Genomic DNA, 59,141 nt, shown 5'->3' on the forward strand with positions numbered 1-59,141 from the left:
TGTTTCAAGTTCTGTTTCCAAAAATAAAATTCCTTTTATAATCAGAAGCAGAGATTATAATTGAGTATCCAACATTCTGGATTTTCACTGCTGATCCATCACATTGCCATGTTTGAGGATAGTGGTCTAAAGGATGTTGTACTACATTGGGTCATGGAGAAGATGGTTCTGCACTTTCCATGAGAGGTAAGGATCGTAAGTCATCGCTCTCAGGAATGTATTCCCACTTTTGGATGTTGTCTTGTAAAAGTATTGCTATTTCCCATATCTAGTTATGGCAGCTCTCCATTCATTTGTTGGTAAATTGCTATCACTTTGCAAAGCTGTAAACTTTTGTTGGTGCAATAATTGGTTTTACCCTTGCAGTGGTCTTGCTGCAATAAGTATATGGAATACCATAGTAAGACATCATTCCAAGGCAGTAAATTTATGTTCTTTTGGGGTGATATTATATGTGGCAAAGTGTATTGGGGGGAGGGACTGTGTTTCTTCTCCAGCGGATTTTGGAGAACAAGCAATTTTGTTAGGTCTCTTGTCCAAAGGTCTATTGCTTACTGAACTGCATTCATCAATTTCTGTAGAGTCTTTTAATCTTCTGAGATAAAAACAAAAGGCATTCAATTTTTCAGTGTACATCTGTCATATAATGGTTTTGATAATTGAATATGGGCAAGTATGAAAGCTTTAGCATAATTCAATAAGCCTAGGGTTAATTGTAGGGCTTTTAGGGTCTTTGGATAACCTACTCAAGCAACTTCTATGAGATGGAGTATGCCACCTTTTCTAGCATGGGAAAGGATTGCATCCTAATTTAGTTGGTTCAATATCAACCATACCAAAGTGCATAGGATATTGATATATATGTCCAAAATATTTGTACAAAATATGTCAATGTTACTCTGATCATTTTATCCTGATGATCGTGTAGGGTTTCTGAATGTATATGTCTCATTCATCTGGTGCATTTGCATGAGTTGGTGGTTTGATCATAATATGACACCAACAGGAAGCATTCAGTAGTTCTATTAGAAGCTCTAGTTTATTACAATCTGAGGTAAGCTAGTGTAAAAACTTTACGGCCAATCTTTCTGTTAGTTAAATCCCATATCTGTACAGGAACTTGCTAAGTTGGGCAATCTTCTTTGTTTCCATGTATGCCTACAGTTTTAATTTTCCTGTTGACTCCCCTAGTTTATTGCCTTGAATAGTTTTGGAATTTAGCATTGAAATGTCTGCAGCTGTATCAAAATGGAGGATTGTCCAGCAGGGTTTGGTCTGTCTAATCTGCATCCTCCTCAATGTTCCATCCCTTCATCATTCCAGTCTCTAACTTGCAGAATAATATATTCATCTTGTTCACATTGAGGAGCAGATGGGGTATCATCCCATATTTCTGCTCTACTGTTAGCATATTTATAACATGGACAAGCATCAGCGTGCACAACTAGTGGAACTAACATGTTGATTATTTTTATAGTACTAGGTGTAGTGCCGTAGCACTTGTTGAGTGCGCTCAAAGTTGGACTACTGCTAAATAATAATTCTTTCTAAAATAATATTTTGGTATACTTTTGGATGTATCTATTCTGCGCCTTCCTAATTTCTCCCAGAATCTCCAGCCGTTGCTACTCTGCCATCATCCATGCCAGTGTCCCCTTTCAATCAACATTTATACCCTTGCAATTCCCTTTTCTCCACTGTAATACTGATCCATCTGATTTTAGATATATACAAATGCTACATTTTGTATGAAAATGATATTTAGGTAGTAAGGATAAATGTACAACAGACCTCCAGCTATTGCTGCTTTGCCATCATCCCTGTTAGTATCCCCTTCCAATCAACTTTAGCCAGGTTCTTTCTCATGCCTCTGTAATTCCCTTTACACCACTGCAATACCAATACATTTGACTGCAGCTTCTCCCTAATAAATTGCAGGGTGACTTCTATCATATTATATCCATTGGACCCTAAGCATTCCTTTACCATGAATTCCCTAATCAAATCCAGTTCATTACACTACACTCAATCCAGAATAGTTGATCCCCTAGTGGGCTCAAACCACAAGCTGCTCTAAATAGCCATCTCATGTGCATTCTACAAACTCTCCCTCTCTTGGAATCCTGCATCAACCTAATTTTCTTAATCAACCTGCATATTGAAATCCCCATGACTATTGTAACATTATCCTTTTAAGACATCTTTTCTATCTCCCATTGCAATTTGTAGCCCACATCCTGGCTACCGTTCAGATGCCTGTATGTAATTCCCATTAAGGTTTGTTTACCCATAAGGACTCTTAAATTTACCCTTAACTCTACCCATCTTCCAATCCTTTGTCACCTCTTTCTAAAGACTTGATTTCATTTTTTACCAACAGAGCCACATCACCACTTTGCCTACTGACCAGTCCTTTTGATATGATATGTATCTTTGGATGTCAACTATAATCTTCTTTCTTGCAATGCCACAATGTCATAACTACCAACCTCTAACTGCACTACAAGATCATTTACCTTATTCCATATTCTACGTGCATTCAAATCTAACACTTTCAGTCCTGTATCCATCACCTTTTGTGATTTTGTCCCCTGTTACACAGCAGCTCATCCCATCGACCACAATTTTGCCCTATCTTTTGCCTGACTTCCCGACAATCTCACTGCACACTGCAAGTCAAGTCACTTTTATTGTCATTTCAACCATAACTGCTGGTACAGTACACAGTAAAAATGAAACGTTTCAGCTTTCCACTTCGCTCCCTAAACTCTTTCTTCAGGACCTTTTCCTACCTATATCATTTGTGCCAGTATGAGTCAAGACTTCTCTCACTTTAAATATGGTGGACTTGATCCAAGACGTCCCTGACCCTGGCACTCGTTAGGCAACATACCATCCAGTATCTCTAGCGTGTCCACAGAATCTCATGTCTATTCCTCTGACTACGGAGTTCCCTATTACTACAGCACTCCTCTTCTCGCCCCTCCCTTCTGAGTAACAGGTTAGACTCACTATCGGAGACTCAGTCACTGTAGTTCCCTTCTGGTAGATCATCCCCACTGAAAGAATCCAAAGCAGTATACTTGTTATTGAGGGCACTCTGTACTGACTGCTTATTTTCTTTCCCTCTCCTGACAGTTACCCAGTTACCTGTCTCCTGCAACTTAGCGGTGACTACCTCCCTTTAGACTCTTTCTATCACCTCTCAGTTTCCTGAATGAGCCGAAAGTTTTCAGTCTGCAGCTCCAGTTCCTTCACATGTTCTCTGAGGAGCTGCAGCTCGAGTAGCCTGGTTATCCAGCTTATAAAAGACTTCCAAAAGACAAACTACAAAGGATTTCCAAAACACAGGTACTATGAGTTTAAAAGACATACCATTGATGCAGATGAACCAGTCATCAAAGGCAGGGGAATGGACTTTAGTTTTCCCCATGTTTCTTTCATGCTTCTTGATGTTCCTTAACCCATTCCTAATAAGCCTGAACTGCTCTTTTCATTTATACAGTTTCTTTGTCACTGATCTCTCTTTTTTGGTGCCAGAATGTGTAGCAAAACATGCCATCCCACCCCCCCACCCCAGCACATCCTTGAGTGATTTGCTTGTTAATGCGAAGGACACATTTAACCGTACACTCAGTGGCCCTGTATTAGGTAAACCTGTATGCCTGCTTGTTAATGCAAATATCTAAACACCCAATCATATGGCAGCAACTCAATGCGTAAAAGCATGCAGGCGCAGTTGAGAAGTTCAATTGTTCATACCGAACTTCAGACGATAAAAAAATCAGACCTAAGTGACTTCACTGTGCAATGACTATTGGTGCCAAATGAGGTGGTTTCAATGTCACAGAAACCGCAGATCTCCTCGGATTTTCTTGCACAACAGTCTCTAGATTTTACAGAAAAAGGTACAAAAAAAAAAGGAGCATCCAATGAGTGGGAGTTCAGTGGGTGAAAATGCCTCGTTAATGGGAGAGGTCAGAGAAGAACTTCTAGACTGGTTTTAGCAGACAGGAAGGTGACAGTAATTCAAATAACTATGTGTTACAATCACGGTGTGCGGAAGAGCATCTCTGAATGTACAACATGTTAAACCTTGAAGTCGATGGGCTATGGTAGCAGAAGACCACACCGGGTTTCTCTCTTGTATTTTTACTTATATTCTTATTTTATTTAGAGACACAGCATGGAACAGGCCCCTCTGGGCCTCCAAGCCACAGCACCCACCAACCCCCCCCCCCCCCCCCCGATTTGACAGCCTAATCACAGGACAGTTTACAATGACCAACTAATCTGCTAACTGGAAAGTCTTTGGACTTTGGGGAGGAAACCAGAGCACCTGGAGGAAACCCATGCGCACTCAGGAAAGAACATTAAAATTTGCTTACACAGGAAGCTGGAATTGAACTCGACACTCCAATGTGCTGAGCTGCCACCAGGGCATCCCAAACCTGATAATGTGGCCGAGAGAATGCATGCTTCTTCTAATCCTCCGGCATTTTGTGTGTGCTGCCCTGGATTTCCAGCTTCTGCAGGCTGTTTTGTATTTATAACAAGGCTTAATTCAGTTTCATTACTTTCTGTACCTAATAAAGTGACCAGTGAGCATGTGTTTGTGGTTTTCTGCTGCTTTAGTCCATCCACTTTGACATGTTATCCATTTAGAGAGGTTCTTCTGTGCACCACGGTTGTAATGCAAGTTTATTTGAGTTACTGTCTTCTTCCTGTCAGCTTGAACCAGTCTGGCCATTCTCCTCTGACCTCTCTCATTAAGAATGCATTTTAGCTCACTGAACTGCCATTCACTGAATGTTTTTCATTTTTCATGCCATTCACTGTAAAATCTAGAGATCGTTGTGTGTAAAAAAAAAGCTGAGAGGATCTGAAGTTTCTGAGATACTCAAACCACCCCATCTGGCACCAGCAATCATTCTCTGGTCCATGTCGCTTAGATCACATTTCTTCCCCGTTCTGATGTTTGGTCTGGACAGCTGAACTTCTCACCCATGTCTGCATGATTTTTGTATTGAGTTGCTGCCACATGATAGGCCAATTAGATACTTGCATTAACAAGCAGGTGTACCTAATAAAGTGGCCACTGTGTATACTTTTTATTTAGCACAATGAAATATTCTCATCAACATAATGAAATCAAACTTAAGGCTTCGTTTTAAACTCAAGAGATTCTGCAGATGCCAGAAATCCAGAGTAACACACGTAATATGCTGGAGGGAATTAGCATGTCAGGCAGCATCTATGGAGAAGATTAGATTCAACCTTTCAGACCAGTCTCAAAGCCTCATTATTTCCTCTGTGCACTACCAAGATACCTCATGAGAAGCAAGTACTGTACATACAGAAATGTTTCAGAGAATGAAAAACTGAAACAATATGATTATTTAAAGATTGAATATTAGCAATTCAGTTTGATTTGTGAAATTTTGCTTCGTACCTGCAGCTTCTGATGGCGACATGTAACCAAACTGTAGTTGTTGTCTGTTATTTATTCACTTGTATAAATACTGTGCGAAAGTCTTAGGCACGTGCGTATATGTAGCCAGGATGCATTCAACAAACCAGTTGTTTGGAATCAAACAGCCTTGCCTGGTGTCTCAGAGATGGCTGTGTTTGTACGCCTTTCCTGCCGCCTGTCCCGCAACCCTTCCACCTTCGCCATTCCCGACATCGTTTGCTCCCGCCAGACTTACAGATCTCTGCTCCACGTTGGCAAATACAGTACTATATTATAGTTTTGTAAACACTGTAGCTATATGTGAATAGTGTTCTGTAAATATTCTTTTCTCTATATTCTTTCTTGTCAAGAATATTTCCTCGCCCCATCCGAGGGTCTTGGACCTGTTTCTCTTCCCATTTCCATTTCCTATGCGGTATTTACTGTTTTTGTTTGAGATTTTGAGATTTATGGTTTTCTTTTTTTATTTTCAGAAGGCCAGCATAGATATATTTAAAAAGAAAGCCGCGTAATTACACATTGGAGAAAGGAAGAAGAGAATTATTTATGAGGAGGTGCGTGTGAAACAGACGCACTGGCAATATTCAATTGAGCAGAATAACCTGGTTTCCGGATGCAAATGTGCGGGCAAGTACAGTAACATTAGCACAAAACTTTCCGAATGGTCCCATACACTACATATTTGCAGCTGGCGAGCATCAGCCCAATATTATGAGCTGGCAGTGGATGCTAGCGGGTTGCCAAGACACGGCTTGGCGCAGAGCGTTCTGGGACTCGTAGTCCTTTTCCAGTTGTTGATGCAGGCGTCTGCCTAATGGGAACTACAAGACCCGGCGTGTTTCACGACCCACGTCGATGTTCTGGTGTGCCGACTTGGTCGAACCGTGGGCGGAGAGGGTCGCAGTCAGCCAGGTGCAGCGAAAGAAACCGGGGGGCGCTTTGCACGCTGCAAGGTCGTAATCGGCTGTAGAATTACATGCCCTTACTTTGAAACACAGAAGAAGAAGAATTGCAAAAATGGATAATTCTGGCAAAGAGAAAGAAGCCATGCAGCTGATGGCCGATGCTGAGAAGAAGGTGAAATCGTCGCATTCGTTCTTAGGAGGCTTGTTTGGGTAAGAGAGGTGGCAGCAGCATCGCTGGGCAGTAAACGGGGTAATTATACTGCTGTCTCAGCAAGCATTGCCTTGGGCATTTGCATGCTGACTCTTTGCATTCTTCAAGTAAAAGATGTGTTTTAATAAATAAATGGCAGCACGTTTTTCATATTGCACAGAAGTGCAATGCATACTTATGTTCCGTGGCGGGGGAAGATCCGAAAGCCTATTATACGGAATAATTCCGCAGATGGAATCCTCTTTGAAAACACTGCAGTGTTTTGCCTGCCATCTTTTTATCTTGAATACTAGTGCTTGTGGAATAATTAAGATAAACGAATATACCATCCAAGATAGGAAATAGAGAGACTGGGAGGAGACAATATTTCCCCTTATGCATAATCCAATTATTGAGGCTGGTGTGGAGAATTGCATGGCAACTGAATGGAAAATAATCTGTTCGCACTGGGTTTTGCCCTTTAAATTGCTGAACAAGTAAAGGCCATTTTTTTTTGCCGAGAGCAGAAGGAAATGTGTATTGGACGTCACCCTCGGGTGAGATTGCAGCTGCTCTCCAGACGCTGGTCCTGGTCCTGGTCTTGTCATGTTTCCTGCCCAAGAAATTGCCCTCGCCGCTCTGCACAGCATGTATCTGCGATTATAATGACCAGCAGTAGCACAAACAGCTGATTCTAGAAATCGCACCGGAATAAATCGTTTCCTAAGTATTCCCTGGAGTCCTGAATTTAAGAAACAAGTTCGGTGTTCAAGAAATTAGTACCGATCTTCACTGGGAATAATTAGTTGTATTGATTTTAATGTTATTCAAAACCACTTTGATTCCTCACCAAATAAATGTTTTGCTGAAATTTAATGATATTAATTCACGTGGATCCAGTTGTGGAAAAATAGAAGTGCGCTCCTCAATGGTAAATAGTATATTTGATTGAGCTAAAAAGCGGATCTCTCTTCCGCCTCCGTCTTTGCAGCATTCCAGTGGCATTACTGCAAAGCATACCCGACCCTTCAGCTAAGTGGTTATCGCTTATCTGTGAGCCTTATGGATGAACAACAATTAGAATGGCTGCAGGGGCTGTCACAATCCATTCCAAACCTTTACTCTCCTGATAACTACATAAAAACCCACCTTCCGATAGGGGAAGGGTCTGACTGTATCACAGGCAGAAACAGGGGCTCTGATAAATAACCCCCTGGTCGGTTAATCCCCATTCTAGTGACTCCATCTCTATATCAGTAGGAATAGTATTTTCAACAAAGGCATGACATTATAATTTGGACCTTCCTGCTTGCTTGCTTTGCATACTTATTGGATAAATTTTGTTATACCATTGGGGAATTAACAGAGGCAGTTAAAATACTTCAGAAATAAACCATCTTACTTGGCTTTTAGCTTTCATTTTCTGACTTACTGTTTCATAAATGCTTTTTAACATTCAAAGTAAATGACTTGCTTCCTGTTATGCTGCTGGTGTTTCAGGTAGCAATGAAGGGTCAATATCTCCGGCAGTGTTCAGGGCTTCTTTCATTGTGCCAGGAGCTTCCCCTTGGTTTTCACTACTGTCAGCGATGCACGTCCTGGGTGAAGAGTCAGGAATGCCACCACACTCTGATGTAGAGGGATTCCTCATTGCTGTCTCCATAACAGTTGTGTTTTACCGGTCAGCATTGTTAGCTCTGTGCTGAACCCCTGAACATGGAGGACTGATGGACCACTCTTACCCTCTGACTTGTTTGGCATGGGTGACCCTACCAAGAGCCAAAGCATAGAGCCCCGACTCCTGCCAACATGGCTCTCTGGGTCATTGAGGCATGCAAGCCTTCAAACCCTGTGACAGTCTCGGTCCTCTTGGAGGAAAGTAACCAGGCATGAGAAATTATAAATCGAGGAACTATTATATGTGATATTAGATCTAATGCACATCGATTACAAGACAAATTCCCTTCATGATTTATTCTTTTAAAGGCTTGTTTGAATTTAAACTGCCCTTCCACTGGTTGCTTTAATTGTGATCTACAGCAGTCATTTTCCCCCTAATAAACTTGGATCCATCAGCAGACAATTTTGTTCACAGCAGTTTATTTCTTTTTTAAAAAAAAATCATTCACGGAATGTGGGCGTCACCAGCTAAGCCAGCATTTATTGCCCATCCCTAGTTGCCCTTGAGAAGGTGGTGATGAGCTGCCCTCTTGAACCCTGAGGTGTAGGTACACCCACAGTGCTGTTAAGGAGGGAATTTCATGATTCTGACCCAACGACATTGAAGGAACGGTGATATGTTTCCAACTCAGGATGGTGAGCGACTTGGAGGAGTTTATAAAATGAGGAGAACTATACATTTTTAGTAGCATCCTGTCATTTTGTTGGATGCCTTATGTTTTTCAGCCTTACGATTGTTTATTACATTAGAATGAATGTTTCTGCAAATGCTTAACCTAACAAATTTTAATATTGTAATTAGGAATATTTGTCACAATACTCTAATGTTCTTTTGGGAATTCTTAATGCTCGCAGAGTTCAAATAGGAACAAAAAATAATAAATAGAACAGAGTTGTGTAAGCTTCATTAGGCGTAACATGAACAGCCCTGCCATATTGTGCACTGAGCTTTGAGGCACTAGAAACACAGATGGTGTAAATCCAGGCAACCGATGCCTTCTCCTAGAATTAATTTGAAATTCATTTAAGTAATTTATAAAATTGTATCATTGATTCGTGGATCTTTGATTTTTATTTGTACGTTAGAAACAGAAATGTCAGCTTTTGACCCTAATGTAAAAATGGTCAAACAAAATGGAGTAAATGAACACCTTTATTGAATAACACATTGATATTCAGTGTTGCACATTTAAGGATGCCTGGCAGGTAGCTTGACCAGAGGACTGTAACTGAGATTGTGTCAGATGAACATCTGTTTTCATTAAGTGCCATGTGGGACAGAGAAGTATATGCTAAAGGATAAAATCATTGGACTGCACTCCCAGACCAGTCTTTGTGTCTGTTTAATCGTGTCCAATGTTTGTAGGATTATATAGGAGAAGTCTTGGGTGAAAATCTAATATTAGGAGAGAGAGGTGGGTTTAGGAAATAAATGATGATGGACTGCTGATTATATTTTCAATATTATATTTCATGACAGAGGGAACTCAAGAATAGAAGAAGCATGTGAAATGTTTGCAAGAGCTGCAAACATGTTCAAGATGGCTAAAAACTGGAGTGGTGAGTTACATTTAAACTGGATTATGGCCCACGGGGTGAAATGCAAACATGATGTTGCTAGTCAAATCTTCAAAATACAGGTGACAGTTGGACATCAACAGCATTTATTATGCTAAAGGGATCGAATTTATGTTAATTTAGTAGAATTATATTGCCTGTTCTTCAGAGCAATGTATTAACATAAAATGACAATGTATATGTTTATGCATGGTTTTATTTATATTCTGTTAAGCAATCCACATTTCTTGGAATGATATAAACCCCAGACTATTTGGAGACATCCACCCCGAGTGAGCTCAAGGCAATTCACCTTTTAAAGAATGTGTTGGCATAAGTGATTTCATTTATGCCACAGCGTCAAGTACAGTACAACAGACAGCCTGTTGCTGCATCAATGGTTGCAAGTCATGCTGCAGAAAGGCAAGTGCCATTGCTGCCTACTTGGTTAGTGCAATTTAAAATATTCGTCATGGTTCTTGCCGACACGACAATTAAAGTACACTCCACTTATGAGCCTTTTCAACCTTTTATTCATCTCTCCAGCAATTCTCCCCATTTTCAAGGTGCTCCTTTCAGTGAATTCTGATTTTTTAGTATTGTCCAGTATTTTCAACAAATCATTCCCTACTTTCACATATTTTGATGCTTAATTTATTATGAAGTAATCATGTATAGCATTTTGATGTCTGTAGATGGATAATAGAGCAGATTAAAGAAAGATAAGATAGATTTAATTTTGAGATGGACAGAAGTAAATCTTCAATTGAAAGATTGTTTAATATCCCAGCAAATGGATGAAAAGGATTAGGGGATTAAATGTGACGTTTGAGGTAGTCACATACCAGTGGACAGATGAAGCTTTTGGAGAGTTCAGAAGGCCATAATTTTTGGTTACAACCACATTATGTATTCAAACCTCATCATTTAAAAAATTGAGCTAATTGTAGTTGAAGTTGTGGTTCAAAGTAGTGCAATAGCAATTAAACCTTCTCTGTCCTGTTTCAAAACCAAGCAAATTGCATTTAGCTAGAAAGATGAAATGTTTTCATTTTGTAAAACAGTATGTTTAATTGGGTAATAAAATATTTTTGGGAATTTCAATTAAAAAAACTATAATGATACTGTCCATAATGTCAGCGGATATGATGTGAAACTTGCCAAGGGGCAAATGTCACTAACTAACTTTCAAAGTTAGTACCCAAAATCCAAAGTTAAACATGTTCAGACTGCAGTCAATATTTTGAATTGAGTATTAGTAATAAGTATAAACACAAGAGACACTGTAGATGGTAGAAATGCAGAGTAACACACACACAAAATGCTGGAAGAACTCAGCAGGTCAGGCAGCATCTATGAAAGTGAATGAACAGTTGACATTTCAGGCTGAGTCTCTTCATCAGGACTCTATAATTACAATTATAGTTATAGAAAAATAATTTATTTATCAATCTCTGACAGCAGCTATGATCACATAGGCTGATAATTGAACTGTTATTTGAAGCAAATTTTTTAATCCACATAGTCGTGGATTCTTGCGTTAACATTGTCACAGTCTTCTAAAACAGCCTTGAAATATTCAGTTTGATTGTGAGATCAATGAATATCCTGCCACCACCAGGGTCTTTTCAATTGGACAGCAAGCTGTTACTGTACTGTTTACCTATGCTGTGCACTTCACATGCATTTTAAATTATACCTTATTGACTTATTTTGTTTTATGTGTTGTGTGTGATATATGTACTGTGGTGCACCATGACCCCGAGGAACGTTGTTTCATTTGATTGTATATACGTACAGTCAGATGACAATAAACTTGAAATAGGATGTTGTTCTAAAATTTTACCTCCATCCCACTCAACCATCCAGAAATGCTGTTTTTTTCTCACATTTGGAATGATTAGCTTCTGCTGGAGATTAGCTTCTGACCCTGACATCTGCTGCTAGCTTTACCTAGATCAGGCTGTTGACCTGGATTTGGAATGAGAGGGTCATAGGGACCTGGCACAGAAGAGGAACTGAGATCAGCGCAGAGCAGCCAGGTGAAGCAGGCTTGAGGGGCCTGGTCCTGCGCTTAAAATGTTCCTGTGAGAGCTGCCAAATTGAAGTATGCTATCAGTCTTAGTGCGAAGCAAAAGAACAGACAGGGCTTTTCTTCCTGATGATAAGTACTTAAGAAGGAATCCTTCTAATGGTGCACCAGATTTTTAGTAGTGTTGATGGTCCCCTCATAGATATACAAATGTTAAGGTGAGATGCTTTCTACAATGAATGTGACTGAGACCATTTTAACTTGTTTCTCTCCAGTATCACAAGAGAAAAGCAAGTAAAGGGTAGATTGCATTGAGACATAATATAACATGTTTTAAATGCTATGCAAATGTGCAATTTGTAAAAATGCCACATCTCCTGCTTTTTGGAAGCACATTTGAAAGAAGTTAGGAGGAATATGGCCCATCTCTATTGACCTAGTACATCTGTAAAATCAAATACTCCTTTTGAATGTGCTATTTTCCTTGAAAAAAACAACAGATTATTATTTCAAAACTTCCTCTTTCTTCGTAGCCCATGCCTTTTGCATTTCAGATCAGTTTTGATGCTCTTGTATGTTTCCCAGTTGAGTCGGTCCTTCGGTTACACAAGGGCTCTGTTCTTGAGAGCTGTCTGTAAACTGTTTATTCATTGCATTCTTTGAGTCATAAACAATTTCACTGAGCATGAACATTTATTTATTTATTTTCTTCCCCTATACAGTTACAATGGCATAGAATCAAAATACCCCACATCTAATGACTGGTTTCAATTGTCTTGAAAGTATCAATGGATGTTTACAAGTGTTAATAGAAGAGATTTACCAAGTCTTTAGAGACTTTAGAGACCTCAGTTTCCAAAGCATGAGTGGCAGCCTGCCTCCTAACAGGTCATAGTACCTGTTTGATTACTGTGGAAGTTTACATGTAAACAGTTTTAAAGACTGATTTTCGAATTAACTGGCTGTTACCCGTATTCCATAAGTCCTGAAAATTCTGTATATAACTTTCTTTATATAGCCTACCTAACTTGAAAAATTACTTTAAAAGAATTATGGGAAAGTTAGCATAAAGTCAGCTTTCCCAAAGTCAAGTCTTTAGTAACCCAGGGAGCCCCTGTGATTGTATTTTTGTTTCCTCAGTTCCAGCACGTGAAAATTGTATTTGTAATTATCATTGTTGAACACAGTATCTATAATTATCTTGTTGCTAGCACAATATCCATAGGTCAGATTCCAATTTTCCATCCTTTTACAGACTATTGTCTGTACATTGAAAGTGACATGTTTGCTTTGTTAGCCCTTTTAAATCTTCCTCGGCAGACTCTGTTTTCTCAAACTATTCACATTTTTGATCCATGTGCATTGTTTAAAAACTTTACAACAATAAAACATACATTTCTAACCTATTTGCATACCAGACAGATTTCTTACGCTCAGTCCCTGCTGCTCTTCCATTCCATTGTACCTTCTGTGCGTAGCTGATTTCACAACTCAAACCTAAATCATCAGTGTTGGAAAATAACCAAAAGGATTACATCAGAACAATTTCCCACATTGCACGATGTTGCTGCAATTGAAATTTCTGCATTCATTGCAAAATTGGATGGGATCACAAAGTGTGTGTGAATGATGATTGAAGTTGCATGCATGCATATTTGACCACTTGGTCCCTCTCGAGTTTGATTACTTGTTTTTTATTTGAGCTGGAATTAAACTTTTGAAATACAGAATCTTTCAGTAATGCCATATGTCAGCTCTAAGGAGCTGCCCAGTTTATAGTCATGTTCCAGTTTCTACCTTAATCCTGCTTATCCATTTGCCCTTTGGAGAAAATTCTAATGGACAAGGATTCCATTTCCCTTTCAGATAGTTCATGGCCCTTGCAGAAAACCATTATTTTCCTTTTCTAATGAACGATTTTAATCCAGAAATGTTTGCTCTGTTTTTCTTCCAACAGATGCAAGCTGACCTGCTGTGTGTTGTCTGTTCTTATTCTCTTCTCCTTCCTGGTACTCCCTTCTCAGAATCGGAATCAGGTTTATTCTATCATCCCTTCCATTGATTTTAAATCTGAACCCTAAACGTGCCAAGCCAGTTACAGATATTTACAAAACCCACAACTCTCTCCGGGATTGCAACTGATTTCTCAGTTAACATTGAAAGACGATATCTGTAACTGATGCAATCCATAAAAATCTGTAACATCAGTTTAACTGCAAAAAAAAGGGACTGCATGGTCCCTTCCTGTGGAGCTCTGTTATTACCACAATCGTCAGAACTTTGCAAATTGAATAGGAACAGTACCTACAGTTTCATCCATGATTGCATCTTAAATTTGTGACGTGTGGATTTGACCAAATCATTCAAACTGCATAGGATAATTGAGCCATGATATACTTAAGCAATGAGCTTGTTGGCCTTTACTTTTTTTTGTTTTAGAACATTGAAGTAGCTTGAGTTGCAAAAGAAGTAAGGTTTGATTCTTGATGTTAATGTAAACCTCAGAATTCCCAGGATTACAATGCACTGCAGAATATCTGTGTTCTTTTTATTCCAAGCATTAAGTCAAACTATAAACCAGAACTGTTCACTGGTGGTTTATCATGAAACTAATAATCTACAGTCTACCAGTTACGTTGGTTGTGCTGAGCAAGGGGAATGGTCTTGCTGGGTTCCTGGGGAGTTGTCACTGTTCTGCCACGTGTTGAAGTACAGCAGATCTCATTGTTTCCTTTGCATTGAATAGCTGCAGGGAATGCATTTTGCCAGTCAGCCAAGCTCCACCTGCAGCTGCAGAGCAAACACGATGCTGCCACCAGTTTTGTGGATGCAGGGAATGCGTACAAGAAAGCAGATCCACAAGGTAAGGGATGTAAAATAAACTGGCTGCAAATCCCCATCTTAATTTAATGGGAGTAAATCAGGCTTGCTAACAATTTGGTAGTACAGATGAGGGTATGCTGTGGGGAGTGGGGAAACTACTCATATTGTCTTTTTCCTCAGATGTCAGTAGCTTCTAAAACGGTTCATTCAGTCCCGTCCCACAGCAACACAACCCGTGATGTAGTCCGCCTTACACCCTTTGGAGAGGTACTCTACATTGTAGAAGGTGGAGAATGGGAACCAAAGGCTATATATGACTACAACTTTGGGATTCAGTGACGCCATCACTTTCCGTTCTTGCCAGGTTAACGGTTTCACTTGAATATCACTGACTCAAGTGGGGCTGAACGCAGCTCACGAGAATGGTTAGCTCTGAGTAGAAACTCCAGGCTCGCCCTGAGCTGCTGCAATAGCAGCTGCTCTGGTTAATTTGAATCTGAGGAATGAAAAGCTTTTGACTTGAGACCTTGCCTGTTGTCAGTGGAGTGTTCAATTCACTGAGGCAAGAAAGGAAGTTGTTGCAACAGTCACAGTGGAGGTGCTAGGCAGCACTGTCTCCTTCCACACAGTCAAGCGGCCGATTCATCTGGACGTAATATGAAGTTATGAACCTGAGATGTTTTCAGTGTTTGGCCCCTCTCACCACCACACGTTCATTCAGTTCCTGGCGCAGCTCTATGAGGTCAGCGCAGGTTTACTGTACTCATTAAGAGAGAAATGATGACAAGAGGGACAAGTAACAAGTGCAATAGCATTTATTTTTCCCAGGCTCATTTAGCAGGACATTTTGGAAACCATTAGTACCATCTGAAAAATTCTTTTGCTACCACAGAAAAAATGCATGGTGTTTTAGTCTGCAAATGGCACAGAACTGGGAAGGGTTTTGATTGTGAAGGTTAGTATTGATTACAGGGTGATCCTGATCAGTTGGGGAAGGGGACTGAGGAATGGCAAATGGATTTCAAAACAGATAAGTGTGAGGTGATGCATTGTTAAACCAGCGTAGTACTTGGTAGGGCACCGGGGAGTATAATAGAACTTGGGGACCTAGTAAGGGTAGAGCATTGCTTGCTGAAGGTGGCATCACAGGTAGGCAGGTTGGTGAAAGAGGCATTTAGCATCAGTTAAAGTACTGTACTGAGTTGGAGAAGCTGCAACTGGAGTGCTGTGTATAGTTTAAGCTGCCCAGTATGGATAAAAAATTGGAACGTGTGCTGAGAAGACAAGCCTGAGTAATAAGGAGAGGTTGGCCAGGCTGGATCTTTATTTCTGTAGAAGAATGAAGTGGAACTTTATAGAAGTTTTAAAAATTATGAGGAGGCATAGGCAAGGTAATGGTGTTTTCCCCAGGGTAGGGAGTCCGAAAGTAGGGAGCGTAGATTTAGGGTGAGAGGAGAAAAGATTTAAAACAGACTGGGGGGCAATTTCTTCACACAGGGGGGTGAAGATTATGTGGGATACGTTGGCTGAAGCAGGAACAATTGGATCATTAAAGGAACACTTGGATAGGTATGTGGAAGGGTGAAGCAGAGGGATATGTACCAGACACTGGAAGTTGGGACAAGCTGGGTAGGCACTGTGGTTGGCAGGTATGTATTGGGCCAAAGGACCTGTCTCCTTTCTGTGCTTTATGATTCTATGCACGCAGTTTGTACTCGAGATTCAGGCATTGGGGGTTCTCTGTGCATTAGAACATCAGAAGAGGGACCTAGAATGAGAATTACTGATTTTGTGGACTTTGCAATAAATTTCTGACTTTTATCTACAGTTGATTTCCCACTGAACTGGTATTAGGCACTGTACACTAGTGTTTTTATTTGAAATGAATTTTCTAGGCCTTGTAATCCTATAGTTAGGATTTGTTTCCCAGCAGAGCTTTAAGAATGTAGAGAGAGAATTCTTTGCTAAAATGCTGAAATGTGACTAGAATTTTAAAGCTTTGATCCAAGTAGGTTGGTGGAGCTTCCATAACTAAAGCACCTTTCCTCTACTCTGATCTCCAACCCAGCCCACACTATTCTCTGACAAAATAAAATCTGTCCTGTGACCACCAACTACAGCAGCCCTTTAAAGAAGCTTTCTTGGTTACTCCAAGTGGAGAACTTCTAAGCTGTAAACAGGACCCTTCCTGATGCTGTAAGATTCAATGTGAGATGGTTTCCTGAGGTGCTGGAGTTGTACAGCACAGAAACAGGGTCTTCAGCCCACCCCAAACTTTCTGCCCATCAGCACCAGTCCTGTTTCCCTACACCAGGACTGTTATTTATTCTAATTTTCTCTAATACTTTGTCTCCCTTGTCATTAATTATCTGGCATGAATTGTCAAACTGTTTGTCAATCCTATTTAACAGCAGGAGCCAGTGTTCAAAACCTTAGTTCCTCTTTATTTAAGAAAGCTCATTTAACTTGATGGTAGAATAATTGATATTCTGTTTTTCTTAGTAATATCTCTCCAGATTTGTGTATCCAGTTTGCTAGTTTCTCATAGATATTTGTATGCAGCCCAATTGATTTGAATGATGTTTTGATCTATTCAGACCAACCTATGACTTAGCAGGCCTGCAGGAGATTGTAAACTGAAATTACTGAAATGTTATCTATAGATTGAACATCTTAATGATGGAGATAGCTTTTCTGAAGCAGCCTTACTCTTCTCCCTACAGAGGCCATCAACTGCTTAAATGCAGCCATCGATATATACACAGATATGGTAAGAAGCTTGATTATGTATTTCTGAGATCACTAATTATTTTAATGCATCTGTAACCACAGAGTAGCAGATGATGTTTACATAGCAAGTTTATCTGAAAGCACAGATCAAACCCATAACAAAATTCTTTATTTTTATTCTACAGGGGAGATTCACGATTGCAGCAAAACACCACATTACAATTGCAGAAATTTATGAATCTGAGCTGGTAGATATTGAAAAGGTATTGTGTTATACTGAGCCTTTTCTCATACACCGAATCTGCTCTTCAGTATACATTCTTGTAAAATGTGAATGCAGTGCCTTGTAAAAGTATTCAGCCCCCAACCCTTTTGTTCACATAAATGAGTATTACCACCAGGGATTTTGATCAATTTAACTGAGAATTTTTATTTGTGAATTATGTGCTCTTTTTTTTCACGTTAGAGGACAGAAACGGATAATTGTAAAGCATGAAAAGCTGAAAAGTCTGCAGTTGAAAAGTATTCACCCCCCCCCCCCCCCCTTGCAGCTATTACAGCCTTTTTGGATCTTTTTGAGTACACCTCAATGAGCTTTGCACAACGTGATGGAGAAAGATTTACCCATTCCTCCTTGCAGAATTGCTCATGCTGTTAGGTTAGTTGTGGAGTGACAGTGGACAGCATTCTTGAGGTTTTGCCTGAGATGTTCGATTGGGTTAAGGTCACGACTCTGCCTGGGCCACTTGAGGACATCAATTTTCTTCATTTGAAGCCACTCTGTGGTTGCTCTAGGAGTGTGCTTTGGGTTGTTGCCCTGCTGAAAGATGAACGTCCTCCCGAGTTTAAGTTTTCTGGCAAAGGTCTGCAGGTTTTTACCCAGGACGTCTCTGTATATTTAGCAGAATTCAACTTCCCATCAATCTTGGACCAGATTTCCAATCGCTGCTGCTAAAAGCCATCCCCATAGCCTGATACTTTACAGTAGGGATGGTGTTACCTGGCTTATGCGCAGTATTAGATTTATGCCACATGTACCGCTTAGTGTTGAGACCAAAAATTCCCACTTTAGTCTCATCCGACCGCAAGACCTTCTTCCACGTCTTTACAGTATCTTCTAAGTAACTCTTTGCAGGCAAGGTTATTCACTATTTTTTAAAGCCAGATCTTCTTCCTTGCCTCTTTTCCATAAATACCCTTTCCATGCAAGGCCTTACAGATTGTGGAGCATTGAACTTCATCTCCGGTTGCAGCCACTGGCTTCTGCAGCTCACTCAGTGACTTTTTCTTTCACAGTAGCTTCTCTTACAAGTGCCATTCTTCTCCAGTGAGTAAGTTTAGAGGGGCGGCCTGACCTAGGCAGTGAGGCTGTGCTTTCATATACTTTTCCACTTTTTCATGGTGGATCACAATGAGCGCTGAGGTATGTTCTATGTCTTTGAGATGGTTTTCCTCAGATTTGGGCTTCTTGACTTATCTAGAATGCTCTTTTGTTTTCACTTTGCTTTTGTCTGGTGAATGTCTACCAGCCTTTGGGATCTTACAGGGAGAGCGGGTATTTATTCTTATGAATTCATTGAAAACAGATGGTCCTCCAATTTTCTATATCGACAAACTGGGTGAGTTGGTCAGTTAATACTGTACATTGCAGCTGAGGAGAAAGTTATCAATGTCATTGCAAAGGGGATGAATAATTTGTCAGCCTCACAATGTTGGGTTTTTAATTTTGAATAAGTTATTGACAGGTTTGTAGGACTTTTTTTGATTTGACATGATGCACAGTATTTTCTAGATAAGCTCAAAATCCTACTTCAATATATTTTAAATTTAGAAAATGAGATAATAAAATGTGAAGATAGTTATGGGGGCTGAACGATTTTCAAGTCACTGTACGTTTTGGGGTTAACTTTGTATAATCATAAAGGGTTTAGAGAGCCACGGTGCTTGTCCATGTTGGATTCTCAGCTGAACGCCACGAGACTCCCTCTCCTCACCTTCGTGTTTTTAATTTTTCAATCACAGCTATTTTCCTGTTAAGTGGACTTCAGAATGCTTTCCATGTGCCACTGATGGTGAAGTATGTTTTAATTAACATGAGTTGGGGGGAGGCAGGAGAAAAGGCTTCCCTAGTCATAGAACACAAGTGACTCTGCAGATGCTGAAAATCTTGAGCAAGCATCGCTCTCTCCTTGAGCCCCATGTCCCTCCCTACTGATCTCCCTCCTAGCAGTTATCCCTGCGAGCATGACAAATGCCGGTTCTCTCAAACTATTTCTTTTTTGAGCTTGGAAAAAATTAGAAGCACTATTTTTGACATCAATTAAATTTGAAGAAACTTGGGGACCATTCATTCGACATTTTCATATGAATTAATTTGGCCTCTTCCAGACCTTCTCTTTACTTATTCTTGTTCAGGTATGGAGTTCCGGAGTTTTTGGCACTATCATATACAAATAAACTGTTATTATTGCCCGTGTTAGTTTAGTTTAGTAATTTTTTTATATTTTTTTGCCTGTATTTTTATAATTTTTTCTTTTTCTTTTGATGATTATTTTTATTTTTTTCATATAACTATTATAGACTTGATTGATAATGTGCTATGTTTTTCTGTTGATATTTTAATAGGATATTGTTATCCTACTATTAATTCAATTTCAAGTCTTATGCATTTATAACCTATTTATTATTATATTTATGTTTTTTTATATATGAAATTAAATAAAAAGATTGAAAAAGAAAAAAAGACAAATGCCATACCTGCCCCTACACCGCCATTCAGGACCCCAACATTCCCTCCAGGTGCGGCGACACTTCACCTGTGAGACTGTTGGGGTTGTCTACTCCATCTGGTGCTCCCCGTGGGGTTTCTCCTACATTGTTGAGGCCAGGTGTAGATTGGGAGGACTGCTTTGTTGAGCACCTTCGCTCTGATCACCACAGAAGCTGGGGTTTCCTGGTAGTCCCCCTTTTCATTTTGACTTTTCATTCCCATTCCGACATGTTGGTCCATGGTCTCCTCTGCTGCTGCAGTGAGGCCACAGTCAGGTTGGAGGAGAAGCAGCTCCTGATGACATAAACATTGATTTCTCTAATTTCTGGTAATTTCTTTCCTCCCCCTCTCTTTACCCATTCCTCCATTGTGGCTCCCTTCCTGCCCCTTTTCCTCACCTGTCCCTCAGTGCCTCTTCTCTTTCCTCCATCTCCTCTCCTATCATATTCCTCCTCCTTCAACCCTCTACCTTTTCCGTCTATCACCTACCAGCTCCTCACTTCACCTCCCCTCCTTCCCCCAACACCCACCTACCCCACCTCACCTGGTCTCACCCATCACCTTCCAGCTTGCATTCCTTCTCCTCCCCATCTTGTTATCCTGGCTTCCACCCCCTTCCTTTCTCGTCTTGATGAAGCGTCGACTATTTATTCCCCTGCCTGACTCGTTGAGTTCCTCCAGCACTTTGAGTGTGAGGCTCTGCTAAGTTACCACTAGGTTCTACAAATTAACAACTAGTTGAATGTTGCTTTGCTCTCAATCCTGTCAGCTCCCAATAGAATGCCCTTGAATGCCCTTGATGTGAGTGCTTCTCCCTATAGATGCTGCCTGGCCTGCTGTGTTCCACCAGCATTTTGTGTGTGTTGCCCTTGAATCTATTATTGTTCTTGCTAGAATCTGCCAATCTCATCTCAATTACCTATTGAGCTACTTCATTTTGCTTTGCCAGCATATTTGTATATATAGCTATACTCCCTCATCTAAGTCATTGTGAAATGGTGAGAACACGATAGAAATCCACAGAGGGTTATGCTAATACCTAGCTGCTACTTCTAAAGCCTGCAGTACTGAAGGAGGGGATTTGCCTATATATATCCCTCTCCTCCTCTCTCTTACTCTAAATACAGAATTGGGTTTATTATCACTATTCGGTGTCATGAAATTTATTGTTTTGCAGTGGCAGTACAGAGCCATACATTAAATTACTGTAAGTTACACTAATAAATTTATGTTCATGGTTTGTTCAGAAATCTGATGGTGGAGGGGAAGAAAGTGAGCCTGAAACATTGAGTGTGTGCCCTCAGGCTCTGGTGCCGCCTCCCTGCTGGTAGCAGTGTGACGAGGGCATGGTTTGGATAGTGAGGGTCTTTTAATTATGGGTGCTGCCTTCCTGAGGCATCATCTTTTGTAGCTGCCGTCGATGCTGGGGAGGCTAGTGCCCATGTTGGAGCTGGTTGAGTTTACAATGCTCTGCAGCCTTTTCTGATCCTGTGCATTTGCCCTTTACTCTTGAAAATATTGAAAGTGAAGATGCAATTGCTTATGGAACGTTTTCATGAAATATGATTGCAGGCAGTACATTTCAGGTGTTAAGAATCCTCGGTATGAAAAATTCCTCCTTATTTTCCTACCTGCACTTGGGATATTTTTCTAAAACCCTAACCACTTCCAGGGAAAACTTCCATGAGCTTGAACTGTCAAAACCCTCATAATTTTGAACACCTCAGTTTGAACTCCTCTTGACCTTCATTGTCATAGATAGATCCATTACAAATATCACAATCTCTCTACATAACTGGATTCCCTTGAATCAAGTATTGTCTTGGCAAATTTTTCCTGTAGCCTGTGAAGTGCTTTGAGATTCCCTTTAAACGTTGCTTCCCTGAATTGCACACAGCACTCCAGTGCTGTATGACGTCTATCCCCATCCTGTGAATTAGAAAAGTAATCTGACTGAGATTGCTGATGTACATAGAAAGGGGAATGAAAATCCTTTGGAAGTATAACAATTGCCTCAAGTAAGATAGAGTACGGAAGTCCTCAGAATCTGATAAAGAATGCCTCAGGGAGGTCTGTGGCTTTTAAACGTGGTTACACATTTGTTTGTATTTCCCAGGCTGTTGCTCATTATGAACAAGCTGCAGATTATTACAAAGGAGAAGAATCAAACAGGTACTTAACGCAATATTATCTCTGGCGAATAAATGAATTCTATTCCATTGCATTAAAAATGTAACTGACCTGGCTTCTCTTTATTTCAGTTCGGCTAACAAGTGTCTTTTGAAAGTGGCTGCATATGCTGCACAACTGGAGCAGTATCAGAAGGCAATAGAAATTTATGAGCAGGTTAGTAATAATGGGGGATTCATTTTGTTGTGTATTTAAACTTTAATATATAGGAGCAGAATTAGGCTGTTTGAGCCATCAAGTCTACTCTGCTATTCAACCATGACTGATTTATTATCCCTATCAACCTTATTCTCCTGCCTTCACCCCATAACCTTTGACACCCTTACGAATCAAGAACTAATCAACCTCCCCTTTAAATATACCCAAATAACTTGGCCTCCGCAGTGGTAAAGGTGGTGAATTCCACAGATTCGCCACCTTCAGGCTAAGGAAATTTCTTCTCATCTGTGTTTTGAAGGGATGTCCTTCGATTCTGAGTCTGTGTCCATTGGTCCGAGACTTCCCCGCTATAGGAAACATCCTCTCCACATCCACTCTTTCTAGGTCTTTCAGTATTCTATAGGTTTCAATGAGATTTCTCTCTTATTCTTCTAAACTCCAGCCAGAGCCATGAAATGCTCCTCATATCTTAACTCTTGCATCCTTGGGAACATCCTTGTGAATGTCCTTTGGACTGTCTTCATCCATCCTTTTGTCTTACCCCTTTCTCCCGATTAATATAATCTTTTTTTTCTCTTGTCTGTTTCCACATCAGTCAAAGTGTGAGCACATTATGGGCACGTACAGCCACTTAAAGAGCTGCTTAATATAATGTTGGACCCAACTGCGGATGACTGATGCATTCTAAATCTATTTTGAGTCTGTGTTCCTAGCCTTGAAATCCAGCTGCTTTTTTTGTTGCTCTAACAGTTACATGCCTTCCTTGAATAGCAAATGGTTCCTAATTTACAAATGTCATAAGTTGATTTGTCCATAAGGAAAAAAATGCAAAAAAATCACCTGAGATGGTAACCACACCTATTGTTATGAACGGTATCAAAAGTGCATCTGACAGAAAAGAAGGAACAATTACAAAAAGTGGAGAAAGAGAGAAAGGAAACTAGTTCTGCAGTTCTTGTGAATGATTCTGATTCATTTATTTATCACATATACATTGAAACGTACAGTGAAATGGATCATCTGTGTTAACACCCAATGCAACCTAAGGTTGAGCTGGGGGAAGCCCATAGGTATCACCATACATTTTAATAGCAATATAGCATGTTAGCAATGTTACACAGAACGATACTAGCAGCAGCAACTAAAAGCAACAACAGCAAAACATGGACCTTTCCTCCCTCCACACCCACATGCAGACAGGCCTGCAACCCCAGGCTGCCTCCAGGCCTTCAACATCCAGTGGATTTCCAGACGTCAAGCCTCTCACTTCCCCAGTAGACTCGCAGATCCAGGTCTCTGCATATCAGGCTTCGACCCCTGGCCTCGCGGACTTTGCTCTTCAACCTTCAGGCTTCAGTCTTTGTTACCAACCCCAGGACTCGTTGATGATGGGACCTGGAAGTCCTGGCCTGCCAACCTAGAGTGTCACTGGCCTTGGTGCCACCTGCCTGCACGGATCTGGCCTACTTTGTTCTCCCTAAACCCTAAGCTGAACCCTAACTCCCCACTCCTATCACTAAAGTCATTTTTATGAACCTAAAAAAATATAACTGTGTCTGAGCCACGATTTCGACACTCATTGCAGCTTGGCACCATCCTGACTGAGAGGTAGAGAAAGGCAGGGGCAGGGGATGGGGGATGGATGGAGAGAGAGGTATAGAAGGTAGTGGATAGGGGTACCTGTGTGGTATAAGTACATCAGCCGTGAATTTCCTAATATGAGAGCTCATTCGTATGTAGAGGTTTGTAAGGTAGGTATTCATAACCTGAGAAGTCCTGTATTGCTTTTCAATGCTGAACTATTTTTAGTTTCTACATCTCTAGACAAAAGTAGCAAGCTCTTACTGTTGACTTTCTCTTAAATTTTAAGAGCAAATAACACAATGCAATTTTCCACTTATTCCCCTTCACCTCCTTCGAGTTAGACCTCAGATATTAAACTAAAACATCACTGTCTTTTTAAGCAGGAATAAGACCTGAATTTTGAAGTAAAACCCCATTACCTATTCACAGTAATCTTCAGCGGTGTTAGTGCGTGGCCAAGTGACCCAAGTCTAGCGAACTGAAGGTCACTAGTTCGAGCCTTGGCTGAGGCTGCGTGTGTATCCTTGAGCAAGGCACTTAACCACACATTGCTCCGCGATGACATCGGTGCCAAGCTGTATGGGTCCTAATGCCCTTCCCTTGGACAACATTGGTGGCGTGGAGAGGGGAGACTTGCAGCTTGGGCAACTGCCGGTCTTCTATATAAAAAAAAACCCTGGAAACTTTCCAAGGCACAAATCCATGGTCTATCGAGACTAACAGAGGCCTACACACAAAATCTTCAGCCCATGATGCATATTTAAGCTAATTCCATTTGCCTGCATTTCGCCCATTTCCCAAACCATTTTTCGCGGTGTACCTGTCCAGGTGTCTTTTATGTGTTGTTATTGTACCCGCCTTAACCATTTCCTGTAGTGGCTCGTTGCATAAATATATCAGAGTTGCCCCTTGGGTCCCTTTTTAAATCTTCTGTCTTAAACCTATGCCAATTACATATCCATTTATCTACAGTAGCTTCCCATGTGATATAACATTTCAAATGAGGCTTCCATGCAAGGCTTTGTCAGAGCATTGCTAAAGTCTAAAGACAACATCTACTACCTTGCCCTCATCAGTCCTCTTGGTTACTTCTTCACAAAAAAAACACTACCAGATTTGTTAGTCAATCCCTGTCTATCAAAATGCGGGTGGATCCTGTTCCTTAGAATCCCATCTAGTAATTTATCCACTTCCTGCCCTGTAGGGCCCTGCCATTAAACAACAGAACATGAGCCACCCTCCAGTCTTCCAGAACTTCACTCATGGCTAAAGATGATGCAGATATCTTTGCAACAACCTCTGCAATTTCTTCCCTTGCTTCCCACAATGTACTGGGACGCACTCAGTCAGTCCCTGAGAATGTATCCACCTTAAAGTGCTTTGAACTTTCTCGTCTTCAGCAATCCTTATTTAGTCCAAGATTGATAACTTTGCCTTGGTTCCTGAGCTTCCATAATCTTTTCAACAGGAAGGAAGAATGATGACAAGTATCCTTTAAAAATCTTAGCCATCTCATGTAACTCCATGCATAAACAGCCCTGCTGGTCTTCAAGTGGGCTTGTTATCTCCCAGGCCTCTCTTTTATTCTTCATCTACCCGTAAGCTATCTTGGGACTTTCCTTAAACTTCCCTGCCAGATCCATCTCCTGTATTCTTTTTGCCATACTGATTTCCCTTGTAAGTGTACTCTTGTATTTCATATATATTTGATCCCAGCTACCTAATTCTGATGTGTACCTCCTTGTCCCAAATCAGAGCCTCAATATCTCTCAATAACCAAAGTTCCCTAAACTTTCCAGCCTTGTCCTTCAACCTAGTAGGAACATGCTGCCCCTGAACTCCAGTTACTGCACTTGTAAAAGTCTCCCACTTACCTGATGTCCCTCTATCTGCAAACAGTCTCACCCATCTAACCTCTGCAAAATCCCATTTAATGCCTCCAAATTTGGCTCTAACTCAGTGTATGACCTTATTTCAGAGACCATTCCTGTCATTCTTTAGAACTATTTTAAAACTTAATGGAATTGTGGTCACTCAGGCAAAGTGCTGTGGTCACTACACAGTCAAACACAGCAAGGAGCCGAGAATGCACTCCTCTTGCCTCTATGCAAATAAGCTGGCATGGTCTGAGGTAAGCCCAGAAATTCAGCTATCCTAACCACAGTCATCAGCAAACCTCATTGATATCAAGATTAATCAAGTCTAGTGGGTAGCTTCCTGGAAGCATTTGGCATCATTTGATCATAGACCAGAGTAAGAGGTTGTGTTTGGTAGAAATTTTATAATTCAACTGAATGGTATGAGAGAGAGGTTGATGAGATCCATCAAAAATAAAAGGCAAATTAAATACTTCAAGGTAGTCTTACAAAGTTGCTTTTGATTTTCTATTTTAGAATTTCCATGGCTTCCACCAGCCATTTTCTTGTCAATTCAGCATTGGGTAACTAGCCAATCATTTTCAGAAATACAGTAGACATTTTGAAGAATTTCCTGAGAGTTGTCATGATTAATAATTGTTTTGGGATGGTTTTAGCCTGACGCTGGAATAGCTGCAGTTTGGACAGTATACTCCTGATAATTATTTCTGTTGATAAATCTAGAACATTTTCTAGACAAATCTGAATATATTTTGTATTCAGGCTCTAGTTTATCACCAACAATTGAAGACAATATTATTACCTAGGCTGTACATTACTTAATTGTTTTTTGCTTGTGTCTAGTCAAGTGCAATTGAAGCGCTTTTTGTGTTGCAGGTTGGGACCAACACAATGGACAATCCACTGCTGAAATATAGTGCAAAGGAATATTTCTTCAAGGCTGCACTGTGCCATTTTATTGTTGATGAGCTGAATGCCAAGGTGAGTATTACATTGTTAACTATATTTCATATTATATATAATATGTAAATATGAAATAATGTATTTTATAGTTCATATAATAAAGTAAGTCTGTGTTCTTGGATTAAAATGAAGCTTGATCTGATAAGTTGATTTCTGCCAGTTAGAATTGATGCAAAGAGTCTCTACCTAGGGCTCAAGAATGAGCTTGCTTCCACTGAAACATAAGTTAGCAATCTCACATGATTTCAAAATAGAAAAGACTGGTATGTTGTTGTTCTAAGGACAAGCTTACACACATTTTGGAGGAGAAAATTAAATTAATTTTATATTATTTTAACAATTATTTTGTTTTCTTTACACTTGTGTACTGGAAATGACATTACAAATCTTGAATTTGTAGTCTTCGTTTCAATAGCCATAAAATCCCATGAAATCTTAGAAGCAAATTTAGAGGTAGTTGTTTTTATAACAATCATCATGTGAATTGTTAACAGCACTGTTTGGAAAGTTGGAGCTCCCATATCCAAAGGAGCCGCCTATTGCATGAGATAGTAATGAAGGTAATGCACACGGTTAGGGTGGTGGAGTGGAGATACATTTCTACCAAAGGAGGTTTAAGGCACTCCTTCCCTCCGCTAGCCTGCAGGTCACCCTTGGGCAAGGTGTAGCACCTGCTTAGTCCACCCTGATCAGGGTCACGTGAAGCCACGTGAGCTGGTGGTGGATGGTTGTATGAGCAGCTGGTGCACATCACAAGCCCTGGTAATGTAACCGTTGGTGCCAGGCAGACAAACTTTGAAGAGTATTGATAATGGCTGGGTTCTCCCGTCTTGTAAAGCCACTGCCCAGAAGAAGGCAATGGCAAGTCACTTCTGGAGAACAATTTGCCAAGAATAATCATGGTCATGAAAAGACCATGATCGCCCATTTCATATGACATGGTACATAATGATGATGAGGAATGCTCACGGTGTTGCTGGGAGAGTTGAGTAACAGACCTGACTGTCTGATTTATATTTTGATGTTCCAGAGAGATTCATTTGGCAAAGAACATAGTGGTTGCTTTACGATTTGTGTTCTTAGTGCTGGAACACTAATTATTTTAATCTGTGGGATTTGGCAAATCCTGTGTTTATTTTCCATCCCTTTTTGTGAAGCTGCCTAGAACTTCTTTAGTCCTGTGTCTAGGGATATTGATGCATTGTGTTTCGGGGAGTGAATTCCAGGGTTTTGACTGGTAATAGTGAAAGAATGGTGATCGAACTCTGGATGATTTGCAGCTTGGAGGGGAACTTGTTGGTGTTCATGCGTATTCCTGTCCTTGTCTCTCTTGTGAAAGACGTCACGTTTGTAGTGGGTGATGCGGAAATGGAGCCACAGTGCACTTTGCGGATGGTACACCCTGCAGCCACTGTGCTCTGAAAGTGCAGGTAAGTATTATTTAAGGTAGCGCGTGGGGTACCAGCCAAGTGAGCTGCTCTGTTTTGGATCATGTCAAGCTTCCTGAATGTCATTGGAGCTGCACTCATTCAGACAAATGGAGACTTTCATCTCCCTCCAGACTTGTATCTTGCAGATGATGGAAAGGCTCTGGGATATCTGGAAGTGAGACTCTCACCAGAGGTTAGACAATCCTCTTGCAGCCTTCTTATTTGTGGTTGACCCAGTGAAGTTTCAGGCTGATCTGTAAACCCCATAATGTTTGAGAGGTGGGAAAGGGGGGGGGGGGTATTTTCTCCTAGAGGATGGAGAGTGGCGTACTCCATCCCACAAAAGAACTGAAATTAAAACTCTTAGCTCTTTATTCCCAGTGACATTAGGAGAATAATAATCCCAATTTTTGTGTGTAAATAATTAATGGTGATGTTGGCACTGATTTCATGGGAAGAAACTGAAGCAACCTCTGGTGTATTTATCTGCGCTGGTGCATGTATAAATCAGGAAGGTTGTGTCAGTGATACCCTGCTCACCCACTGATCGCAATTCTGCTGCCAGCACTTAAACTCTCCACTGGTCTTTGCATGAAATTAGGATAATTATCCAGTATTTTCAGTCTGAAGGTCGGGGCTTAATCAACCATATGTAGCTTAATTAAGATCCAAACAAGTGTCAAAGAGCATGTGTGGCTTTGAAGTTTTAGTTTTGTAAGTTTGGGGTTTAGTTCTCTCAAAAAGAAAATGGAGTAAATTCTCAAAAGATTCAAAGCAACCTGGAATAATTATTTTACATTTTCTATATTCTACTCCTAACTTTTTGCATTACCAGTCCTCTTTCCCCACCTAGAGTGATTGCTTAATTCCAGCTTCTTCTTGCTGGTTCGGGAAGAAGGTCTTCTGAGGAAAGCTTGGGCAGAATATGGTTGTGTCCGTTTGAGTTGAGATGGTTGTCAGGTGACTTTGTTTGAAGTATCCTGACAGATCTTAACAGAGTGGATGTGGAGAGTATGTTTCCTCTTCTAGGAGAATCTAGAATAAATAAGATGCTGACAGTGTGAGAGATGAGGTGATATATAAAAAAAATCTCTTTTTGTGTTACAAGTTCTTGAAACTTTCTCAAATAGAGGGAACAGAATGTTTGGATTTTATTTTAGACATAGTCGGTAAGTAGGTTGTGTGATTAGGCCTGAATTTATTGTCATTCACCAGTGGACAAGTGTAAAGGAGAACAAAATGATTGTTACTCCGGATCTGATGTACCACAAAAGAAAACCAGCAAGCATTAAGAACACAATAAATATAAATACATGCAATTATTTTATAATTTAGAATTGAGAGTGCATTGCAGAGAAGCGATGATCCTACTAATCATTCAAAGGATTGAGTGACCTCCTCCCTACCCTATTGTGCATGTTGGTATGGTTCATTCTGTGTATTCCAGTGAGCCTGTTTTCTGGTTGGAAAACCATTCTGCCCAACCAGCACCACAGCACCAAAAATTTCCTGTGTAGGTTACTGAATTTAACCCACTAATTGACAATTGTAGCTAACATGCCTACTAAATGTTCCGGTCAACTGAACGCTGTGTACGGCAAAAGCCATTCTTTTGTTGAAGAATGTGAGCTAATACAGTGCCAATGTATTGTGTCCATGTCATTTCAATGTGTGGGGAATTAAATTATGTTCTTGATTTTATTTTTTTAGCTTGCTTTAGAGAAGTATGAAGAAATGTTTCCAGCATTTTCAGACTCGCGGGAATGCAAACTTTTAAAGGTATTTGTTGAAAATCAAATAAAGAGATGGCTCTGTTCTCATTTGAAATAGCAAGTTCAGTTCTTGCATAACAGGAAAACCATTAATAAGGACTGAGAAATAGAAAACTACTTGTACAGTGTATGTAACACAAAGTACCATGTGGCATTTTATCAGATTAAAATATGAACATCAAGCCATGTATGAGATGACCAAAAATTCAGTCAAATAATTAGCTAAATTATTTCAGTGATGGAAAAGGAGCAATGGAGAGACTTACAGGAAGAAATTCTAGATTTTAAGGCCTTTGGAATTAAATATAATGCTGTCAATAGCGGAGCAACTTTTACATTTGGTGATGATTGATCAGTTAGAAGTGCAGGGAAGCAGATAAAAAGAAATGGATGAGATGAAAAATTGAGCATAAGGGCGCGAATTGGGAGGGATTTATAAATTAACGAGAATTTTAATAATTGGATCATATTAAGTTGACTTCAAATGTGTTAACTTGATGGAACTTGTTGCATGTCAGGACATGGGGATTAGAAATACAATAATCAGTTTTGCTAAAACAGCATAAATCGCCATGATACCCTCATTGTTAAAAGTCAGAAGTTGGGCCCAATGTGAAAGAAACTATTGGGCTGAATTTAATGCAGAAATGCTTGTAGCACACAACTGCTGGTTTTCACAAACATGCAAACCTCAAAAGTGCAGGTACTTGTGTTCCAGCAGATTCCCCATTGGTGGGCTCTTCACTAACTAGAGTCCTATTAGACTCTGCAGCAAGAGCATGAAACTCTGAGATTTCCAGTACTTGTGTCGGAAATTCTCAACTCAGACAAGGGGCAGGGAATTCGTTCTCTTTCAACAGAAGAGAAAAATTGCAAGAATAGTATTAATTTACAAAAGGATTCCTTTTATAGATAGTTTTGTGTTTTTGTTGTTTTTATTATTTTAAAACTTTAGTTGATCTTGGAATGTTTTTCAAAAAGTGAAAAGCAAAATACTGTGAATGCTGGAAATTGGCAAGTGATCTTGGAAGTACTCAGGAGGTCAGGCAGCATTTGAGGAGAGGGAAATAGTGAGTGTTTCAGATTGTTGATATTCTAAAGAAAAGCCACTAACCTGAAGCATTAACTCAATTTCTTCCTTAAAAGGCTGCCTGAGTGCTTTAGTGACTGACAGCATTTACAGCAAAGTGGTGTAAGGGGAGCGGCCGTTTTTGGAGTGGGCATTGTCAGAGTGGTGTGGCTTTGACTCAACAGGCTCGGCAAGCGCAGGCAGGGGTTCTGTGTAAGTAAGAAAGTTTCTAGTGTTTTTTTTTGTCTGTTAGTACATAGCTAGTGTACTGAGAATGGATCTGGAGGAAGTGTTGTGTTCCTTGTGTGAGATGTGGGACATTTTGGAGACCTCCAGTCTCCCTGGCAACTACATCTGCACAAAGTGCATTGAGCTGCAGCTCCATGTAGACCATGTTAAGGAGCTGGAGCTGTAGCTCAGTGGCCTTTGACTCATACAGGAGAATGAGGAGATGATGGATAGGTCCTCCCTAGGTTGCAGGAGGCAAGTCCCTGGGAGAGGGAAAGGGAATAAGCAGTCATTGTAGAGTACTTTTGTGGCTGTTCCTCTCAATAATAAGGATACCACTTTGGATAGTATTTGGGGTAGGGTGGGGTGCGGTGACTTACTGGGGGAAGCCGCAGTGATCAGGTCCCCAGCACTGAGTCTGGCTATGTGGCACAGAAGGGAAGGTGGGGGAGAAGAGGAGTGCAGTTGTGGCAGGGGATTCCATAATCGGAGCAGCAGAAAGCTGATTCTCTGGATGTGAAAGAGGCATGTTGCCTCCCCACTACCAGGGTTATGGATGTCTCAGATTGGGTCCATGACTTTCTAAATGGGGAGGGTGAAAGTGTACAGGTAGTTAGGCAGAAAGCTGAAAAGCTGGATTGCTTTGCAAAGCTGGATTGTGGGCAGGTTTACTATCTTGGCAGGGGGGTGGGAACTGGAGTGACAGGTCTGAGAATGGGGCTGTTGGTATACACGTAGATGCAGATTCTAAGTGTGACAATGGAAAAGAACAGGCTGAGGATAGGGCAAAATTGCAGTCAGTGGGAAGGGTTCAAGAGCAACGGGGGCCAAAATCAAAAAGGGTGATGTTATATTTGAATGCGTGAAGAATACTGAATAAGGTAGATGACCTTTTGACAGAGATTATGTGGGCATCTCAGAGTTGTGGCTGAAAGAATATTATAGTTTGGAGCTTAACAACCAAAGATACACATTTTATCAAAAGGACAGGCAGGTAGGCAGAGGAAGTGGGGTGGTCCTGTTTGTAAAAAATGAAATTAGGTCCTTAGGAAGAGGTGACATGGGATCAGAAGATGCAGAATCCTTGTAGATAGAATTAAGAAACTGCAAGGATAAATAAACCCTGATGGGAGTTATCTACAGGTGTCAAAACAATAGTCAGGATGTGGGCTACAAATTACCATGGTAGATAGAAAGGCCATGTAGAAAGGGAAATGTTGCAATAGTAATGGGAATTTCAGTATGCGGTTAGATTGAGAAAAGTTGGTTGGTGCTGAATTCCAAGAAAGGGAATCTGTAGAATGCCAACCAGGTGGCTTTTTAGAGCAACTTGTGGTTGAGCCCACGAAGGGAATGGCAATTCTGGATTGAGTGTTAAGTAATGACCAGATTTGATTAGGAAGTTTATGGTAAAGGAACCCTTAAGAGGCAGTGATTATAATACGATGTAATTCACCCTGCAGTTTGAGAAGGAGAAGCTAAAATTGGATGTATCATTGTTACAGTGGAATAAAGGGTATTACAGAGGCATGAGAGAGGAGCTAACCAAAGTTGATTGGAAGGGCTCACTAGCAGAGATGATGGCAGAACAGTAATGGATGGAGTTTCTGAGGGAAATTCAAAAGGTGCAGGAAAGATACATCCCAACGATGAAGACATATTCTGAGGGAGGATGAAGCAACAGTGGCTGACAAGAGAAGTCAAAGACAACATAAAAGCAAAAGAGAGGGCATGTAATATAACAAAAATTAGTGGGAAGCTAGACGATTGGGAAGCTTTTAAAAACCAGCAAAATGTAACTAAAAAGCCATACAGAGAGAAAAAATGAAATATGAATGTAAATTAGACAATAATATAAAATATGAAAAGTTTGTTCAGATGTATAAGGAGTAAAGAAAGACTAAGTGGATATTGGACTGTTGGAAAATGACATTGGAGAGGTAGTTATGAAGGACAAAGAAATGGTAGATGAACCTATTAAGTACTTTGTGTCAGTCTTTACTGTGGAAGACATTAGCAGAATGCCAGAAATGCAAGAGTATCTGGAGTCAGAAGTGAGTGTCGTCGCTATTGCTAAAGAAAAGTTAGTATGCAAGTGCAGCAGGTGGTCAAGAAGGCCAGTGGAATGCTGGCTTTTATTGCTAGGGGGATGGAGTATAAGAACAGGGAGGTCTTACTGCAGTTGTACCGGGTATTGGTGAGACCACACCTGGAGTACTGTGTGCAGTTCTGGTGTCCATATTTAAGAAAGGACATACTGGCTCTCGAGGCAGTGCAGAGAAGGTTCACTAGGTTAATTCCGGGGATGGGTGGGTTGATGTATGATGAGAGGTTGAGTAGATTGGGACTCTACTCATTGGAGTTCCGAAGAATGAGAGGCGATCTTATTGAAACATATCCGATTGTGAAGGGGCTTGATTGGGTGGATGCGGGGAGAATGTTCCCAATGATGGGTGAAACTAGGACTAGGGGGCATAATCTTAAAATAAGGGGATGCCATTCCAGGACTGAGATGAGGAGAAATTTCTTCACTCAGAGGGTAGTGGGGCTGTGGAATTTACTGCCCCAGAGAGCTGTGGAAGCTACTACACTCAATAAATTCAAAACGGAGATAGACATTTTCCTGGATAAAAATGGCATTAGGGGATATGGTGAGTGAGCAGGTAAGTGGACATGAGGCTAGGTTTAGATCAGCCATGTGATCTCCTGGGCCAGTTTTCGATGGCCTGGATGGGTCGGAGAGGAATTTTCCAGATTTTTTCTCCTCAATTGGCAAATCGTTTTTTATCCCCCGGGTGATCACATGGGTTTGGGCGGGATGAATAATAAAATAAAATGGGTGGCTTGGTGCCCTTTTGGTTGGCACTGTTGCCTTGTGGGATTTGGTGAAAACTAGAGTTAAGATTGGATCAGCCATGATCTTGTTGAATGGCGGAGCAGGCTTGAGGGGCCGATTGGCCTACTCCTGCTCCTATCTCTTATGTTATGTTCTTATGTTGACTAGAATACAAAAGCAAGGGTGTGATGCTGAGACTTTATAAGGTGTTGGTGAGACCCCATTTGGAGTATTGTGAGCAGTTTTGGACTCCTTATATAGTAAAGGATGTGTGGCATTGGAGAGGAAGTCCCTGAGAATGATCCCGGGAATGAAAGGGTTAACATACGATGAGTTTGAGGCCTGTACTCACTGGAGTTTAGAAGAATGAGGGGGGGATCTTACTGAAACTTATCCAATATGAAAGGTCTGGATAGAGTGGATGTGGAGAGGATGTCTCCTGTTGAGGGGGAGTCTAGGACCAGGGGTCACAGCCTCAAATTGACGAAGAGGAATGTCCATCTAGAGTAGATGAGAAAAATTTATTTTTCGGACAGAAGCTGGTGAACCTGTGGAATTCTTTGGCACTGATGCTGGTTAGATTTATGATGGTGGTTGATAGGTTCTTGATTAATCTGTGCCTGGGACAATGTGGATGTAAATCTCATGCTGGCTGTAAAGGTGTGTGGCATAGGAGGTGACTTCATTCGCTGTGCTGGAGTTGGATGCCACACTACAGAAAAGCTCAGTCGAATTTCCAAGGTGTTGCAAAACCATCTATTGTGCCTCAGTCCAGAAGAGTAAAATAATATCTTCCTCATTTGCCTGATGCAAATTTTTTAAAAATAGATGCTGCCTGGTTCGTTTAATTTTTTTGGCCACATTCTTTTGTTCAGCAGTGTTTTTAAGTGAAGTATACCCAATGCTACCAGTGAACCAGACATCCTTCCTCCCCCCACTTTAGCTCCTACCTCTGCACTGTCAGTGCTTTAGTCACAGCTAGGTTGACGAAGTCCGGTTAATAACCATATTGTGCATTCATATCTACCATTATAATTGTCCATCTTTCTTCTTGGTAGAAATTGCTTGAAGCCCATGAAGAACAGAATGGTGATGCGTACACTGAAGCAGTAAGTACAGACAGTTTGCAAATACTGATTTTTGTGTTAATGTTTCAAACTTCCAGGTTCCATAAGTCAAGTAATGAGAATTTTGCTTTAATTGTTTAATTCACTTGTCTAACCACTCAGGAAGCAATTTGCACACTAAGTAGTGCAGTGCACGTGTGAAATATGCAGTGGTGCATGTAAGTTGTCTTCTGATGCTGTGGCATTGACGGTGTTCCCACTCAGAAGCTGCAGCTCCTGCAAAGGAGACTGTTAAGCTTGAAAAGGCAGAGTATGTTGGGGAGCACTAGTAATGTAACACTATGGAAGATTCAGACCTTGGGAGCATTTTGGAAGAAAAGAATATGTGAACAATTGATCGTATAGTTACGGAAGAGGTGGGAAGTTGTAAACAGAAATTATTTTAACATTTGTTATGTGCTCTTTCCTGGTTCAGCTCAGGGTATTCACATGTAAAGGGAGATGGCACACAAGTCCAAGGCCACAAGAAAATACTTTATTAGAACTAGCACAAATGCAATACAAAAGGGAAAAAATGAATTTCTGTAGTAGTAGCAGTACAGAAATCAAAATAATACTTATCATGCTCTAAATGAGTTGATCTGTGCACTGGCTGCATGCAGCCTCTCCTGAAGTTCAGCTCTAACTCTGACTCCTTTCAACATACTGTTCCTAGCTGAGCACAAGTCACTAGCTGTAACCTAGCCTACGACAAGACTCTCTTCTTCCCCACCCCCACTTCACTGCACTGCACTGTTTATACTCTTTATATACCCTTTAGGATCTTTCAAAGCAAAACATAATACTTTTCCATCCCTCAGTGGTAACACTTACAAACTTCAGACCAGTCACAATAATTTAGGAAAACAGGGTTAATAGGTCTGTAAGGAGGAATACATCATGCATTATCTCATCTCAGGGAGGTGCACTTACACACATCTCCAGCTCATTATAACTTTCCACACAGGCATCATTTCATCTCTGAACATCTATTTTATTCTGATATATACCAAGGAAGTATCAGTTAACTGTTTCCTTACAAAAATGAACTGTCCTGTCTAGAAATCAGAAGCAATAATGAAGGAGAGTACAGTAGCCTTCGGACGAGCATTCTTTTCAGTTCTCTTCAGAAGTGATTAGTTTCAATACCAGGTCAACCACCTGTACCTTCAGTTGGGTTTCCCCCTCTCCATTCTTGCTGCCTAACCCTCTATGCATCTTTAGCATTCTTTTTCTCATACTGTAAATTTGAGTTCCCACAGTCCCACAGTCCCACAGTCCTGATTGAAAAGCCACAGAGTCTGGGCCTCTGTACCTTTGTCTGCAACTGGATCCTCTACTTCATAACCAGATGACCACAATCTGTGTGGATTGGAAATAACATCTCCATCTTGCTGACAATCGACACTGGGGCACCTCAGGGATGTGTTCAACTCTCTCTACACCCACGATTGTGTGGCTAGGCAGAACTTAAGCGCCATCTATAAATTTGATGATGATGCAACCATTGTTGGCAGAATCTCATATGGTGATGAGAGGGCATTCACAAGTGAGATATACCACCTAGTTGAGTGGTGCCACAGCAACAGCCTGGCACTCAACGTCAGTAGGATGAAAGATACCTAACATACCTAATGCAGATAATGGACTGCCTTCATAAGACCATAAGAAGGCGAAAGACATAGGAGCAGAATTAGGCCATCTGGCCCATTGTGTCTGCTCTGCATTCAATCTTGGCTGATTCTTTTTACCCCCATCCTCAACCCCACTCCCTGGCTGTCTCCCCATAACCTTTAATGCCATGGCCAATCAAGACTATCGACGTCCACCTTAAATACACCCAAAGACCTGTTCCCCAAAGCTGGCTGTGGTAACAAATTCCACAAATTCATCACCCCCTAGCTAAAGAAATTTCTCTACATCTCTGTTTTAAATGGATGCCCCTCTATCCTGAGGTTGTGCCCTTTTGTCCTAGACGACTCCCCCACCATGGGAACTATCCTTTCCACATCTACTCTGTCTAGGCCTTTCAACATTCAAAAGGTTTCAATGAGATTCCCCCTCATCCTTCTAAATTCCAATGAATACAGGCCTCATATGATAACCCTTTCATTATCAGAATTATCTTTGTGAACCTTCTCTGAACACTCTCCAATGCCAGTGCATTTTTCTCAGATAAGGAGCCCAAAACTGTTCGCAATACTCATGGTGAGGCCTCCTCAGTTCCTTATAAAGCCTCAGCATCACACCCCTGCTTTTGTAGACCTCATGAAAAGAATGCTGACACTACACTTGCCCTCCTCACTACTGACTCTACCTGCAACTTACCTTTACATCTCAGATTTTTGGATTTTCTCCCCATTTAGGAAATAGTCTGCACATTTATTTCTTCTCCAAAAATGCATGACCGTGTATTTTCCAACACTGTATTTCATTTGCCACTTTTTTGCCCATCCTCCTAATCTGTCTAAATCTTTCTGCAGCTTTCCTGTTTTGTCAACTCTATCTGCCCCTCCACCAATCTTTGCATCATCTGCAAACTTAGCAACAAAGCCATTTATTCCATCATCTAAATCATTGATACACAGCATAAAAAGATGCGTTCTCAACACCAACCCCTGTGGAGCGCCACTAGTCAAAGGCAGCCAACCAGATAAGAATCCTTTTACTCCTGCTTCCTGCCTCCTACCAATCAGCCAGTCCTCTATCCATGCTAGTAACTTGCTAAGCAGACTTGTGTGGCGTCTTGTAAAAGGCCTCCTGAAAATCCAAATATACAACATCCACTGCATCCCCTTTATCTCTCCCACTTTTAATCTCAAAGAATTCTAATGGGTTTGTCAGGCAAGATTTTTCCTTGAAGGAAACCATGCTGACTTTGTCCTATCTTGTCCTGTGTCAGCAAGTATTCCATCACTTCGTCCTTAACAATTAACTCTTGCATCTTCCCAACCACTGAGGTCAGGCTAACTGGTCTATAATTTCCTTTCTGCGGCCTTTCTTCTTTCTTAAAGAGTGGAGTGACATATGCAATTTTCCAGTCCTCTCAGTCAATGATTCTTGAAAGATCAAGCAGTCAGCATGGCTTTGTAAAGGACAGGTCGTGCCTTACGAGCCTGATTGAATTTTTTTCAGGGTGTGACTAAACACATTGATGAAGGTAAAGCAGTAGATGTAGTGTATATGGTTTTCAGCAAGGCATTTGACAAGGTACCCTATGCAAGGCTTATTGAGAAAGTAAGGAGGCATGGGATCCAAGGGGACATTGCTTTGTGGATCCAGAATTGGCTTGTCCACGGAAGGCAAAGAGTGGTTGTAGACGGGTCATATTTTGCATGGAGGTCAGTCACAAGTGGGGTGCCTCAGGGATCTGTTCTGGGACAACTTCCCTTCATGATTTTTATAACTGATTTGAATGAGGAAGTGGAGGGATGGGTTAGTAAATTTGCTGATGACACAGAGGTTGAAGATGTTGTGGGTAGTGTGGAGGGCTGTCAGAGTTACAGTGGGACATTGATAGGATGCACAATTGGGCTAAGAAGTGGCAAATGGAGTTCAACCCAGATAAGTGTGAGGTGGTTCATTTTGGTAGGTCAAATATGATGGCAGAATATAGTATTAATGGTAAGACTCTTGGCAGTGTGGAGGATCAGAGGGATCTTGTGGTCCAAGTCCATAGGACACTCAAAGCTGCTGTGCAGGTTGACACTGTGATTAAGAACGCGTATGGTGTATTGGCCTTCATCAATTGTGGAATTGAATTTAGGAGCTGAGAGGTAATGTTGCAGCTATATAGGACCCTGGTCAGGCCCCACTTGGAGTACTGTGCTCAGTTCTGGTTGCCTCACTACAGGAAAGATGTGGAAGTCATAGAAAGGGTGCAGAGGAAACTTACAAGAATGTTGCCTGGATTGGGGAGCATGCCTTATGAGAATAGGTTGAGTGAACTCAGCCTTTTCTCTTTGGAGCAGCAGAGGATGAGAGGTGACCTGATAGAGGTGTACAAGATGATGGGAGGTATTGATCGTGTGGATAGTCAAAGGCTTTTTCCCAGGGCTGAAGTGGTTGCCACAAGAGGGCACAGGTCTAAGGTGCTGGGGAGTAGGTACAGAGGAGATATCAGAGGTAACTTTTTTACTCAGAGAGTGGTGAGTGCGTGGAATGGGCTGCTGGCAACAGTGCTGGAGGCAGATATGATAGAGTCTTTTAAGAGACTTTTAGATGGATAGATGGAGCTTAGTAAAATAGAGGGCTATAGGTAAGTCTAGTAATTTCTAAGGTAGGGACATGTTCGGCACACCTTTGTGGGCCGAAGGGCTTGTATTGTGCTGTAGGTTTTCTGTGTTTCTATCATTACTAATGCCTCCACAATCACTACCACTACCTCTTTCAGTTCATCTGGTCCGGGTGACTTTTGGGTCTTTCAGCTGTTTGAGCACCTTCTCCCTTGTAATAGTAACTGCACTCTCTTCTCTTCTCACACCCTTCAACACCTGGCACACTGCTGGTGTCTTCCACAGTGAAGACCGATGTAAAATACTCATTATTTCACCTGCCATCTCCTTGTCTCCTGCTACTAATTCTCCAGCCTCATTTTCTAGCGGTCCTATATCCTCTCTCATCTTTTTTTTTATTCTTAACATACTTGAAAAAGCTTTTTCTATCTACCTTAATATTGTTTGCTAGCTTGCTTTTATATTTCATCTTTTCCCTCCTAATGATTCTTTTAGTTGCTTCCATAGGTTTTTAAAAACTTCTCAATCCTCTGTCTTCCTGCTAATTTGTGCTTTGTAAAATGCCCTCTCTTCTGCTTTTACATTAGCTTTGACTTCCCTGGTCAGCACGATTGTACGTTTCCATTTGGGTATTTCTCTGTTTTTGGAATACATCTATCCTGAACCTTCCTCATTTCTCCCAGAAACTCAAAACAGTGCTGCTCTGCTGTCATCCCTGCCAGCATCTCCTTCCAATTTATTTTGCCCAACTCCTCTCTCATACCACTGTAATTTCCTTTACTCCACTGAAATACTGCGACGTCAGACCTCAGTTTCTTCATATCAAATTTCAAGTTGAACTCTATCTTATTGAGATTACTTCCTCCTAAGGAATATTTTTTAACGACTGCATCCACCAAATCTTAATTTTCATTCTAACATTCAAGATGTTGATACCTTGATTATTTGTAGTTACTAAGCATTTCATTTTCACTACTGGCCATTTCAGGCATCTCCAAACCTGAATGCTTGAAACCACAGTGAGCAAAACAGTTCTGAGTTGCCTTGCTGCTTATTTCTTGCCATCTATCAGTGACCAAAACCTCTGGTTTTTGAACACAAACACAAGCAGCTGACGCTGTTTTAGAAAGTGTTCACTCCAAGCACGGCCATAGTGTCTAACAGCTACACAAATGTGTGTGAATGTTGCTAGTTAGAAACTGGCGACACTCTCCTGCCCCAATTAAGCAGCATAGTATACCAAACGAATGAAGGGAATACCGAATATTTTCTTGATTAGTTTTTGTTCTTGAAGATTTGTCCCAAATTAGCTGCTGCACTGATTAACCGATGGCCCAATTAACTGGAACCCTCTATATTTTGTTTTTGGTTCTGTATGTTGTCTATGTTTCGTTGGTGTACCATGGTCCAGAGGAACTTTGTATCATTTGGTTGTATATACATTCAGTCAGATGACAATAAACTCAAACTCTGAAACTTCTGCATTTTGAAGCATTAATTCTGTTCTCTCCACAGTCTGCTGAGTATTTTCAAAATTTTATATTTTTAATCTGAGTTTTCAGCATTACAGTTTCTTGCTTTTAATTTAACAACATTCTTTTGGGCGAGAAGGTTAGAAATGCATCCCAAAATCTAATTGTTTGAGTTAAACTACAATTTATTCCTGACCAAAGAGAACTCAGATCCTAGAATTAATAAATTAATGTGGTGTGTTTGACGTTTTAGAGATATAGCACAGTAACAGGCCAGTGAGATTGCGCTGTCCAGTTACACACGTGATCAAATAACCTACTAAGCTGTCCATCTTGGGACTGTGGGAGGAAACCAGAACACCCAGAGGAACCTCACACAAGTGACTGGGAGATACTCCCGACAGACTGTGGCGGAATTGAACCTGGGTCGCTGGCGTTGTAAAAGAGTTGTGCTAACCACTGTGCTACCATGCCTTGCACTGTTGAAATTCTGGTTAAAGACCAGAATTTTTAAGCTGCCTGCCCCCCCCTCCCAGTTCAAAGGCACTTTAAAGATGACTGCATTTTCTCTGTACATGTATATTGCTTTTCAGGTATTCTTGTTAATTCCGCAGCTGTAATTTTCACTTGAATCCTGTAGGTGAAGGAATTTGATTCCATATCAAGGCTGGACCAATGGCTTACAACAATGTTACTGCGCATCAAAAAATCCATCCACGGAGAAGGAGACCTGAAGTGAACCATTGGCATATAATAAGGCATTTTGCCAAATTTGTGACCTGCTATTATGTGTACTGGGTTGTGACAAACTTGGTTATACCTGTTTCAGTGTTTATGATTAGGTTTTGTTTTCTTTGTGTTATCTGCCAGTTATTGTAAGTTTAAAATATATTCTTCTGCTCATTTATTGAATAATGCCAACATGGGAACTGGTCTTAGCCATTAACATCACAGAGCTACAAAGGGCATGGTAAAAACTCTTTTAACATTTTGCTTGAAAACTGTTCTGAATGTTAGTGAAGTTAAAATTCTTCTGTTAATGCAAGTCCGTTGGGTAGTACTTCAATAATGCAGCAAGGCATTGTGAGTAAATGTGCAAGAACATAAGGGTCTGAAATACATGTACCCTGGATAAACCATTAGTTGGTGTAAGTCCAACAAATGCCTCACCTCTCACTTTTAAAATAAAACTTTTAATGGCATTGTGTTCAGAAAGCAAAATTTAATTCCATCTTTCCTTCCGTATTTTACTGAGGAGGTATTGTAGATGTTGATTTGAATACCATTTTTTTAATTGTCCTTTGCAGTTAACTATAAAGATCTAGTAAGACAAAAGGGCAATGTGATTGTTTCACTATATATTTAAAAAAATATTTGTCATTCCCTTTACAGTTGTGATTTGATTAAGGTCTCTCTGACATTTAGAATGCGTTAATGGTTTTTAAGTGATCAGTGGTTCATTTTAAGGCTTCTCTGGTCAGGGACGTTTCCTTAAAAAAGTGTATTTTTATTGATTTGATTATTTTGTGTTTGCAAATTTTCTTTTTGTTAGCTAGATGGTTCATCGACATAATGGAAAAGGCTTGTTTATGCACTGGTTATGTAATATAGTGGCAGCCACGGACTTCGTCTATTTACACTGCGTAATTGATAAGGTAGAACCTTTTCCAATTTACTGTGCAACTACATGGATATGCTAAGTATTTTATATGAAAGTTTCTTTTTGTAAATCCAGAATTCAATATTTTGTGAAAGGCTAATGCTAACCTTCCTTGTCTCATGTTTTCTGTGCTTATGTGCATGTGTCTAAATTTATAACAGTCTGACTGTATAGCTTGTTCCAGGCAAGCTTTCAACTGCAAACACATTTATCAACAATAAACAGTCTATTCAGTTGGCACTGCTGGTACTTAAGACTTGGGAAAGTTATGGTGCTCTAGTGTAAGTAATTGAAAAGCATTGATGCCATTGATCAGATATTGCTTTCCACCGATGAAAGTAAGCAGTATTGGCAGTTTCATTTCTCTTATTGGACAGATAGAGTTAACAAACTGAATGAAGAACTGAGATTAGAGAGTAGAAGGTGCAAGTGCATTTACGTGTCTGGCTCCAGATTATATACTTCACAAAATAAATACATTCCATCCCACACACAATCTTTAAAAGCCAGGCACTTTTAATATTGGGTGTATGTATTGGGGCTTATAGCATCTTAAGGTATAAATACGGGTCAGAGTTTCATTACCATTTTAACGCTCAGTATTACGGTGGACCTAGCTGTTTTCTATGGGAGTACTATTCTCATTTTAAATAAGCAAAAGACTACATTTTATGTAACAAAGTATGTTTTATTTCACATTATTGTGAAGCTGTATCATTGTGATTGGGCCCAAAACATTTTTTTTAAATCTATAAACCCGCTGTGGGCATTAAGTGATAGTGTCAACTTGAGATGCACCCTGCATGAATAATGTTCTTTTAACTTTGCAAATGTAAAAGTGCTGATTCCTGACAAATGAACACAAAGCTGTTTAGTTTGCGGTATGAAGATTTCTATACTTTCACAGTGAGAATTGCGGCCAAGTCCATGTATTAATGCTAGCTGGGTCTGATTTGCTCTCTATGCTACTTGTGCTTTTCAACATCTGTTCAGCTATTCCATTTGGTGATGTTCTGTGTTCTGTTCTAAATGTTTTGAAATGCGATATTTTTAAAAATGAAATCCTCAGCTGTTTAACCTAAGAATAAAATGAAAAGAATTAGTTATTTTTAACTATTGGATAGAGTAATAGAATTTAGTATAATATGGGATTTTGTTGTGAATGCAGAAGTTAGTGTAAGTTTTGGGTGCTTCTTTTTCTAAATCTATTCATAGTCTGGAATTGATGTTTGGAACATTGTAAAACTGCACTTTACCAAGTAGGGAAATGCTCACTTGAACTAATTCTTCAAACATTTCTGAAATTATGTCAAACCCATTGTTAAAAATCATTAATAAGTTTGATTCTTAACTATTACAGATTTGCTGTAATGTTCAGATATTCATACCGGAACTTTTATAATGAAGAAAAATATTTTGCTTTGGGAATTTGATGGAGACAAATGTACCTTTGTTTGCAGTTTCACAAATGCTGATGTTGCATAATCAACATTATGTTGCAAATAAGGATACGAGCACTCTAGTGAGGATGAGGTAATTTAACTGTCTTCCATTGCATTCCTGAAATGCTTCCGTGCAGTTACATTGCTAAATGGCCCCAACCTGCTTCAGCGGGGGCTTTTGGCAAATGGCTTTCAAACTAATAAAGTTCCCGCACATGTTTTGAAGAGGTGGTTTACGAGCTTGATTACAATAGTTGTTGTTGGGCATTGGAGGACAGAGTCCCCCAGATGGGAATCTACTCTCTTTCATCCCATTCAGCATCAAGATAAATGTATTTACATATTACTGGCAATGAACTGCAGTTTGGTCCAATACGTAACCGGCCACGCATGGAGATGCCTTGTAATATATATCCAGCCTTCCCTTCCCTTCCAAGATCTGGTGTCATGATTGGCAGATCTTTTCAGAATTCAGTGCAGAGATATCTGAAAGCCTTTTTCATTGAGCTTCTGCAAAAAACGATATTTGTCTTTAATAGAATAATTTAATTATTGAAAAATTGTGACAACTTTGGGGTATGCACCTTTTAGTCTCCATATGCCATACAGCGATTCTTAATCTTTAGTGTAGGAATGAAAGTCTTGAGTTGGAGTAGGAAAGGAATTAAAAGGAAAAGAAACATACTGAAGACTGGCTTTAGTATAAAAAAGTTACTTAACATTACTTAATTCCTTACCATCCCAGTTTTAAATTGTACTTTTTTTTTGTTGTCAGGTGACCAGGGACAATTTTGTCAATTGACTAGGTATTTATTCCAGCATATTATCTGTCATGGTGTTAAGCTTTTGCCACTAAATTGGTGGATTGTATGCCTGTTCCAATGTGTTGTGTTGTGTTCTGAAGCATTGTCCCAGTATAACTGTTCACATTCAGCATGTTACAAGGCCATATGAACAATGTTATCAAATCTACATATTATAAATCGGTTTAGGATCTAATGCATCAGGACAATCTATTTGTGATGTTTGGTCTCACTTGCAAATCTGGTGCTTCTGGGCAGAAGCAGAAATTGGTCTGTTGCTGGGATGACCTAAATTTCTCAATGAAAATAAAACATTCAAAGTATTATCAAGGTTTCATTTCTTCATTTTAATCCTATACAGCATATTTTTAAGGCCAATTCTTGGTCTTTTATTTGTACAAAGTTCTTTCATTATTTGAAGTGTATCTCCAATTCCATCAATCCTACAGCTGCAAGAGTATCCTCTTATCTCATATCTGCAAAATAATAAGCCAATACAAACCCTTGACTGATTCCATATGTCTCAAGTATTCTAGATGTCAGACTGATGACAGATGATGATGATGAAAATGCCCACATTTTTTCTCCTCTGATTTTTCCATTCCACTTCTATCTAATATCTTTCCCAAATCTCATAAATTGTTTTTAGGGGGTGACATGGTAGCATAGTTATTAGTGTAAGGGCATTAAGTGCCAGTGACTAGAGTTCAATTCCCCCTGCTGTGTGTAATCTTCTCCCTGTAAGTGTGAAGTGGTTCATTTTGGTAGGTCAAATTTGAAGACAGAATATAATATAAATGGTAAGACTCTTGGCAGTGTGGAGGATCACACGGATCTTGGGGTCTTTGTCCATAGTACATTATGTCATAAGGGAACAGGAGGCTGGACCCAAGTGCAGGACGCAGGCACTGAAGTACTAGGGATAGGACAGGAACAACTAAACGATAGACAAGATGTGGTGACCGTGGTGTGCGTGAGGGACATGACGTTCAAGGTGATTCTGGGGTTCAGGTAGAATCTTAGAGTTCAGGCAGGCAAGGCAGATCCCAGAGTTCAGGCAATGTCTAGGAGTTCAATGGGCAGGGCCCAGACCTCCCAGGCAGGAACACAGGGGCCTGGGCAGGTCACGGGGCACTTGGGTAGGTAGCGGGGCACAACCTGTCGACAACGAGAGATAGGTGATGCACTATCAATAACTTAAGGAGACAGGGAGTACAAAATGATAGGATTTATTAACAGTGAAAACAGGCGTGACCATGTTGAAGACTGTGGAAGGAGCAGTGCCCCAATCGCATTTATACAGGGGTCTGTGGGAGGAGCCACAGGAGCAGTCAGCAGAGGGCCGTGTCCAGACAGGTATACACGGTTTACCACAATAGGTAGGGGCAGAGACCTCTGGGCAGGCCGCATAACTCCTAGGCAGGGCCCAGGCAGGAACACAGGGGCCTGAGCAGGTCATGGGGCACCTGGGTAGGTTGCAGGGCACAACCCATCAGCAGCAAGGGATAGGTAGGGGCAGAGACCTCTGGGTGGGCCGCATAACTCCTAGGCAGGGCCCAGACCTCCCAGGCAGGAACACGGGGGCCTGAATAGGTTGCAGCGAAACCCGTCAGCAGCAAGGGATGGAAAGGGGCAGAGTCCTCTGGGCAGGCCGCATAACTCCCAGGCAGGAACACAGGGGCCTGAATAGGTTGCGGCGCAACCCGTCGGCAGCAAGGGATGGAAAGGGGCAGGGTCCCCCACCAGGCAACAGCAGTCTGGCCAGGCTTGTCCGACAGAGGCAAGGGATTGGAAGGGAACTAGGTCCAGGGTGACTGCCAGACTTACTCAAAGAACTCTTCTTTAATAAGGGGAATTCCACTCAGTCCCAGAGCCCCCTATATACACCGTGAGCCAATGGGCATCAGGTGTGCCTCCTTGAGCCCCAACAAGCCACAATGATCCACAGGTGTGACTAATTGGGCTCAAGGGCGAAAGGAGGGACAGTTACAAGACCTGGAGTCCGTGGACTGGATCAAGACCAGGAATGCGGGCTTCGGGCCGGACCATAACACATTCAAAGCTGCTGTGCAGGTTGACAGTGTTATTCAGAAGGCATGTGGTGTGTTGACTTTCATCAACCATGGGATTGAGTTCAAGAGCCATGACATAATGTTACAGCTGTATAAGACCTTGGTCAGACCCCACTGTTCAGTTCTGGTCACCTCACTACAGGAAGGATGTGGAGAGTGCAGAGGAGATTTATGAGAATGTTGCCTGGATTGGAGGGCGTACCTTATGAGAATAGGTTAAGTGTACTTGGCCTTTTCTCCTTGGAGTGACGGAGGATGAGAGGTGACCTGATCGAGGTGTATAAGATGATGAGGGGCATTGATCGTGACTGTGTGAATAGCCAGAGGCTTTTCCCAGGGCTGAAATGGTTAACATGAGGGGGCATAGGTTTAAGGTGCTTGGAAATAGGTACCAAGGGGATGTCAGAGGTACATTTTTCACACAGAGAGTGGTGGGTGCATGGAATGCACTGCTGGCAACAGTGGTGGTGGAGGAGGATACAATAGGGTCTTTTAAGAGATACATGGAGCTTAGAAAAATAGAGGGCTATGTGGTAGGGAAATTCTAGGCAGTCTCTAGGTGACATGGTTAGCACAACATTGTGGGCAGAAGGGCCTGTAATGCGCTGTAGATTTCTATGTTCCATTTTTCCTTCAGAGAAGACAACGTGGCTCTGTTGGAGTTGCTGGATTTTCTCAGAAGTGCAGACTGTGTTCCCCTGCAAGAGCTAGCTTTCCCCTAACTCAAAAGGACTTCTACTTGAAATGTATTAATCTTGATCATGAAAGCTTCTGCAGAGTAAAGTCAAAAAGCTGACAGGCCTGTTGTGCTGCACGTGGTTCAGGAAGGTCAGTGCCCCGAAGGTGATGAGGTATTCTACCTCCATCCAATCCTGCTAAGCCTCACCATGGCGATAATCGTAGTGGAAAACGCCACTCAGCTTAACTCCAGATTCTACACTAGTCTGAAGGTGAAGAGTTGTCACATCCAAACTCAGGACAGTATGTGATGGTTTGTTGCATGCAGGTACAAGCCAATGCAAACAGCAGAGGGGTGTCTGAGGAGAAAGGGCAGTGACCCAACAATCTGGCACCACAAGTGAGAAAAAGCCTGATTATGTGGATCACCACAGGAAGGAAAAATGCTGTAGGGGCACCCTAGGAGCCAAAAGATTCACCTCAGTGTATTGCCATTTGCTATCCATTTGTTTAAAATCCTTGTCAGTGGCCTGTCCACACACACATTTAATCTCTGTCCATATAACAACTTCTAAGAACAAAGAAAAACTCACCATTTCCAATAGAAAACTTGTTTCTCACAGGAAGATGAAGAGCATGTGCAAAGTTAATGGTACACAGAGGGCTTGCAAACACACAAGATTCAATTCTCAACATTTTACCTGCACTAAAGATACAAAACCACGCTCAGATCCCACCACAACAGCTGGGGAATGTAAACTTTACACAATTAAATGACATTGTGTGCAGTTCTGGTTGTCTATAGACGAGAACAATATCAACAAGATTGAGGGAGCACAGAAAATTTCAAGGATGTTGCCAGGACTTGAAGATCTAAGTTAGAAGGAAGAGTTGAATCAGTTAGGCCTTGATTTCATAGAAGATTGAGAGGAGTATTGACAGAGGCTTACAAAGTTATGAGGGGATGGATAAGGTAGATGAAAACAGATTTTTTCCACTGAGGTTGAGTGAGTCTAAAACTGGAGGTCATAGGTTAACGGAGAAAGGTGAGATATTTAAGAGGAACCTGAGTGGGAACTTCTTCAATCAGAGGGTGGTGCTTGTGTGGAACGAGCTGCCAGTGGAAGTGGCAAGTAAAAATTGTATAAATATGTGGAAGGGAGGGGAATGGAGGATAATGAACTAGATGCAGGTTGAGGAGCATAACAGTTTGGCATAAATTAGATGGGCTAGAGTGCCTGACTCCCTGCTCAGAATCAGGTTTATTATTTCTGGCATGTGACGTGAAATTTGTTAACTTAGCAGCAGCAGTTCAATGTAATGCTGTATTGCAGTATGACATCTGAAAGTAAAACTGGTATCAATGACTGAACCTACTGGATTACCAGAAAAGAATCCTATCGGCTTCACGCCACTGACATCCAGGTAGGAGGGAAGCCCGTTATCCTTACTCCATTTGAACAATACAACCATATCTCCCTTCTCTGTTAGCTGTTCTCTGACATGGCCCAATGATTACATTTGCACATACTCATCATCTTTCTGAGAGGAACAAGTTTTCTATTGGAAATGCTGGGTTTTGCTTTCTTTTTAAAAGTTGGATAGGGGTGGAGATTGAATAGGGGTGGAGATTGAATATGGGTTTGGGTGTGTGAGCAGCTTGGTTCAGGATAATTAAGAGATATAGAATAAATGTCAATGCTACAGGTGATACTTAGATTTTGGTAAATGCACCATAATAGCAAATCCTCTCAGTTATTGTCTACTAGTTTTCAACCCAACACATTTCAGGAACAAGAATTATTGCTGACTCAATGCCTTGCTTGAAATAGGATCACCTAACAATGTCTGTGAAGGGCACAGACCATCAGCAGCAACAGGTAATTTAAAAGACTTCAATTGATGGAAACATTTTGCCTCTAAAGGATAAAGTTCTGCTATGAAAGGATCCTATGGGCTTAGATCTGTATTTCTCAACAATCAACTGTTGAAGCACCACTCCCGTCCCCCACAAATGTCTGCACTTCAAAGTAGAGATTACAGCTTCACTATTGTAAAGGGGAAAGCCCCTACAAAGTAATTACCCAGATTAATTTCAGCTGACAATATCAACCCTTGTTGATCCAGCGTCCACCTCCAGTCTCTTCAATGAGTACACATTTCCTTTCAATCAAATTGATCACTAGGCTAAGGATTGGTTCCTGGGGCATTGATTACCCTAAAACCTACATCCAGGTAAAAGCCCTCAACAGTGGGCAATTCCACAAGCTAGAGTTCTGCATGGTCCTTTCGATCTACTCTAAGATTAATTTATTTCTTACCCAACCCCCCACATAGCCCTCCATTTTTTTATTAATATGTATTTCTTGATCAATATAATCTTTTGTTTCACTGTTAACTAAAAGTAGTAATGAAATGAAACTTGCCAATATTGTTAATGTGTAATTCGGTGCTCGTGCCTTGTGTTTCCTGTTGGGGTTAAATGGATCCTTTTCAGGATGGCTGCCAGTGAAGAGTGGAGTTTTTGCAGAAGTCAGTGTTGTAATACGTTAACAATCGAGATGAAGAAACTGATGGTATGATGGCCAAGGTTGCATACAATATCAAATAGATATTTAAGAGAGGGAAGGAAAAGACAGAACATTATAGGTCAGTTAGCCTGATTTCAGTGGTTTGCAAGATGTAAGAGTCTGTTAGTGAGGAGGAGATTTTGGGGTTCTTGGAGGCATAAGATAGAATAGGCCGAAGTCAGAATGGTTTCCTTAAAGGGAAATATTGTTTGACAAATCTGTTAGAATTCTCTGAACAAATAACAGGCAGGGTAGACAAAAGAGAACAAGTGGATCTTGTTTGGATTTTCAGAAGGCCCGAGACAAATTGCCGTACATGAGGCTGCTAAACAAGATAAATGTCCATGTATTACAAGAAAGGTACTAGCATGGCAGAAGGCTGGTTGACTGGCAGGAGGCAAAGAGTGGGAACAAAGGAACCTTTTCTGGTTGGCTGCCGGTGCCTAGTGGTGTTCCTCAGACGTTGGTTTGTGGACCACTTTTCACATTATGATCTGGATAATGGAATTGCTGGTTTTGTGGCCAAGTTTGCAAATGATATAAAGATCAGTGGGGGGACAAGCAGTGTTGAGGAAGCAGGGAGGCTGCAAAAGGACTTGGACAGATTGGGAGAGGTGGCATATAGAGTACCGTGCAGGGCAATGTATGGCCATGCCCTTTGATAAAAGGTATAATGGCATAGACTATTACCTAGGCAGGAGTAAATTCAGAAATCAGAGGTATAAAGGGACTTGGGTGTCCTGGTGCAGCATGTGCTAAAATGTAACTTGCAGGTTGAGTTGGTGGTGAGGAAGGCAAATGCAATGTTAGCATTCATTTCGAGAGGAATAGAATATAAAAGCAAATATATAATGCTGAGGCTTTATAGGCTTTGATCAGACCACATTTGGAATATTGTGAGCTGCTTTGGACCGTTAAAGAAAGGATGTGGTGACATTGGAGAGGATCCAGACAAGGTTGCTGAGAATGGTCATAGAACACTACAGCACAGAAAAAGGACCTTCGGCCTATTTAGTCTGTGCCGAACCATTAATCTACCTAGTCTTATAAACCTGCACCCAAGTCATAGCCATCCATACCCCTCCTATGCATGTACCTATCCAAATTTCTCTTCAAAGTTGAAATAGATCCCACAGCCACCACTTGCGCTGGAAGCTTGGTCCACACTCTTATGACCCTCTGAGTGAAGGTGTTCCCTTTAACATCTCACCTTTCTCCCTTAACCCATGACCTCTAGTTGAAGTCTCACCCAACCTCAGTAGAAAAAGCTTGTTTGTATTTACTCTATCTATACCCCTCATAATTTTGTATACCTCTATCAATCTCTCTCAATCTTCTACATTCTGGGGAATAAAGCTATTCAATGTTTCCTTATAACTTAGGTCCTCAAGTCCTGACAACATCCTTGTAAATTTGCCGTGCACTCTTTCAATCTTATTTACAACTTTCCTGTAGATAAGTGACCAAAATTACGTACAATATGCCAAATTAGGCCTTGCCAACACCTCATACAATTTCAACATGACATCCCAACTCCTGTACTCAATGCATTTATTTGTAAAGGCCAATATGCCAAAAGCTTTCTTTACAATCCTATCTGCCACATTCAATGAATTATGGATCTGTATTCTCAGATCCCTTTTTTCAACTGCACTCCTTGGTGTCTACTGCTCACTGTATAATACCTACCTTGGTTGGTCTTCTCAAAGTGCAATACCTAGCGCTTGTCTGCATTAAGTTTCACCTGTCATTTTTCAGCCCATTTTTCCAGCTGCTCCAGATCCCATTGCAAACCATGATAGCCTTCCTTGCTGTCCACTACACCCCCATCTTGGTGTTATCCACAGATTTGCTGATCCAGTTTACCATATTATCATCCAGATCATTGCAACAATGGACCTAGCACCAATCCCTACAGCACACTACTAGTCACAGGCCTCCAGTCAGATAGGCAACCATCTTATAAACACTCAGTTGCTTCTTCTGCAAAGCCAACATCTATCCAATTTGCTACCTCATCCTGAATGCTGAGCAACTGAAACTTCTTGACCAACCTCCAATCCAGAATCTTGTCAAAGGCCTTGTTAACATTCAGATGGACAATATTCACTACTTTGCATTCATCAACTTTCGTGGTAACTTCCTCAGGAAAATCTCTATAAGATTGGTTAGACATGATTTAACTTGCATAAAGCTATGCTGACAATCCTTAATCAATCCCTGCCTATCAAAAATTATCATATAACCAGTCTTGGGATACCTTCCAATAACTTTCTCACCACTGATGTCAGGCTCACTGGCCTATAATTTCCCAGTTTATTCGTAGATTCTTTCCTAAACAATGGAACAACTTTAGCTAATCTACTAATTATATGGCACTTCACTGGTGACTAAAGTTGTTTTAAATATCTCTGTTAGAGCCCCTGCAATTTCTGCGCTAACCTCCCACAAGGCCGAGGCAATACCTCGTTAGGCACTGGAGATTTGTCCACTCTAACCCGCCTCTAGACAGCAAACACCTCCTACTCTATAATCCATATATGGTCCATGATCTCACTGCTGTTTTTCCTCAGTTCTATAGATTCCATGTCCTTCTCCTGAGTAAGTAAAGATCTTCTTTAGATCTCTTTCAGCTCCATACATAAATGACTAGACTGATCTTCAAGTGGAACTATTTTGTCCCTTGCAGTCCTTTTGCCCTTAATATATCTGTAGAAGGCTTTAGGATTCTCCTTAATTTTGCCCGTGACAGTAATCCCTCTTAGCCCTCCTGATTTCCTTCTTAAGGGTCCTCTTGCATTTCTTATATGCCCCAAGTACCTCATTTGTTCCACTTGCATATGTTTGCTATGCACCTTACTTTTTCTCCATAACCAGGGCCTCAATATCTCTCAAAAACCAAGGTTCCCTAAACCTGTTATCTGACAGGTACATACAAACTCTGCTCTCAAAAATTCACTTTTTAAAGCCCCCTGCTTATCAAGTACATCTTTGCTAGAAAACAGCTTGTCCCAATCCACACTTGCCAGCTCCTGTATGACACCATCAAAATAGGTCTACCTCCAATTTAGAATCTCAACCTGAGGACCAGCAGACCTATCCATTTCCATAATTACCTTGAAACTAATGGCATTATGATCACTCAATGCAAAGTGTTCCTCTACACAAACTTCTGTCACTCTCTTTAGTTGGGACTTTCCATGTACTGATTAAGGTAACTTTCTTGAACACATTTGACAAACCTTCCCATCCAGCTCTTACAGCATGGGAATCCCAGTAAATATGTGGAAAGTTACTATCACCTACTAACAAAACCTTTTGCCTCTTGTAACAGCCTGCAATCTCTCTACAAATCTGCTCCTCTAAATCCTGTGGACGGTTGGGTGGTCTATAATTTAATCCCATTTCTTATTCCTTAGTTCTACCCATAAAGCCTCACTAGATAAGCTCTCCAGACTGTCTTGACCGAGCACTGCCATGACATTTTCCCTGACGAGTAATGCCTCCTCTCACCTTTAATAACTTTCACACTATCACAACTAAAACAGAACCTCAGAACATTGAGCTGACATTCCTGCAACTATCTCTCTAATGGCTACAATGTCATAATTCCATGTGTTGATCCATGCCTTGAGCTCATCTGTCTTTCCTACAATACTTCTTGCATTGAAATATACACATCTCAGGCAGGACATTAGTCACACCATACTGAACCTTTTGTACCTGAGTTTGGCTGGGGTCTTAACAACATCTGTCTCCACAACTTATCCAGTACTTGTTCTGGCACTCTTATCCCCAGCTCGGTGCCACTCCAGTTTCACCCCCTCCCCTCCCCCACCCCATGCAGTACAAGCATTAGGATTTAAACAATCATTTGGTTCTGACTGCCCTGTCAATTGCCTAACCAGATTCCCACAAAACTGCTAACATTTCTTGGCCCCTAATTGATATTGTTAACAGTATTTCTTATAACTATTTCCATGTCCATCTCTGCTACATTGCCCTTGAATAAAAGTCCATGATTTTAGTCCTTGAAAACTACTTCCATCCCAGTTTTCCCTTCATTATCTAGGTGGACCCTTCAAGCCCCTATATTAGTGAATCTTTCCAAAATTCACTACCAATCACTGCATCATTAGATACAAGCCTGCAACTATAACTATCCTAACCTTGATTATTTCCTTTCTAATCTCTACCCCAAAAGGCACTCCTGAAAATTACCTTTCATCTCTCTATGCAGTACAGCTTTACATGGCTCAGATGTTTCATTAAATATGAAGCATATTAGAAAATCTTTGCTGTATTAAAGATGCCATACAAGCAGTACAATGCTGTCACCAGTTCATGCCAGTGATATTTACAGTAAGATTGTACATTTTACGTGTGTTTCTTTCTGTATAGAACTGTTTGTAGAATTACTTTGAGCTCTTTGCAGTTGACTGGACAAATTAACAGTAAACAGGTGCCAAGATTTTTGGATATGGCACTAGAGACTTGTGTTGAGAGAGAGGTCCTGGAACCACGAGAGGTAAGGGACCAGAAAGTCCTCTGAATTCACAAGTGAGGCGAATTTGGGGATGCAAAAGCTGGCATTGGAGGAGCCTCAGCCCCAACAGTTGTCAAACAGGTAGAAAAACTTAAACTGTGTGAACGAGAGGAGAAATTACAGGGAGAACAAGAAACTGACCATATCAAGTTCAAGTTGGTGATTTTGATGCAAAGGGACAGAGTTGTTAGTGAGATAAGCAGCATTCTCCACAAGTGGGTGTTCACAAATAGCTGTGGCATCTGTCCATTTCCAGGGAGAAGGTCTGTATTCAGGACCAGAGCAGAACCTAGGGACTCAGGATCAATCCGGAGACCTCTGTGAAAACTCGTTCCTACCGAGGAGGGATTTCTGTGGAATAAAAACAGCTGGAGTCCAGCTTAAGACGCAAGACTGAGAAAAGATGGTACTCTCCCTATTACTACCTGAACTGTGTGCATGGGTAAGTAATGTCAGAGAATTGAACTCAATTGAATTTCAGTGCAACTCGAAGACTGGTGTGTGGCAAAAGGCAGACTTCTGGAGGAACTCAGTGAGTTGAGCAGCATCTGTATAGGAAAAGCAATTTTCTCCATTTTGGGTCAAGACCCTGCATGCATGGAGAAAGGGGGTGGACCAGGGCTTGAACTAATGATGCAGTAGCACAAGCTTGGAGGCAAATAGGAGCTATTCTGCTGGCTCGGGCTTCACTTAATCTGAGCTGGTGTTAGTGTGTGTGCACGTTGACTGGAGTTTCATTTGTTCAGAATCAGCATCAATACTGTAGTATGGATGAGTGAGTAAAATTAAAAGCTGAGTGATGAAGCAAGTTGGAAAAAAGAAATGAAAGGCCTCAGAGAAACATAGACAAGAAACCTTCCAACAACTATGCTGCAAGTGCCAAGAGAGCATAGTGTAAGAATACTCAGATGAGGCAAGGCAGTCTTTAGGTGCCTGAGATAAACAAAGCTCAGGATACAGGTAAGGGAAAGGAAATCCTAGTTTTGATCCCTTTAGGACTGATAATTCATTTATCAGTTGTGATTCTAGAGTGGTCTTAGCAGGAGAAGTTTTCTTAATAGAACATATTGAGAGCAACGCTAGAGATTTCAAAAGGTCACAACCATATCACCTTATTAAGGAGATGTCATTTAAGGTACATGCCTGTTATAGAAGCCTCGTATCTGCTTTGTATTTTGTGTTGTGCGCTTATTATGGTAACTAGTCTTATGAGTGGGGGCATGGTCAAAACGAAGGGAATAATTTATGTAGTCTTGCTCATTTCTTGACAGTTTGTATCTTGGGACTGGTGTAGTTCATATCTTTTGCAGACTGCTGAGATAACGTTGAATAATTCTTAGCTTACATGGGTATGCTCAAGTTTTATTGGTTCCAGATTTTATGTGGGTCCTGGGTTTGTTAGTGCAGATTATTTGTGCATTGTGATCCCAGTGTATTTTTTGAGCAATATATAACCTATATTCTCCCTAGTGTTTTCTCATGGAATTCAATAATTTAGTGTAACTATATTTAATTGATCTTCAGAAGCAGTTGAGTTTTACAGTTAGACAATGCTATTTTGAATCTTGAGAAAGAAATATGATTTCAGTGTGCATCAAAGAGGGTCTAATATTGAATACAATGGGAAACTGAGAATGCCCTGTTTGGAACTATGATTTAAAACGGCATTACCGCTGTACCACGGGAAAAGCTGAAGTTCAAGGTGCATCTCACTGATTATCTAAGTGACTGGCAAATCGGCTTGTGAAGTTCAGTGGTTTATTCCTGCTTTCAGTGCCACTGAATGGATAACCTGATCACTTGTGCTGCATTTAGTTTTGATAGAGTCTAATAAGCTCAGCAAAGGAATCTTACGTCATTAAGCTTTAACAAGTCATTTGAGTGCATTTGTTTGAGGTGATAAAAACACACCGTTACAAGGTCTGTTCTACATTTATCTTTATTACTATATATTACTTTCATACAAAAATATAATGTATGATATAGTTAAAGTCATATGTATCAGTATTATAGTGGAGTAAAGGGAATTACAGAGACATGAGGGAGAGGAGCTAGCCGAAGTTGATTGGAAGGAGATGACAGAGCAGCAATGGCTGGAGTTTCTGGGAGCAATTTGGAAGGTGTAAGATAGATATATCTGGAATAAGAAGTATTCTAAAGGCAGGATGATGCAACTGTGGCTGACAAGGGCAGTCAAAGCCAACATAAAAGCAAAAGAAAGGGCATATAATAGAGCAAAAATTAATGGAAAGGAAACAGATTGGGAAGCTTTTAAAACCAACAAGGGCAACTACAAATGTCATAAGGAGTGAGAAGATGAAATATGAAAAGCTAGCCAATAACATCAAAGAGAATACCAAAAATTATTTTTTTAGATGTATAAAGAGTAAAAGAGAGGCAAGAAAAGGTATCAGACTGCTGGAAAATGAAACTGGAGAGATAGTAATGGTGGACAAGGAGATAGTGGATGAATTGAATAAGTAGTTTGCATCAGTCTTCACTGTGGAAAAATACTAGCAGTACGCCAGGTGTTTGAGTGTGTCGGGGCAGAAATGAGTGCAGTTGCTATTACTAGGATGAAAGTGCTTGGGAAGCAGAAAGTCTGAAGATAGACAAGTCACCTGGACCAGATGGACTGTACCTGAGGGTTCTGAAAGAGGTAGCTGAAGAGATTGTGGATACTTTAGTAATAATGTTTCAAAAATAACTAGATTCTGGAATGGACTGGAAGACTTGGAAGATTGCAAATACCACTCCGCTCCTTAAGAAGGAAGAGAGGCAGAAGAAAGGAAATTATAGGCCAGTTAGCCTGACCTCAGTGGCTGGTTCAAGATGAGGTTTTGGGGTACTTTGGAGGCATATGATAAAACAGGCCAAAGTCAGCATGGTTTCCTAAAGGAAATATCTTGCCTTGTAAATGTGTTGGAATTCTTTGAGGAAATAGAAAGCAGGATAGAGAAAGGAGAAGCAGATGTTGTGTACTTGGATTTTCAAAAATTCTTTGACAAGGTGCCACATGTGAGGCTGTTTAGCAGAACAGGAACCCATGGTATTACAGGAAAGATTCTAGCCTGGACAGAGCATTGGCTGATTGGCAAAAGCAAAGAGAGGGAATGAAGGGAGCCTTTTCTCGTTGGATACTGGTGGTTCTGTGGGGGTTGGTTTTGAGATTGCTTCTTTTTCTGTTGCAAGTCAACGGTTTGTATGATGCAACTGATGACTTTGTGATCAAGTTTGTGGATGATACGAAGATGGGTGGGGGAAAGCTGGGAGGCTGCAGAAAGAATTGGATATACCATGTTAGGAGAATGGGCAAAGAAGTGGCAGATGGAATACAAAGTCAGGAAATGTACGGTCATGTATTTTGGTAGAAGAAATAAAAGCGAGAGTTGTAGACTATTTTCTGAATGGGGAGAAAATTCCTCATGCAGGATTCCCCAAAAGTTAACTTGTAGGTTGAGTAGGTTGAGGAAGGCAAATACAATGTTAGCATTCATTTTGAGAGGAGTAGAATTTAAAAACAAGGATGTATTGTTAAGGCTTTATAAGGCACCATGAGGCCTCACTTGCAGTATGGTGAGCAGTTTTGGGCCCCTTTTCTAAGTGTTGACATTGGAGAGAGTTCAAAGGAGGTTCATGAAAACGATTCTTGGATTGAAAGGCTTAACAGATGAGCGTTTGATGACTCTGGGCCTGCACTCACTGGAATTTAGAAAAATTGGTTGGGTGGGGGGGGGGGTGGGGTGGGGTTAATCTCATTGAAACCTATCAAATGTTGAAAGGCCTAGATGGGAGTGCATGTGGAGAAGATGTTTCCTATAGTGGGGGAGTCTAAGACCAGAGGGCACAGCCTCAGAATAGAGGGATGCCCACTTAGAACAGAGACGAGGAGGAATTTCTTTAGCCAGAGGGTGCTGGTTCTGGGGAATTTGATACCATGGACAGCTGTGGAGGCCAGGTAATTGAGTGTATTTAATGTGGAGTTTGATAGATCTTGATAAATCGGGGTGTGAAAGTCAGGGGAGAAAGCAGGAGAATGAGGTTGAGAGGGAAATGGATCAGCTGATGAAGTGATGGAGCAGACTTGACGGGTCGAATGGACTAATTCTGCTCTAATATCTTATGGTCAAATGTGATGTTTTCTAAAATAAATTACTTTCCTGGGTGAAAATATTGGCCACCAATGCCTAAACTAATTAGGAATAATGACTTCAAATCCATTTCATTTAAAATTACAACAAAATTATACAAATTACACACCATAACAGGGCAAAAGGTGAATGGGACAG

The 59,141-nt window shown here is 40.9% G+C and overlaps 1 protein-coding gene across 3 annotated transcripts; it reads left to right on the plus strand.

The window, feature by feature from the left end:
* The first annotated feature begins 6,490 nt into the window (after positions 1-6,490).
* LOC132402513 (beta-soluble NSF attachment protein) lies at positions 6,491-41,993 on the plus strand. 3 transcript variants are annotated; one of them, XM_059985366.1, is made up of 12 exons: positions 6,491-6,588; positions 9,729-9,808; positions 13,862-13,873; positions 14,584-14,700; positions 17,384-17,430; positions 17,576-17,653; positions 22,277-22,332; positions 22,422-22,506; positions 26,847-26,951; positions 30,074-30,142; positions 35,327-35,377; positions 41,722-41,993. In XM_059985366.1, the coding sequence occupies exons 1-12, from the start codon at positions 6,491-6,493 to the stop codon at positions 41,818-41,820; spliced, it is 897 nt and encodes a 298-aa protein (XP_059841349.1). In that variant the 3' UTR covers positions 41,821-41,993. The 3 variants fall into 3 exon arrangements, with proteins under 3 accessions (XP_059841349.1, XP_059841348.1, XP_059841350.1); XM_059985365.1 differs by lacking the exon at positions 13,862-13,873; XM_059985367.1 differs by lacking the exons at positions 13,862-13,873; positions 14,584-14,700.
* The last annotated feature ends 17,148 nt before the right edge of the window (positions 41,994-59,141 follow it).

Source organism: Hypanus sabinus, chromosome 12 (assembly GCF_030144855.1).
Source record: "Hypanus sabinus isolate sHypSab1 chromosome 12, sHypSab1.hap1, whole genome shotgun sequence".
NCBI classification, from domain to species: domain Eukaryota; kingdom Metazoa; phylum Chordata; class Chondrichthyes; order Myliobatiformes; family Dasyatidae; genus Hypanus; species Hypanus sabinus.

Excerpts from the sequence above, each read along its gene's own strand:
- LOC132402513 (XM_059985366.1), top strand. The coding sequence starts at position 6,491 with ATGGATAATTCTGGCAAAGAGAAAGAAGCCATGCAGCTGATGGCCGAT. Across the intron at positions 22,333-22,421 it reads AAAGGAGAAGAATCAAACAG|TTCGGCTAACAAGTGTCTTT; the intron begins GTACTTAACGCA and ends TCTTTATTTCAG. Across the intron at positions 35,378-41,721 it reads GTGATGCGTACACTGAAGCA|GTGAAGGAATTTGATTCCAT; the intron begins GTAAGTACAGAC and ends TGAATCCTGTAG.